The following is a 72,089-nucleotide window of genomic DNA, read 5'->3' as shown; positions in this document are numbered from 1 at the left end:
CCCGACGGAGGGGCTAAAGGCCCCGACGGGGGTGCTAGTGGAGCGAATCGAGTCTCACTTGGCTTGGGCCAGGGGGCCGCCTAGTGCCCCTGTGGGGGTCCCTGGAAGCCACGGATATTTGATGAATTATGGCGAATTTTTATTACTTATTTGATAGGCATCGAGTTACTATAATATGACTTCATGTAGGCTATGCTTTCTAATGTTGACATCAGCTTCCAAAACCAAAACATTTTGAATAAAGCAAAAAACCGGGCCCCCGGTCCCCCGCTTCCGCCGGCCATGCGCTATTCGTATAAGACGAGGCTTAATAGCAAAAACTCGGGGTGGCCTTGTACGTACGACCATGGAGGTATAAAAAGAGGTAGTGCTGTGGACGAAGATACGACTCACGAAAATATATATTGAATGCCGTTGCCAAAATTCAAGGATAAAAACATAACATATTACTGCAACTTCTATCCAGTCTAGGCATATTATCAATTATTATCCAAGCTTGTATAAATACGAATAACCGCTAAAAGCAACGGCGAGTCCCACGTAATTTTATCATTAACTTCATACTTGATGAAACTAATTTTCTGGCTTTTTGGGCATCCATTTTAAGGGTGGTTAAAGTGAGACTAATGCCGTTTATATTTTCTCAACCTATTATATACCCCTAAAACTGACAAGTTCAGACAAGTCTTTAAAAAGGGTGACGTAGAATCGTGACGTAGTAACTAGTTCGGACATGTCCCAAATGACGTTATAAATTTATTATTCATATTTTCTATAGGATAAACGACAATAAATGTGACCGTCAATAGGGATAATATAAATATAATTGAAATAAAAGGGAATCCAGTTTACAACGACGTCATAAATTAATTATTCATATTTCAGGGTCCGGTAAAAGAAAACAATATAATAGAGTCATTTTCATGAGATCCGTGACTAATTTTAGGATACCTTTTTTTCTCGATGGATTTGGCAAGATGGACCAATTTAGATAAAGTATAGCTCCTATATACCTCCCAGATATGGGGGGAAAGTCCCGTTCGGGGGGGCGATTTTCAAAATGGCCGCCTGTTGATTTGGACGCTTATATCTCGATAACCACTGGTCAAAGAGACTTGATTTTGGTCTCAAATTGTTCACAATATGCATGTTCCTATTTATTGTAATACAACTTTTTATCAAAAAATGGCAGGAAATGCGATTTTCGAAACTTTGACCTTGTATTGTCATATCTCGGTAACTACTGGTCACAGAGACTCACAATTGATTGCAAAGTGTTCCGGAGATTCGTGTTTATATTCGTCAAATAGTGACCGGAAACGGTACATTCTGACCTTTGCCCTATTGTAGGGTCATTCCATGTCAAATCAACCAGATTAAAAAAAAAATCCTGTATGACTGTATCAGATTTTCATTAAACTCCATAAAAATGATCCACTATAGGCTAAACCAACGGGAAAAAAAATTAGCCTTAGGATATATGGTTTCCGATACATTACTACTCAAAAACGGGGCGTGGTTCTTCAAGATGTGCAAACGCAATTTACCTCAAATTTTGGAAGCCTATAACTCGAGATTGGTAATAGCTATCAGGGTCAAACTTGGTATTCTAACATATTTTTCGCCATATTTCACAAATATTGCTTTAGATTAACAGTTATCCCTTCCCTTTTGAAATTATCTGCACTCAAAGTAGAGGCTTTGTTTAGCGATGCAATTTTTTTGTGATTTTCAAGGTCACCCTGCGTCCACTTGAATGGGTATAATACCCCTCATATTACAGATATATTATCTAAGTGTAGTTGTCTCTAGCCACATGCAAGCGCAGGCTGATCAAATCAATTAAAATTGAATGGCATATATTCAAAGTTGGGACCAGATCTATAAAAGTGAAAAATGCCTATTTTTCTCAACAACGGATCGTCCTGTGGAAAGTTAAAATCTTTTCTTAAATTTACCCCAGTTAATCAGATATATTCGATCTACCTATAAACCAAATTTCAGGTTTGGTACTCAGCTCCTTCATGGTTAGATACTATGTTGAAAACTACACAATAACATAATCGGAAATCACGAAAGTTTTTAAGAGTTGAGTCATTCTATGCCAACTCAACAAATGCATTACACCAGGGTCATAGATTTAAAAAAAAAATTTTTTTGACACTGTCTCAGTGATATAGATATCTATGTGAACTGAAAACCTGAAATTTTGAGACTTGCAAATTCGTTTTCCTGTAGTGGTAGTTTGAGGTTAAGGGGCGTGGCCTCTCAACAAATGCATTACAACATTTTTTACAGGTCATAGATTTTTAAATTTTTGCACCCTCTGGCCTTGTGAATAGAAAAACCTGAAGTTTTGAAACTCAAATTCCCTTTTCGTTTTCCCGTAGCGGCAATTCGACGTAAAGGGGGTGTGCCTCAAATTAACTTTGATTTTCGTATGCTAATATCATCGTACAACCCCTTTAACCTTTTGTGGTGTAGGACACCTTTTACTGCTGATTGCAAATCCTTAAAAACATGTTTTTAACACATCATCAACAATAATACCCTACTTTTATATAAATATTTTGCTTTAATTTTCTAAATCTATGTCATAGACCCATTAAATTTTCTATGAATTTCAAATTCATTTATCTAAAGTTATTTCTGGTTTAATTCTTAACGTGCAACTTCAACCTGGGTAATAATAACCTCATCAGATTTGTATTGTGGGTGACGGCCCTTATTATTAGTAAGTGATCATAGCACATGGGACATCACATACATCATTTTTTGTGGCCAATATATGGTAAATTACTTCCTGGAAACTTTCTATTCTGTTTCATGAATATATTCATGTTCGATTCATGAATAGAAACTTCCTAGAATTCGTATTATATTCATGTTTATTTTGGGCCACGCCCCCTTAACTTCAAATTGCCACTACAGGAAAGTAAACGAATTGGAGAATCTCAAAATTTCAGGTTTTCAGTTCACATATATATATCTATATCACTAAGTCAGTGTGGCAGAAATTTTTTTAAAAATCTATGACCCATGGTCATGGTGTAATGCATTTTTTGTGTTTGACATGGAATGACCCAACTCTTAAATATGTTTGTGATTTCCTATTACGTTGAAATACGTGTAGTTTTCAACATAGTATCTAGCCATGAGCTAAGTACCAAAGCTAAAATTTGGTTTATAGGTAGATCCAATGTATCTGATTAACTGGGGTAAATTTAAGAAAAGATTTTAACTTTCCACAAGACGATCCGTTGTTGAAAAACATTGGCTTTTTTCACTTTTATAGATCTGGTCCCAACTTTGAATATATGCCATTCAATTTTAATTGATTTGATCAGCCTGCGCTTGCATGTGGCTAGAGAACAACTACACATAGATAATATTTCTGTAATATGAGGTTTATATACCCACTCAAATAGACGCAAGGTGACCTCGAAAATAACAAAAAAAAAATCGTTAAACAAAGCGGCTACCTTGAGTGCAGGTAACTTCAAAAGGGAAGGAATAACTGTTAATCTAAGGCCATATTTGTAAAATATGGCGAAAAATACCAAGTTTGACCCTGATAGCTATTACCAATCTCCTGTTATAAGCTTCCAAAGTTGAAGTAAATTGCGTTTGCACATCTTGAAGAACCACGCCCCATATTTTTGAGAAGTCAATATCTCCAAAACTACATATCATATGAGGCTAATTTTTTTTTTTTTTTTGTTTTTCATACAGTGGATCATATTTATGAAGTTTCATTAAAATCTGAGACGGTCATACAGGAATTTCTATTTAATCTGTTTGATTTGACATGGAATGACCCTACAATAGGTCAAAGGTCAGAATGTATCGTTTCCGGTCACCATTTGAATATTTTTTTCATTAGAATGAACATAAACATGAATCTCCGGAACAATTTGCAATCAATTGTGAGTCTCTATGACCAGTAGTTACTGAGATATGACATTACAAGGTCAAAGGTCAAAGTTTCGAAAACCGCATTTCCCGCCATTTTTTGATAAAAAGTTGTATTACTACAAATAAGAACATGCATATTGTGAACAATTTGAGACCAAAATCAAGTCTCTCTAACCAGTGGTTATCGAGATACAAGCGTCCAAATCAACAGGCGGCCATTTTGAAAACGCCCCTAAACGGGACTTTCCCCCCATATCTGGGAGGTATATAGGAGCTATATTTTATCTAAATTGCTCCATCTTGCCAAATCCATCGAGAAACAAAGGTATCCTAAAATTAGTCACGGATCTCAAGAAAATGACTCTACTAATAGGTCTTTGACCGGAAGTTAAGGTCACAAGGTCATTCCCATTGTTCTTAATATGGATGAGGTGGGCCCTAAACAAAAGAATTGGGGGGATTAAGGAAAGCGAGAACAATAGAATTATTTACATATGCAAATTATTTCTTTTGTTGGACTATGCACTAAAGCTTACTACTAAGTGCAATATTTTTATATATTAAAAAAAATCTCAATACAAGTTGTTAAATTGTACAAATATAATATGTTTTTGTTCTTGGTTTGTGTTGTTTTAAATAACACACAAACGGTGGATTTAAGCCTACATTGCTCTGCAAAAACTTGAGAGTGTGTCTAAATAAGGAGGTGCTATTTTTACATCTCCCTGGTGTAAACAACAATAACTGTCAAACAAATTAGCCACTGAACAATAACATGAGACTTCCAAAAACATAGTCTTTTAAGACAAATACATCTAATTGATAATATAATACATACTTCACCTGATGATGACATAATTAATGCTGAGATTATCAGTGGACCTTTTGGTTATCTAATTGAAGTTTTCGGAATGTATGTCATGTCCTGTTTAAAAACTTTTAACACACACAGACGCACCAGTCGAATGCAAAGTGACACCCTGTCGAATGCAAAGGTTCCTAATGTTAATAGGAACCAAAAAATGAAAAATAGTGTCATTTCACGCCACTGTTGCTAATTTAAAACACTCCTCACTTAGGATTCAGTTAGTGGAACTAAGTCTGCTTGGATGCAGATTACTCCGATGTTAAGGTTCATTTCAGTCCCTTTTGTTGTGGAATGAAGCTCCAAAAGCGCCACTATACAAACATGTCGAAGATGATACTATTTCTTTATCAAGCCAAACGCTAGATATATGACCTGTTTAGGTTTCTTCGTCTTTAAATGATAATAGTTTCGTATTTACTGTAATTTCATAAGCATTAATTACAGTATAGGCCTCAAACCCGACTCAGAAACAACTGGATAAGATGTATGATGAATGCAGATAGTTCTAATTTACATTTAATTTAGAAAACGTATGATGTACGGTACATAATAATACTATAGTAATCAATATTCCTACCACTAATCTTACTCTCAGAACCAGGATGGTGTCTGGCGCACAGGGATATTTCAGTAAAAAATATTACTGTACAATATTTACTTTCAGCAATTAGTTCGCGGGCTCGGGATGATGTTTGGCGGGAAATGGATTACGGTATTAATATAGATTTTTAATCTACTTATCCTCTTCGGGCCAAGTTGCCCATAAGGCTCTCTTTCCTGTCTCTGGCCACATTTGTAACTGCATTCCAAGATTTCAATCCCAGTATTTCTCTCTTTTTTCCACTGTTCGACGCCACATTGTATTTGTTTGCCCCACTTTCCTTCTTCCTTCAGGTGTCCTGAAACTGCTGTGATGCAATGACTCTCCTCCTTCATTCTTAGCACATGGCCAATCCATTTCCACCTTTGTTTTCCCCGATTTCTTCACTGATCAGTTTTTAATTTTGTTCTCGTGAGTATTTTTCCATTAGAGATGATGTATTGCTATCTAATTTGCAGTATTCTTCTTAGACATGTGAAATTAAGTGTCCAACTTTTTGTTGTCCCACTCGTTTATTTCCCATGCTTAACGTCCGTACATAGGAACAGAAACTACCATTGTGAATATCTTCTGTACCTCCACCTTCATTGCTAATGGTGGCACCGAGGTAGGTAAACTTCACTACTTCATTCAGCAGCTGACCTGCCAATTCAATTATATTGTTAGATTTGCTATTGATTTCAAGAACTTCTGTTTTTTTTTCACACCACATGTAAATTAATTGTTTGTTTTTTGTGTTTATATTTTATTTTTCAGATCAGTATAGTAGCTGAAGTCCTAGATAGGCCTACTATACTGTATAGAGCTTGTAGTATACATAAGCAGACATATATACAAATAGCGTAACAATACCCATATAGTCTGATGATCGCTATTAAGCATGAAATTCAAGTAACAACTAAATACACATATCATATCAAAGTGTAAACATACTTTTGTGTGATATACTGTAAAAGTGGTAATTTTTGTGGTAGGCCTACATTAATTTTTGCGCTTTTCGCTTACAAAGGATCTATCGTGAAAATAAAAACATCGCGAAAATATATTCATGTGAAAATTAAATGCACAAAATAAAAACACTTAACGTACTGTAACAACACCATAGCTAAGCACAAGTCTTCATCGGAATCCTACTAGGTAGGCATAGCACTCTGCATGCTCACACAGCCTACCTGAAGGTCAAACAGAGATTTGTAAGGTATTTTTAAATCCATATTAAAAATAGAAAATATGGTGCAATGACATAAATATTTTGCATGGACTTTTAATATTAATTGTTCTAACAATATGTAACGTTTCAGAAGTGTGTGTAAAAGGAAAGGTAGTTTGTCAGCAGTTTAAAAACAACCATTTTGCTTAACGGCGTATAGGACTTCCTGTGTTGTGAATCAATAAATTCTCATCATGCATTTTTTAAAACACCCCCCCCCCCCACTAAATAAAATGGATAGTATCACTGTTCCTGAAATTAACATAAATTGTAATGGTATTAACATATATCCTTCTACTTCGGTTCGGAACTTAGGGGTCATATTTGACAAACATCTTGACTTTTTTCTGATCCGCAATTATTCAAATCTACTCTTAAATCATTCCTCTTCAAATAGTTCAACTTCTTTCTAACATCCTCCAGCGCCGGTGACAAGCCAGTTTTGTTTGCTTTAATAGGCGCTTTAAAAATGTGTATTATTATTTATCATGTGTTTCACTAATCCAACAATCAGGTTGAAATTACAAAGACAATAAACTAAGATCCTGAACTCTGATCTGCAATGCCAGGCATCAGTGTGACCACTGCTTGGGTATTTACCAAAGATCTTGGGTATTTTGACTTGGTCTTGGGTTCTTGGGTATTCCGTTCACATCATTGGGTATTTTATTTTTACTAAGAAAATTAAATATTTTTGTCATAGAGGAAGAATTAAGAAGTAACAAAGTATATTTCAGTCCATTCAAGTAAGCAAAACTCAACGAAGCGCACATAACATTGTTAATTGACTGTTAATTGCTATAAACATGGGTTCAGAATTGTTTATTTGTGATTTGCGTTGCCATTGATCTTACCATGGACCTATTAATAATAGGTCCATGATCTTACCTAATTAATGCATTACATAATAAAACTTGATCACTGATCTACTGATAACACTGGCCGACTGAGGGCGTATTTTTCTATCCGTATTATTACTATCCATGCGAAAAACACGGGGTTTTTTCCTTCAAATTTTAATGCATTTTCAGGAGGCTTGGGTAATTTTGGGCAATTTTTGCAAGAATCTTGGGTAATTTCGACCCAGTCATTGGGTATATCCAAAATTGTGAGTGGTCACGCTGCCAGGCATGTTTATACCTTGTGTCGATCGAAAGTTATTGCTAGCCAAAGATAGTTTTTCAATCAGCTTGGAAATTGGTAAATATTTCACTGTTTTAAAAACCTTTACCTGTAAATGTATAAGGAATATTTCAGGATCATATGTATGTAATTGGATTTTGTGTTCAACGAGTGAAACATATGATTAAAATCGGCGAAAAGTTTACCCATATTTTGAAAATTCATTGGAAAGTACGGAAGCAGTAAACAGGATGGTAGACCATGCCGAACACGTTCGGCAGCTAGCTGGCTGGACTAAGGATGAAATCAATGATCTCCTCGAAAATAACGAATGTCCAGGTGAGTTTTGTTGATTATACATCGAATAACTACTTTCATTATTTAGTAATACGGTAGTTAATTAAAAGTTTTAGGCATTTTTGATAGAAAATTTAAGCTGTATAGTTAGTTCGCTCATTTTAAGGGAGTAATGATACTAGATTAAACAGCGGGATACATTGCAGTCCCTGTGGAGGGATTAGCTGCTTGGTATACACACTGCGCATGCGCAATAGTGTTGTGACAGTTTTATTTTATTAACTCACCCCCTGTTCATTTTCAGTAACCAATATATATTGTTAGTTTGTATATCTAAATTTTGTTTGAATGTATCATATGCTTTACAGTAAATTTGTATTATTAGGAATGTTTTTTTTTTTTTTTTTCTTTCAGGTCATTGGTTTAATAATCCGGTGCCAACCTATGCTCTTTTAGAAGAGATACGCTCTGCCATTGATGAATCACAGAGTATGTCTTATCGGAAAACTTTTCCTTTAGTTTTAAATTGTCTTGCGCTAAAACAACCAACACATTTGGTAGGTTTAATCTCAAAGATCAAGCGCCATGTTTCAAAAGCTGAGAAAAAAGGAAATTACAATATCGTTAGCAAAAAGATTAAACATATTTGTTTGGCGCCAAGTGGTAAAAAACTAATAACATATATTAGTAAGGTTTTACATATAAGTAATTCAAGAGATATTGAAGAACTGATGGAAGATAAATACCAGTCTTATTATGACAAGGGATATACATTTTATACTATTGTATATGATCCCCCGTATAAACAATTGTACATATACTTATTGAAAAAAGTGTGGGATGATGATTTACTGTCTATCCTGTAGAACCTTATTTTTTTCAAATTTTTTACTGTGATATAAAATTGTAATACTTTTAAAACTTGTTTTTATATATTGCATTTAATATAAACTTGGATATATTGAAAAAATTAACAAAATCCATTGTTCCGTTTAGCATTTATGCATATTTAATTAGGTAGACATATTCTAAACTCTTATTTACATATGATTAGCATAGAAATTGTCATAATTTTGTAATGCCAGGTCCTACAAGTGTGAAATTTAACATGTAAAAAGAAAATTAGTTGTTAATAATGAAAATAATAAAAAACAAAATTGTCGGTATGACCATATGAATACGTAATTAGTTTAAAAAAATGAAATTTGCATAATTTGCATAATTATTTAATTTGCATAATTAATTTTGGTTTTAAAGGGTAGCTCTTAAAAAGGTTACACTGTGTACCAATTTTCATCCAAAAAGAGCAAACACAGAAAGATTTATTGCATTTATGCATATTAATGAGCTGTACTTAGAAAATTTTATGTCATTTTCAAAAGTGCGGATTGCAAAATTCGATCAATCGGTACTTTTTGTTAATTCATTGTGAGAAAACCGATTGCGAATCAGGATATATTTTATTATAATGTTGTTAAGTAAGTTGAATTTGTTTAATAATTTGAGTTATATGTTTCACAAAAATGTCCTCAAAAATGTCAAAATCATCAATATTGCAATTTTAACTGATTTTAGGCCGGTTTTTGATCAGATCTTAAATACTATAAATTGACATAACATTTGATTGAATGAACCGCAGATAAATAATGCTCTTATTGTTCTCTATAAGATGAGTAGCATCATTTGTGCATCTGATATACTTTAATTTTTGAGTGCTATACCTAATCCTAGGCCGTAGGGCTAGGTTAGAGGGACATTTATATTCCAGTGTCTAAAGTAGCAAATTATATACTCAATTTCGACCCTGAAATTTGGGGTGACCTATACACCAGTCATCAACCAACTCATAAAATTTCCAAACCCGAAAAAATAGGCAGTGCCTGTCTAGGTTAGCGCAATTAATTAGCCTAGGGTAGGAATGGTTTGTAGGCCTAGTAATTTTAATTATACTCAGTACAGTGCTGGATGTACAGTAGTACTAAGTACCATTTCTACGACATTCAATCAATGGTTTGGGTTGTCTAAATAATTATTTTCATATTACGTTCATTCATTAACAATTTTTGAAACATGTTTCTGATTGAACCCGCTTCACTCAAAACAATGACAAACAGTTTTTCGGTCGTCGAAGTCACGTAAACAGCTTCACGAAAGTCGCAAAAACATACACATGGTTGGTGAACTAGTTGAAACTTGCTGTATGACGTTTGGTTCCCGGTGGCTTGTACCGAGCTGCAGTGGTATGATTTTAGAATCACAACTTGTGAAATTAATGTGTGCTATAAAAACAAGGATTTTCTTGAAGTTAATACTTTTTTTAACATGAATTTAATAGTAGAAAGGGACACGTTATCTGCCAATGCGTAAACTTTCTATCATGTGGTATTTTCTCAGTTTGTTTACAAAATGTGTTGCGTGATGTTACATGTTTCGCTCAGTAGTAATGACTTAGGCATAGAATTACAAATATTTTTAGCTCAATCAATAGACGCTGTAATTAGTCACGTCTATTATATGATGATTGAATATTAGATAAATATACTGACGAAGTACTTTATTGTATTAGATTTTATTAAACTTAAACTAAACTGATTGTTGAAAATTACAGCACGACCATCGTCAAGTGAGAAATGAGGATTTCCCTAGTTAGAGAGTAATGTTTCATTATAGCTAGTTAGCCAGAACTTTGAAGTTAAAAATAGGTGCGCCATATACGCAGGTGACACAAAAAATCCCCGTGATATTTCGTATCCTAATTAGGGGTGTGGTTTATACATAGGTGCTGCCATACAAAATTTAAATTTGCGAAAATATCGTGTGAATATGGTGATAGGGTCGCAAACCGCAATAATTTACGCACGCGAAAATTACCACTTTTACAGTATATTGGTGGAAATGGCTTATACAAGATTACAAATTAGCAGATTAAACAAAATATCTGGATTATTCTAAAGTTTACAATATGTTGTTTGATAAACTATAGATTGTCAATTGAATCCAGTCAAATTACTGTATATAGGGGATTTTGTGACAAAAAAAAAAGGATCTAGTTTTGACTCACTTACTGCAGCGAACCATTTTAGTGAACAAAATTTTCATTACAGTAAGTTTTAAAATTAAACAATTTACAGTCGCCAAACCTACATCTGCAAGAATGTCATACAATTTTGTTGTATTTGGAAAACTTCTGAATTTATTTTTATTATTAATTCTATGAGAAATCTGTTGTGTAATTGTGTACAGTGATACAGAACATCAAGGCATGTTGGGTAAATGTGTTTTAGATTAAGAGCCACAAAATTAAATCAAAATAAAATGTATTCTATTTCTTTATTGCTCTTGTGTGGATATGAATTACTTAGCCTAAAACCTGCCTCTCTTATTTTTGATTATTTTTCTCATAATAGACAGCGCCACCAACAAATCAAGTATGGAACGCCAATTAAATTAGGTACGGCGCGCACTAAGTGCAATAAAGAATGGGTAACGCAAAATTAGGGCCTGGAACACAGGCTACCTAAAATATGTCAATTACTTTCACTTGTTAGATAAACCAAGTTTTAATAACCACTATATTATAGTTTTGTGAAGAAGTTTACTGAATTCATTGATACTGAATTAAACTTCTTATTTTACTCATTATATCGTTTTATATTAATTGTAATTATGTTAGTTTGTTTCACTCAATATTTGATTGGTCTCTATAATTATGCGTAAGAATTTCTCTGAGGATGATAGAGCTCGGGGAACATTATCTCTCTTCGGATCGCTTGTTTCATTACGTGTCATCCAATTATAAATATTTTCTTTGCTAATTAAACTGTTGTCTTTGTTGACTGGTACTATCAAGTACGTTAACTGTTACGTTCTGTTACGTAAGTAGACTGTAAATTTTAAGATATTTTTTATATAATAATTATTATTCATTATGTTTTTTTAAAGAGTATGTTTACTGATGTGTCGTAGGCCTATCGCATCCGTACAATGTTAGTTATAACATACAATGCCTATTGTGTCAGACTTGTTGTCGATTTGCTACGGCGCTAGTCTATCGATGCTTAAAGACCGTTCTTGACTTCCCCCTAAGGAATCGGAAACAAATTGCTTTTTATTGTTTACATGGTATATTAATTGCTTTGTTTACTATAAATAATACTAGAAGTGGTTTTTGGTATTATTTTTTTTTGCCAATTTCAGGCTCTTTGTTTTTATTTTACACACTTTTCAAAGATATAAAATTATATATACTGTATTATAATGTAGACGGTATTAGAGTCATACCTACTGCACGTAAGGTAGAGATTAAGACCAAAATAATTACAGAACCCTTTTAAACATTACAGTAATACTTTGCTGTATGTGACTAGCATGATATGTTGGTCTTTATAGTCTAGTTTTTAAAATAAAAACCTTATTTAACAGTTACCTCATCCTCAACTTTAGCCTTAGCATTCTTATAAAATGTGTATTGTTAGTTTCTATGCAATCAGAAAGTAATTGCTTTTGGTATTGATTGGATTTATGACATAATGTCATATTAGAATGAGAATATATTAGGTTTGCTTAAATTTTTATAACCTGTTGTATTATGTGTGCAACGAGATGAATGCACACCAGTGCAACAACAATACCCATTGTACTGATCTATATGCAACATCTACTGTTGTTACAGTTTCTAGGCAACTAAAGAAAGTAATGAGTTTTAGTATTGGTCCTGCACTACCGTAACTTATTGTAAGTTTACATAAAGACAATAGCCTATAATAGTAAATAAAAATATCAATGTTGTCCATTCAGATGCAAATACATGTGCTACCATCAAATAAAATTAGATCAATACCATTTTGATTCCCTCGTCTGAGTGTGAATAAGCCAATTTTTAGTTTAAACTGCGCATGCCCTTATCCAAGGTCAATCGATAAACCTATGTTGTGTATGTTAATTGAACTTGATACAGGCAATTCGCATTTCAAGCTACAAATTGGCTTATCGACCAGAGGATGATTGTCATCTGCATAAATGCTATTTTTCGCAAAATTGAGCGACAATGTTTATTTGAAGTGATATACAGTTGTTTGACATAACTAGATTTCTTTCTTTTATTGTTTATCCTGATTTGGGACAATAGGCTTTCTTGGTAAGCAATTGCTCCTTATTCCGTTGCTAATACTGTAGTTGTAAATATAAAGAAAATTGCTTTGGTGTGCTACAAATTGGCCTTTTCCATGGAAATAATGGTATTTACGCAAACGAAACGCCATCCATTTCTATGTGTATGAACAGGTCGAGGAGGGGGGGGGGTTTGGGGGGGGGGGGGGGTGGCGGTCCGGCCCAGGCCCCTCCTCCATTTGAGAGGTAAAAAAAGGCAAAAAAGAAAAAAAGAAAGAAAAAGAAAAAACGATAGCCCAGAACGCTTCAAATGTTATTTTCGGGCGTCTAAAACACAGAAATTTCGTGGGGGCATGCCCCCGGACCTCCTATTTCAGTGTTGTCTCGATCGGCCCAAATTTCGCCCCCCCCCCCACCACCACTTTTGGACATCTCTGGATCCGCCCCTGGAGGAGATTGTTGCTCAAGATGTTTTTTAGGTTGTATAGAATACAGAAAATGTGCTATGTTAATATGTGTATTAGTCGATTAGGCTGTGCCAGGTATCAAGCTATATGAGTACACCATTTCTAGATATTCATTTATATATTTTTGATGCACAATTGAGCGACAATATTGACAATAGGCTTTTTTAGTAAGCACCTGCTCCTTATTCTGTTGTAAATACAAAGAAGTTTGCTTTCAATGTGGTGCAAAATGGACTTTTTCAGGGAAATAACTGTGTTTGCGTATTAGTTGATTAAGCTCTGCCAGATATGAAGCTATATGTGTACACCATTTCTAGATATTAATTTATATATTTTTTATGGAACATAGAATATTAAGAATGAAAGAATTCGATCCAACTCGGCCACAAGTCAACTCGGCCACAGTCAACTCGGCCACAAATCAACTCGGCCACAAAAAGTTGGGCTGCAGTCAACTCGGCCACAAGTCAACTCGGCCACAAGTTAACTCGGCCACAAGTCAACTCGACCACAATTATTATTATTATTGCTGTTATTATTGGTGTCATTGTTGTTATTATTGTTGTTTTTATTACCGTTAGTTTTAATATTAATTATTAGTCTTAGCATTAACATTATGTATTGTTTAAATTTTTGCGGATATTATTATTGTTATTATATAAATAATAAAAAATTCTCGATTTTTTTATTCATATTATTATTATATATTAGTCTTAGTATTATTATTTTAATAATAGCAATTTTAAAAATAAAATGTTATTGGTGTTTTATTGGTATTTTTCTCATATTATTATTATTATTATTATTATTATTATTATTATTATTATTATTGTTGTTGTTGTTGTTGTCACCTTTATTATCGAAGTAGGCCTAGTATTATAAGTATTATAAAATAAATATTACTATTATTATTGTTGTTGTTATCACCTTTATTATCGTTATTATGACTAATTAGTATTATTAAAGTAAATATTTGAAAAGGACCGACATGTCACTGGTGGTTCACGTCATTGGATGCATCCATGTCACTGACGGGTTTCAAACATAGCCCCCAATGGTCAAACAAATATGAAGGACTGAAGTCTGTCACTCAACAATACCAATTGTTCCTATTGTGGATAATTGATACTAGATGCTGCACCCCACCTAATTTTAACGTAGGCCTAATTCTTGGGCGTGGTTCTGAAGAAAATAGTATCGAAATGCACGCCATCGTGCATTCATTTGATTTTAGTCGGATTCAAAATAATTTTTTAATATTTAAAAAAAATCATAATGTGGTTTTTCTATTTCAATTTTTTATGATTAGGTCTACAATGTGTACTCATGTTTTATGTCAGTGTTTTACGTGAACAAAATTAAACATTAATATATGTGTTTTTCTTAATTATTAAGATTGCTTTAAATTGTTAATGTTACAATTGTCAGATTTTATTCCATTCTGTAAGTGGCGAGTTTTCTCTGTTAAATAAGAGTACAGTGTGAAGAAATGTATACAACGATCTCACGACGATGAGACGATGATCAGAATTTTACTGTGTACTTCATTTTAATCATGTTGAAGAAAAAGGATGCAGAAACTGGAATATTTACATATTTTATTTTAATTATAAATAACTTGTGGCCGAGTTGACTTGTGGCCGAGTTAACTTGTGGCCGAGTTGACTTGTGGCAGAGCTGAATTGTGGCCGAGTTGACTGCAGCCGAACTTTTTGTGGCCGAGTTGACTTGTGGCCGAGTTGACTTGTGGCCGAGTTGACCTGCTTCTGAATGAAATCCTAATCACTGATGTTTTAAATCTTGTAAATGGTGAGTAAATTTTCAGCTAGGTGCAAAAGGAAAATGAAAATAATCGTATCATTTACTTACCTTGTACTCACACTTGGTATGATATGCATACTTGCAAACTGTAGAGAGAAACAAATATTTAACATACACCATACAAAACTATAATTATTCCAACGTCTTAAAACTAGTAGGTTATAATTCATAACATGGTCTGCAAACAAAACTATGTTCCTGAACTGCAGCTGAAAGCAAAATTTTTACTTAATATCTAAATATTGTTAGTTGCGAATCCGGGACTTTTGTTCTGGTGGACGCCAGACGCATCCAAAGACTGGGGTTTAAAAGTGAAGGTTGGTGTGTTCCTTTACCTATTCCTGGGTTGCACATCAGTAATAATTGTGTTTCCTTAACTGACTATCTATCTAATTATGTTTAGTGGCTAATAGCTGTAAATAAAGATATATTCTTAAAAATTACCAAAAACTAGTGGTCTGAATTTTCTTATATTTCTAATGAGTTTTTATTTTTACTATAGAATCTGATGAAGTATAAGCTTTAAGTTTTTTTTTTAATGCTGAGTTAATAATTTCTCCATAAACATTACTTCAACAATTATGATTTGTTATTTATATAGAACCCATGTATAAATGTTCAACTCATGTAGGCCTATATAAATCTATATTATGACTGTTTTTAATCTTTTAAATTGTTATGTATTGATATTTACAATTATGTATAAAAAGTGTGTGTTTTATATGAGCCCCGTACCCGTTACAAGTTTCCTTTAGGACAAATAACTTATGAATATGAATTTGATCTAAAAAAAGAGCCAGTAAGCGCAGATAGGAAATTAATATTAAAACATTATTGCCATCATTGCTGTTTACATTATTTTTGCTGCCATGGATGACGCTGCAATGCACCTGCCGCGGGTTTTCCGGGTGCAATCTAATTAATTACTGTGCACCCTCCAATTTCAGACCCTCTAATTCCGAGACCCCTCAAATTTCGTGACCCTCTAATTCCATGCTACTTTTCCAAAGACCCAAATAACAATCCTTAACCTTTAAACACAAAGCTGGTCCACTAATTGGAAGCCAACCCCGATTAGGTACTTTGCACTCCCCAACCATTATGATAAAAATAACCTTTTGTATTTATATCATAGGAAATATCTACAATCAATTTTGAAATATTGATAAATAACACAGACTCCACACTTGTTTGGGTCAACAAACAATACACTAAAGTAGGCCTACACATTTTAATACACAACTTTGTTGAGGAACCTTCATCCATTATTCATGACACAATTAACCATTCATGTAAAGCATAACAACTCATTCAAGGAAAATCCAGGTTGCTACTACTGCGGAGAAATGAATCACCATATGAAAGACTGTACTCATAATAAACCGATTCGTTGCCGTGAATGCTTTGAATTTGGTCATAAACAAGGACAAAATATATGTAGACACTCATAGGGAAGTGGCAAAGAAGTAGAAGCCGAACCTACACCAGTTAGGCGAAACGTGTGGGGTAATATAGTATCTTATAACCATTGTAATGTATACGATATATTGATTGATGAATGTAGTCAAGAAATATTAACAAGTTCAGTTAATGAAGACGTTCCCATTCTTAATTTTAAGGATATAAGTAGATCTAAAAAACATCCTAAAAAGACGAGGTAAAAAGAAAAAAAAATAACTCCGATAATATCACCAATAATATAAAGATTGCATATAATAATATAAGAGGTTTTAAAAGTAAAAAATATGAAATACATAAATTCTTAAACATAAACAACATTAACATTTTTGGTATTGTTGAAACATTCCTGAAAGAAAATGATGATGTTAAAATCAAAGGTTATAATTGGATTGGAAAAAATAGAATATCGTGTACGAAAAAAAGTCAAGGCGGGATTGGTATACTAATTAAAGATAATATTTGGATCATTGATGATAATGTTCTTGACACTAGATCCGATACTCTTGAAAGATTATGGATCAAAGTTCAATTTAACACTAACAATTTTACTAATTTAAATTATTTTATAGCCATTACTTATTTCCCATGTGAAGGAACCGATCACAACCTAACAGACGAAATGTATGTTGCCCTCTTAGCAGAGAGTATAGAGATCAGTCAAAACAATGAGGAAGCAAAAATTATAATACTCGGAGACTTCAATGGTAAAATTGGTAGTTTAATTACCAACGGTGATGATACTACTAACTATAACGGCCAAGGCCTTATTGATTTTAGTAATGATAGCGATCTACTTATTCTAAACTGTAGTGATAAATGCACTGGTAAATTTACCTGGTTCCAAAACCAACACAAAAGCATACTAGATTATGGCCTTGTGTCAAATAATGTTTACGATAACATAAATGAATTCTTAATTGATGACCATGGTATTTTCAACTTAGGCAGTGACCATAATTTGATCACTATCGAAATGAATATTCAACCAACACACAAAATTCAAACCGTGAAAACCATTGATTACTGTTGGAATATAAAACATGATCAAGATTGGACACCGTTCCAAGAAGATCTTGTTTCTAGATTTAATAACTGGGACCCTGATCAGTTAAGTGCTAATGAAGCATGGGACACATGGAAATCTCGTGTCCTATTCTCCGCTAAAAATACTATAGGATATAACAACAAACCTAATAGCAAACCATGGTTTGATAATGAAATTGAAATTGCTATTAAAAAAAGAAAAGACGCTTGTCGTACACACAGACACTATTGTAAAAATATAAACAATAAAGATTTCACCAAAAGTATATGTGATATCCTCTGGAAAGATTACCAAACAAAACGTAATGAATGTAAAACTTTAATAAGACAAAAAGTTATGAAAAGACGAGTAGATAAATGCTCAAAAATAATGAAAAAATGTGGACCCCAATCATGAGAATTCTGGTCAACTTTGAAAGGGAATAAGCAAAGTAACAATATCACATCGATTTTGATTCCAGGAACTGACAAAGTAACATCAGACGTATCAATGATAAAATCAACACTTATCAGCTATTTCAAAACGTTAAGCAAAACGAACGTAAATTCAGAAAATGAGAACTTAAATGATTACACCCTTACAAATAATAATTACCAACTTAAAGATAACTCAGAATTTAATGACCCGACTCTCGAAAAACTCGCGTTTACACGAGATGACATAAAGTATGCGATTTCGCTTTGTAAGAACAACAAAAGCCCAGGCATAGACACAATCACTAATGAATTGATAAAGAATGGAGGTCTAGTAATGATCACTTCATTATATAAACTATTTAAAAGGTTCGCTTTTCTAGAATGTATCCCAGATGATTGGAACAATGGCACAATTATCCCCATATTTAAAAAAGGCGATCGACATAACTTAGACAACTATAGGGGTATAACTTTGGACTCCTGTGTTGCAAAAGTTTATAGCAGAATAATTTTCCGAACTTTATCTGAATTCATTGAAAATAATGATTTATTAACTGAGGTACAAGGGGGATTCCGTAGAGATAGGCGATGTGAAGACCATGTCTTCACTTTAAAGAGTATAATCGCCACTCGCCAAGCTGAGGGGAAGAAGACCTTTCTAGCCTTTTTAGATTTCAGAAAGGCATTTGATACGGTTTGGAGGGAGGGTCTCATGAAAGTACTAGACACGTATGGGTTAAAAGGAAATTTATTTAATATAATACGAAACTTATATGAAAATATTAATTGTAAAATAAAGTTTGGTGATATTGAAACTGAGTTCTTTAACATTGAAGAGGGCGTAAAACAGGGATGTTCTCTTTCCCCAACTTTATTTTCAATTTATATTAATGAATTATGTAAAATGTTACAAAATAGGAATTTAGGAGTGAACATATTTAACAATACATTTAACTGTCTTTTTTGGGCAGACGATGTTGTTCTTATTAGTGAAAATGAAAAGGACCTCAATACGCTTTTACAAATCACTACTGAGTTCTCAAAACAATGGAAAATGTCTTTCAACTACAGTAAATCTAATATTCTTATTACCGGACAAAGAGTCAATATACATAAAAAGTGGAGGTTAGGTGACAGTTACATATCTGAAACTGAAAAATACAGATATCTAGGTGTGATAATCTCACGTACAATGTCTGACAATTCTCACATCGATGAAGTAGTTAAAAAGGGCAATCGCGTAATTGCATACATTAAATCAATCATAAGTGAACAAGATGATTTCAATAGGGTATACTACGGGGATCTATTATGGAAGTCCATTGGAATCCCCACAATTAACTACGCTTGTTCGATTTGGTTTTGTAACGGTAAAACAGCAAAGGCAAAAGTTGAAAATTTGCAATATTTAATGGCAAGAAGCATTCAAAAAAGCACCGCGAAACATTGCCAAGGAAGCACTCTACGGTGATCTAGGGTGGCAGTCAATTGAATCATTACATAATTACTCGCGTGTTAAATATCTATATCGCTTACAGATAATGGATGATAGTAGATGGACAAAAATTTTATTTAATGCAATAAAATTGGTTGACAAACAATTGAAATGGGGATGGTTAAATCAAGTCAGAGAAACTTTTAAAAAATTTAATATGGAAGACATACAGTACTATATAATGAACCGAGTTTTAACTGGTCACTAAAGTTAAAAGTTGAAATTATAAACAACGACAATAAAGAATGGCAAAAAAGAGCACAATCAAAATCCTCATTACTACATTATAATATGTATAAAGAAAAACCATTGCTTGAACCATATCTTCTTGACCAAACCGACTTTAAACGAAGCAGTCTAAAATTTCAAGCTCGCTCGAATACGCTAAACCTCGAGGGTAGAAAAGAAGTCTGGTCGCCTACCAATTCGGGGATATGTAAACTGTGTAATGACAACACTAAAGAAACTATAGTACACTTCATACTAGAATGTAATAGTTTAAATGAATTAAGAGAGGAATGTTTTGAAAGCCTTAAAACTGACCTAATTCTTCATGATTTTCATTCTTTTTGGAAATCATTCGATGAAGGTAGCTCGGAAATGAAAATACACCTGTTACTGGATAATTTATACAATGTAAACCCGACTTTAGGAAAAATATTTGACACCTGCTGCAAAACATATTTACAGAAGGCTTGGGAAGCCCGAACAGACTTTTACAAGAAAACCCCCCCAAATTTGAACTGAAGAATAATTACTAAATGTAAAAATACTGTAGAAAATTTGCTTACTACGGTATTGTAGTTTTATGTTTTAATTTACAGTACATTTTAAACTTAGATAAGCACTTTATTTATTTATTATTTTTTTTATTTATCCTAAAGTTTTGTTTTTTTTGTTTTTGTTTTTTTTTACTTTGTTAAATTCTGTGTTTGATTCTTTGGTCTCATTTGTTTTATTTTTAACTTTTTCTTTTGTTGCGAACTTTGTTATGATTTGCACTTTGCACTACAGTTTGGGGGGAGGGGGTGGGAGGAGACGATGTTTCAATTTGTTTTACACTTCATCATGTATCTTTTATTTTATTCTATTTATTTTGCTGTAAAGAATCTTGTAACCGATAAAATGTATACCTTTCTCAAACTGTGTCATTACTACTCAGTTCGATAATTACACTGCTTACCGCATATTTGAATTTGATTCTTTTATCTTTAATTTTCTTGTAAGATCGTTTTACATTTTGTTCATTTTATGTATATTGTATGGATGCACCACCTTGCTAGGTGTGTGCCACTGATCTAAAAGTGAGTTCCAATAAATACTGAAATACTGACAACACCGCGGTCCGTCCCTGAAAAGACCTGCCCAGTGGGCCGATCGGATCGTTAATTCACAGCGTGAAGACTCGCATGTTTTCAGAGATTGGCTGCTAAAAATAACTGTTACATCACATACCTGCCAACATTTAAAGGAAGAAAAGAGGTAGGAAGTTATTGAGAAAATGGCGCGTAGCGCCATCCAAGTACGAAGCCTGTGGCGGGGTGGGTTTGGGAGGGGGGTGTCCCCTCCCAACAACGGGGGGTACAGGGGGCGCAGCTATAACAGTTCAGTAAATTTAAGGGTTTAGATAATCGATTTTAGAGGTACAAAAAATGGAAGGATGGAAATGTTCAGTTGGTCAAACTCGTACATTAAAAAAAGTCAACACACTATAGATTTAAAGTCTGTCCTGCAACTCGCACAAAAAGCATGAAACTGACCTTTCCTCGATGACTTAATACAACTGTTTTTGCAGTCCATTGGTCTTTAAATTTGTTATTCCACCTGGATTTTATTTTACTCATTGTGAAAAACTATAAAAATAGAATCAGATGATAGATCGTGGCCTCGTGTGATCCCACACTACTCCTAGGGGACTCAACACCACGCACGCCTCGAGTTACCATAGGCTACTGCACCAGGCGCCAAAAAATAATATAGCTTGCGGTGTCTAGTGAACAAAGACTAGAAAACACCAGTTGACACCTGGTGGTACTGTTTGTTTACCTAAATATTATATTATGAGTGTGTGGCCGGAGGCTTAAGGGTAGCGCATCATTCTGACGGCGAACAAGATTATTTTGATTGAGAACTTAGCATAAAATAATGTTGATTTTCAATTTTTAAAAATCGGTAGGAACAGCTTGGTAATTCGGTAGGCGGTAGAAAAGTGAGAAAATCAGTAGCCTACCGCCTAAATCGGTAGGGTTGGCAGGTATGACATCATGCAAGACCAAGACTAATTTCTTCGCCCGAATATTGTTTTGATAGGCTATTGAATCGTAGGTGAAAACCACCTTGCAAAACGATCGTCATTTCCGTCTGTTCATACACTAGGCCAAGGGAATCCCGGGGTATAATTCCACTCCCCCCCCACCCCGAAATCGGCACAGTTTCGCGTTCATGGGGATGGGATTATACCCGGGGAACCACGGACTAATATTCCCTTCATCACACTGGCAAGTAGTGGATACTTCTTGCAATTATTTTTTTTTTTTAATTCTAAAAATAGGGACGTACCTATTTTTTGGTGTTTTTGACATCTGAAATCGGGACGTCAATTTGAGATAACAAATTTTGAAGTATGATTAACATTTTCGGGTATCCAAAGCTGTCATGTCCTAAAAAGCTCCCACCTTAACCAAAACCATGGTAGGGCTGGGGTGGTGTTGGTTTACACCACAAAATGTCCTTCATTTTTATTTTTTCACAATTTGGCAGATTTGCCACTGTTTTGAACTTGACTGGTCAAACCACAGAACCAAAGTTGGCGGTTTTAGAAGTCAAACTTATCCATTTATAATCTACTAAAATAGTCTTCATTGTTTGACATACCTCCTCCATGGTTTGACAACAACAAATTTTCTTTCGTTCTTCGTTCAAAATCTGCTTAGTGACACGCATGCGTAATAAGTAGAATAGTTATCACAATAACTACAACCACTGCTCTGCATACTGCATGCACGCATGCGCTGTATGGTGGTAGATAAAACGTGCCTCGGCCAATGATTTATTTTCGAGTTTGCAGAGAGTTAAGAATACGGAATACTCATTTACTTTACATATTCAAGTGTACATGACATGACTATGTTGTAAACCAGTAAAATTACACAGCAGTCGTAAACAAAAAACTTCATAATTCTGACGACACGTACGTTTTTCTGTGTTTAAAGTACAGTAACTGTGCACAATTAGTTTTTTTCTGCACCACTTTCTTTTCGTTTTTTTTATACATAGGCCTAGAGGAATTTCATTTCAACGATTGTAAATAGTCTATTTTTTCCTCCATGATCGAACTAATGCCGCCAAAACTGTCAACTTTTGCTATGTGGTTTATCAAGCCACAGACCACTAGGGTCTAATTCCAGTAATGGAGGTCAGTCTGGTCAGAATAAGAATAGTAAGTTGTGTTTATATGAATGCATTTATGCTACATATTCAATCGTTACAAATACTCTTGATTTTTATTTTGTCGCGGATTATTGTTTATTGATCTGTATGGTAGTCTTGTGGTAGACCAATATATTATTTATTTTAACAAGACTGACTGGATGCTGCTGTCGTCGTCATGTTTTGTACGTATTGCCAGGGAGTTGTTATAGTGTATTGCACACCAACGGCAACAGCAACGTCAACTGCCGTGTTCATCGTGTGTAAAAGACTTTAGGTAGGTAAGCACATTCGATTCAATACTATAATGTAAAATGTTGATCAGATCACATTAATTTTTACTAAAACACACATTACACCTACTAGACGACAAGCATTAGTCGACTTACCACAACTACCTAAGTTCACGCTAGGGCCTAGACGTTCGCATAAACAACAGACAACTTCTCTAGTGTAAACTGTATACTCTCGCGATAGAAAAAAAAATTTCCACAAAATATTAAACACGTTCGATCCAATACCATTATGTAAAGACCGTGTTTGGTTAGATCACTTTTTTTTCATTTTTAATAACACGTGCACCTGCTACATTAACACGACAGAGGCCTAACCCTACCGACACATCTAGATGTGTATAAGAGACAGNNNNTATGCATTATGGAGCTCGCTTACCCTCTCGCGATGAAAAACAAAATGTCGGCAAAGTTTTTCCGACGCATGCGCATATCGAAATTTTCTCCTAAAAACGACTCAAAAATGGTGGTAGGGGGTATATGTTTTATCGCGTACTTCCTACGTTTCTCATCTAACATATACCCACCGTGAGGCAACGTTTAGGAGCCTATTCGTTTACAAACCCGCTGCTCACTTTGCTCACACACATTTCATGTTCGAATTATCCCAATAGTTTCTTGTGACCTTAAGGTCACAAAGGAACTAATAAAATAAAATAAAAATAGAGTATACATTATGCTATTATACGTTAATTAAAGCATGGACACACTTGTTTCGTAATTATTACTTGCACAATTTAAAATATATTATTTCTCATGATTATTTTTAAACCCATAATAATTTTTTTAAAATCATACAACCATTGGAAATAGGAATGGTTGACAACAGATTTATTTTTAAACAATTCGTTTGGTATTATATGATTGTAACTGAAACAAATCCCTGTTTATTTTCGAATTCAATTTCAGTATAGTAATGATAATAATAATAAACAAAATTGTATAGGCTACTGCATAGTATACAATGTGTGGAGTGTTGGTAGACTACTCAACGAAGCAAGAACCACTGAATTTTTATATATTTTTTCTGCTGTAGAACAATCCAAACAGTTTCAGCCACGTCAAAACATGGTACATCATAAAGTCATAATTTCGTATCTGATTGGCTGCTTATTACGATTTCTGGTCCATAATGCTACGTCTCTTACGAAAGCTGACTTGGGAGTCAACTTTCGTAAGAGACGTAACAAGGCAACTCAAGTGTGATCACTCACAGGGTTGCCAGATAGTCGACAGGCTTCACAGCCAAACACACGCCATCTCACGGCCAAATTCGGCCAAAATTTTTTTCAATATCGGCCAAATTCATTCATTTGAAATACTACAAAAATTATACGAAAATCAGCGCTCATTCGTTTGAAATTGAAGAAATTCAAATGATATACACAGAACAATGTTAAAAATAAATAGCCTATGTTCTTTAGTTGCTGACATGCAGGTCAATTTTGGGGCAAATCCAGAGATGTCCGAAAGGGGAAGGCCGGGGCCGAAAAAGGGGAAGGGGGGCGAAAGTGGGTCCGATCGAGATAACACCATCTTAGTGGAAATTTGTCTTTTCTTGACACCCGAAAATAACCTGATGCATTGGGCGATCAATTTTAAAAAAAAATTTTTTTAAATTTTTACCACCCCTCCCCCTTAAATCCACCTCTGCTATTTAAAATCACAATATTAAGATTGATCTAAATTTGATTTAAATGAATTAAATATTAATGTACATCGTAATCGATCTATAGCAACAATTTTAAGGGCATGTTATTGGCAAATCCATGGCTCTCTTTAATTAGAATGAATTAAGTTATATAGTTAGGTAACACTGGCGTTAAAACAAACCTATGAAAATGTTTTTTTTATTTTTTTATCTAAACTTTCGAAATTCGCCTCTGAATATTATTGTCGCAGTACTTTAAGCAAATGTTGCTATAGTATCAGAATTATCTTCTTCATTCTCATATGCAACCTAACTAAGGAGTTTCTTCGAAGAAGTCTCTGCAAAACTTGCTTGAAATTGGAGGTGCCATCGGACCCGAATGATCACATCGAGCATTTATATATGGCGCTCTACATAAAGAACACTGCGACACCTTGGGCTATACAATTCAAGTGGGCAATAATAAATTAATTAAAGTACTGTATTTAATTTATATTCAAAAGAAATTCAAAAGAGATAGAACCTCCAATAGTAAGATGGAACATATACAAAGACACACAATATGGTACAAACAATGAACTGTCTTCATAAAGCTTAAACGAGGATAAACCTTATCAATATATTTCATCCGAACCATTTAAATTATTAAATGTAACTGTTATCTTTTAAATAAACTCTCTTACGTCAAATCGGCTGAATCGGAGAATAGATTAAGTGTTTAGTGCAAGTACAAACAAAGGTACACGATTAGAATCAAATATAGAATTTAAGCTAACAAAAACAAAATATCCAAAACAAGTCTACGTTATATTAGACCTATATTGAAAAAAATGTAAACTTTTCAAAAATTCGGCCAAATATAGTTTGGCCATGACTTTCCAAATGCTACGGCCAGGCAAATTTTTATACGGCCAGATTTGAGGAATCTGGCTGTCAAAAAGGCCAAATGGCAACCCTGATCACTCAAGCATAAGTCACTGAATCGCGGTTTCCTGTCAAATCATGGAAAATCGACGTATCGCATGAAAATTCAATACGACGGTTTCCTGTCGAACACTGTTTTGCGATGATTTAATTTACGTTACGTCGATTTGACAACGCACCAGTCGCAATCGGTTTCCTGTCAGATCGCATATTGTTACGTTAAAATGACGTAGTGGCAAGTAAATCTGCCTTCTTACGTCGACAGGAAACCAGGCTTTAAGGACAATGTTCATATCTGCATATGTCTGTTATGTTGTAGTTGTAGTTAAATTGGGTGGTGCTGCACTGTGGCTGCCGCAGGTCCCTAAGGGCCCAGGTCGACTTTCTGATTTCCTATAAGAATGAGGACTAATAAAGAATTATTATTATTATATTTACAGTAATGTTGGAAAAAAAACAAAACAACCTTGTATTTATAACTAAAAATTAATTTTTGTGACGAGTGACTGGTTTGGCTTGTCTTTGCCAACTATAATGGTCTATAAAATGACTACTTATATTCCGTCACCATTTAAAATTCTAAAAAGAAAAAAAAATAAAACCCAAGACCAAGAAGTTTCACCAGTATAGTTATAGTCTATTCTAGACACAGCATTTATAAAATGCAGTTTTCAGAACAAAATGAACAGAATTGGAACAAAACAACCCCACCCTCTACTAGAAGTGGTAAAGAAACAGTCCATTATCATCAACAATTTCACCATCATATGTTTCTATTATCAATCACTATAATAGGCGAGTTGAATGGCCGAGTAAGGCGACTTGAATGGCCGAGCGTTTAAGGCAGGGGCACCACAACCTACAGCCATAATATCGGCGCTGGTTCGAATAGCACGCTCATCTATGGTTCTGGAGGTGGAAAAAGTCTTCTCGGAAAAGGACTATAAACCGTAGGCCTAGTGTACACCTTTGGCTCTTATGCACTATAAAGAACCCAGTACATCTTTCGAGATGAGTAGGGGTTACGCCAGTGTACTAGTCAATCTCACAACCCCTGCCACTGTGGACTAGATGGCGCGTCATCTTGGCCTGTGCATGACGTAAGTTGTACGAATGAGTAGTTCACATCTGTCGGGCCGAAGCCTTTAACTCTGAAGTTGGCTCTCCACCCAGGAAGAAGGAGGAAGAAGAAAAATAGTATCACCAAGAGATCATAATAACTACTACCATCAACACACGACCATCATTACGCAGGATCAGGCGCGGATCCAGACCTTTGCCCAGGTGAAAGTCAGGGTGAGAAATAAAAATAAAATGTTAACCATTTTTCCAACAATCATACTTACTTTCATTGACTTATTTTGAACATTACCATTAGGACATTGTTTAAACCCACACTAGCCTATATCTTACACTTTTACACTGATTATATGGTAGGCCCTACTAGAGAGGTGCATTCCCATTACAATATGGTCTTCCATTTCTATAGCGCATAATACAGTGCATGACAAACGTTACGTAACCACCACTAATTCGGAGTAGCTCAGCTCCGTCGTACGTGTCTATCTTGGCATTGACACTGTGTATTTTTAGCATTGTTTTAAAGTAATAACTTATCAAATATTCACATGAACAACAAAACGAATGAACATATATTTGGATTAACTATTGTTTTCAGCAAAATTGGTTGGCAGTGACGTGAAAATTTCAGTATTTTATACCTCTGGAGGACCGGAAATGGAACTTAAATTAACTTTTAATTTCCTTTTATTTCTGACGAATTAAGTTAAAAAAACTCCGAATGAATTAAATAGCCTACATGAAAATGGCACTTTAATACTTGGTGAGTAAATTTTAAGAATTTTATAGATACTCAAAAACGGCCCTTGGTTACATAAAATTTATGAAAACTACAAATCTATTATACGCCTACCATGGTTGAGGCAAGACCTTGTAAGAAATTATGAGGCTTTTAGATGCCATAAAATGGCACTTTATTAGGTAGAAACTACAAAAATTACTATATCCACCTGAGCCCCATCATGGATAAGGCTGAGTTGAGGAAATTTTAAGAATTGGTGAGTTTTAGATGCTAGAAAATAGCACTTTGATACATAAAAACTAGTGACAATACTACCATATGAGCACCATCATGGTTGAGGCTGAGGTGAGAAAATGTTGAGAATTGAGGACTTTTAGATGCCGGGAATAGCACATTAATACCTAAAATTTATGTCGTTTATTTTTTTAACATTTAAAAAGGGGCACTTATTATTTTTTTTCCAACCTCTAAGGACCCCCCACCCCACCAACTGAGATACGCCACTGCATCAATATCTTCCTTGTCTCTCTCTCTCTCTTTATCGGGCACACCTGGTTAATGATGAGTGAAGTTATAACTTTTTTCAAAAGTTGTGGAATGTACTGCCGCTATGTGTTTAGATCCTTCTGTAATTACGCTCGATGACGGGACTGTCCTCGATTCCTTTTCCCATGGGTTGGTTTCCAAATGAGAACCCTTGAAATAACATCATTTTTACTTCTGTAGCAATGTCCAGCAAATGCTAACCTTTGTGCCCTAAAAGTTCTTGATACAGGGGTATATCTCCATACAGGTCTTTATTTGTAATATGTTGTTTATAGTTGATATTCAAGGTGTGTCTGAGTACTGTAATCTTGATAACAACCATCAAGGCCTCTCTCTCAAAAATATGTTCTATCTTTTTTCGAATTAAATAGGCAATATTTGTTTTAAAACCCTAGGTCACCTGAGTATTAGAGGATTCAGCCATGTACTGGTGGATTCAAGGGAAACCAGTCAGCCCGGGCCCTGGTAAATATTTCAAAATTATTTTAAAAGAATGGAGAAAAAACTGAAAATTATATTCAAAATCCTGAGAGTGCCTTTCAGGTCATCTAAAGGCGACATCTTAATTTTTCTTACCTCGGCCCCAACCATGGTGGGGCTGAGGTCTCTATCTGTGAAGGTCCCTCAATGGGCACCCTCTATTTCAAATTTCTGGTTCCACCACTGCAAGGCCCACCCATCTGAGAAAAGGTCAGAGAAAAAAATAGATCCGTGCCTGCAGGATAGAAGATTAATAAAGTTTTGAGTATAACATCATTCTACAGATGTGACCAAAAAACATCATAGATGTTATCAGAAAACATGTGACCAGAGGATATCACAGATTTGACAAAAGAATTGCTTAGATGTGACCAGAGAGCATCTTAGATGTCACCAGAAAACATCTTATACAGGATGTCACCAGAAAACATCTTATACAGTATGTCATCAGAAGACATCTTAATTGTCCTCAGAGAACATCACAGATGTCACCAGAAGTCATCTTAGATGTCACCAGGGCAATCCAAATGTCACCAGAGGACAAATTACTTGTTAACATAGGAAAGGACATCAAACGTGTTCAAGGTTTTAGTTAGAAAGTGTTCACAAACAAAATAATAAAACCAACAGAGAATTTAAAACAGAAGGGCAAGTAAACAAAGAAGCCTTTGTGAGTAATGTTACAAACCATTTGTTGTTTAGGTTTCGCAGCTTTCCCGTTTGCCTCATCCTGTTGGTGGTAGAAAAATGTCCAATTGTTGTCAATCATGTCTATCATGTGACATTTGGAAGTTAAAATGTCATGAGAATGTCACATATCACAATGGTTAACAAGATTTTTGTGTTTTTTGCACAATTATTTTTTTTTTTGAGTTTTACTTATTTTCTTTGCCATGCCTTCAAACAATAACTTATTGTTGATAACTTATGCTTTACATTAAATGCGATGACAGAATAATTATCAATCATGCGTAGATAAAATAATGGACTCAACTATTTCCTTTCACTGAAATGTATAACAAACCAAAATAATGGTCTTGAAATTCAGAAATTACAAACATGGATACCAATGCAATATATTTTTAAAATATTCTACATATTTTGGTTGTTATTTTATCACAAATTTATTATAAACATTTAAAAGTAAAAACAAGACTTAAAAACCAATGTCAAAATTTCATTGCAACTATGCAACATAATTTACAATAATTATTATATATTTTCATTAAAATTTGAAGGAGTACTGTACCTGTAAAATATTTCAATATTTCCTGTCTTATATAGCATATAAATTTAACAATTATTAAATATATTGTTTGTTATGTAAAATTTAGGACACTGTAAAAAATAGTATAAATATAAAAAAACTCTCACCTCTTCCTGTTGCTTCCGAATCTGATATTCCAAGCGGATTCGTTCACGTCTTGCCTTCTCTTCAGCTTTCTTCATCTCAATATCTTCCTGTTTCCTCCTATAGTTGCAAAATTGAGATACAATTAGTCTTTGTAAATTTTAACATAATTATAATACAAAAAAAAATATTATTACAATTTTATTCTGCTTGATATAAAGCATACCTTTGTTCTTCCCTTTGCTTCTCTCTCAATGCCTCTCTCTTTGCTTGCTTTACCTTTTCTAATTCCTGTCTTTTTAAGCGGCTCTTAAGAAATTGGTCTCTCTTCTTAGCAATATCATCCACAGCTACCTATAATAGTTGAGCAGTTAAATGATTATAAGTTACTAAATAATAATTTATATAGTACATAATGTACCGTAACTCGCAACATCACTGTGGTGACGCAAGAATGGGAGTTGTACATGACTACTGTAGAAGTACTAGTAGTAAAGGTATATAGTGTATAACACATTACCGAAAAATATATACAAACATGCAGATAACATTAAAAATAAATAGTGATTAATAAACAACATACCTTTTCTTCATCTATAACAAACCCAGTTGATCTGTTATGTGAAACATTTGCCTCTTGATCCTCTGCATCATCTAGAACAGATGTACTCTTTTCTGATTGGTCCTTCGTTGGCACCTCGTGTACCGCATTAACAGGCTCTTGTGTTAGCTCAACTGGTTTTACTGGTGCTTTCCTTACTTCCACTGGTGGGGTCTTTGAAGATTTTGCCGACTTTTTCTCTTTATGTACTTGTTCGACAATTGTGATTTCATTATCGCTACTATCAAGATTAACTGAGAATCGTTTAGGCCGTGCCCGAACCTTGTCTTTGAATTCCCCATCCTCATTACCGATTTCAAATTTAGCAAAGCGTTTCTTTTCAACCAAGCCTTCGATTCTGTGCTCGGCCGGATCTTCAGTTTGAGTAACTTTAGGTTCATTATCTTCAATAGCTCTATTTTCTATAACAGGTTGCGGAACGACATCTGCGACTACCTCACTTGATGCATGTTTACTTACCCTCTCGACATTAGCATTATAATGATGAAAATCGGAGTCCTTAAATTGTGGAACGTTGCCTTGCACTTGATCTGACAGCCCATATATGGAATCGTATGGAATTTTATTATCACTGATTTTTCTACTTGTATCAGGTACTTGGTAATTTATATTTTGAGTGAAAGCATCATCTTTGGATGTGTGACTATTATCTTCAACATTAGCAACATTTAATGTGGGTGGTTGGGAATGAAGTATAAATGAACAGCCATCATTTTTATCTTCAGATGTTTCATGACACTGATTCTTTTCTAATTGAGGGCTAGATCTATCCTCTTTGCCCAAGTAAAAGCCTTGAGGTTCACTAGATTGAGGTGGGCCCTGAAGATAAAAACCATTTGAATTTTTATCTGTCTCTATTGTCTTTTCAACTGGTCCAGAATTTTGTAAGAAAAATCCACCAGAGGGAGAGCTTGTTTTTGTTTCTGAAATTTGGTTTGACTCTTGGTTTGCACTTTGAGGTTCAGATCCAATATTGTGAATGATCCGCTCGTGTTGTTGAGATAATCGAGTTATTTCATTCTGCAATTGCGAAAGATTAGCATTCATCTTCTCAATTGAATTATTATATTCGTCGGTTGTGAGATGTGGCGAATGCGTTCCAGAATGTACTCCCGACACAGACCCTATTGATGGTATAACTCCCACTGTGGGTGCACTGCCTCCTGTTGGGACAGTATGAGGGAAACTTGAGACATTTCTTAATAGTTCATCTTTAACTTTGTTTTGATTTTGTTTAGCTGACCCAAGGTCTGCAAATGTTATTTTACTTGGTTCCACATGACTCGTGAAATCACCTTGCAACTGATGCTGATGTTCATGGCAAGCATCGCCAAGTTCATTATTTTCATTCCTAATTATTTGCATGAAAGCTGCCTTTCCTACACGTTGCCTTTGTTTATTGAAATTGCGTTCCATCTTCCGCTTCTCGCGGTCAATGTTACGACGTTTTTCTTCGAGTTTCAAACGTAGCTGGAGCATCTCTGAAGCAGAGGGTTCCCAAGAATTGTCCGTCTTGTTACCTGCATCGATAGAGGGTACAGAGTCAGATTCATGCTTTACTTTTTTAATCCATGTAGTCATGCCATGCGATTCACCATTTACAACATTTACATCACTTGATACAACATCTACATGCATGGGGTCAAGTCTTTCATCAACATCTGGATGTGAGAACACATCATAATTTATAGACTCATGCCTATCAATTTGGTCAGCTGACTGTGACACTAGTGGCGCAAATGAGGTGGTTACCTCATTGGCAGCCAGAGTTTCTTTGGTTAACATTTCAGATTGAAGTTTGAAAGACTCTTTATCAGAATGGGAGTATGACACATGATCACCAGCACTATAGATATCCATACCTGTACTTTGGCCATAGCCTTGGTTCTGTAACTTCCCTCCATGATAATGGAATGATTGATTGGGTTTTGAAAGTTCAGTGTGTATGCTTGAATTGGGACTATGTGTGATTAAAGGTTCCATCCCATGTGACGATGTTTGGTAGCGATCAAAAGCTTGCAACTGCTGAGGGTCTGAAGACTGGCGTGCATGGACGACAGTCAACGTACTCGGCATCCCCATCCACTCATGTGATCTTCTAGTTTGAGATGGCATGTACTCATGTTGCAACGTTGACATCTCTACTGGTTGGACATTGTATACTCTACTACTAACAGTGAGACTATCCCCAACACCATGTCTCTTATACCCACTATCTACAACCTGACCAGTCCCTATTTGTTCATCTGTGTTAATATAAAAAGCTTCGCCGCCCCTCGCTTTAGCCATGTTAGGCTCTCCAGCGTTCCATTGCTGTCTAGGTGACTCAAAAACCCTTCGCTGCTCACTTGCATGACTTGGTGCACTGGTCAAAGAACCTGTGCTCATTCCACTGAGAGGAGTAACTGCACCAAAACTGTCCGGTGTACCAGAAGTTCCCCGGCTTTGACCCCATGATGTCATTACGCGACTGGAGTCATTACTACTCGTACTACGAGGACTGTGACTGGAAGACGTTTCACCATATTCATGATCTTTATTTACATAGTTCACTTTTTCTTTTAAGGGTCGGACATTTGCTGGCATAATTCCATCAGTATATACAGCTTGTCTTGGCAGTTTCATATCAACCGGCTGGACAACCAGACTTAGATTACTCCGTTGGTCTTGTCCACCACACATAGAATTGTCCTGACCGTGAGAAGAAGTCCTACTTTCTTTTGAGGATGTCTGGGGATAAACAAAGCGTTGTCGAACATTTCCTTTGTCTCTATCATGTACTCTAAAAGTTTCCTTCCGTATAACATTCGCAGAGCTGGGAACCAATGGATGTACTGGTGGTTGTCTGTCAACACGGAATGTAGAGTTCCTGGTTACAGTAGCCTTTCTACTCTCTTCATTCATCATTGTTACATATGTGTTTTCATCTTGCCTGAAATATTCCGGACCACCGGTTGATTTACTAGCCAAGCTCTGTCCGCTTTTATTCATAACGTCAACGCCACTGTCCTTTTGGTACAAGGACCCCTGGGATGAGCTCTTGGGAGAGGTTAAGCTTTGGATCTCCAGATCAGCTTCATCCAATGGATCCTGTATGTTAGCTGTCACTTGAGGAGCACCTTGGCTGCTTGTCATCCTATAGGTCAGCTGGTTATCCTGAGTTTGTTCACCGTCATCTAGGTCGCTATCTATGCTAACATTGGCAAGTAAACTCCCACTGTTGTGGCTTGCAATTTGTACTCGATTCAATGGTGTACTGTAATAGAGAAAATTAATAAATTCATAAAAAAATTTAAAAACACTAATTAAGATTGATAAAAGAACAAGACTGATGTCAGATTAATCAATTATATGGAAACAGTAAAAATAGTAGGTGTACATGATATATGATAGTATAATACAAACTCCAAGTATCAAAATGCACGCCTTCGTGTCGGGATGCATTATTTTAACATTAATTATGTCATCATTCCTGATGATGACATAATTAATTTTGAAATATTGAATCCCGACATGATGGCGTGCATTTCGATACTTGGAGTATGTACAGTATTATACTATCTTATCTGAGATTAATCAGTGGACCTTTCGGTATATGATATATATATTTATAAATTAATTTTCTTTGACTAAAACCAATTATTGGAACACAAGCTTCCACAAGATCTAGGTACACATTGGATTGTCATGCACATGTCAGTATGTTGACATTTTTCTAGAGCTAGGGAAAGCTAAATTAAAGTTCCTTGAGGTTGTTTATGCAATGCACTATAATAATTCCCTAAATAAATAATAAATAAAATCTTACAGCAATTGGTTCTTGTCCTGCCATGCTAGCATAGACTGCTTAATGGTGATGTCATCGACTTTATGGTGGTCTAGGATATCATCATGTGAGCCATACTGTTGGTGATGTCGTTTGGGTAACAGCGGTTCTCTTGATCTAAAACAAAATAAATATTAAACTTTAATATGTTGATTTCTAATGGATTAAGATGCAGACAAAATTACTGAGAAAATACTATGTTGTTGTAATAATAGCTGTTCACATTCAGACCCCACAGGAAGCTTATCTCTTCAATAATACTTCAGATCTCGAAGAGTATTCCAATTCATAAGCATGTATCAAAGTCGCCAACCTATAGGGCTCATGGTAACTGCCAAAAGTCTGTTGGATCATGATTTTTTTCCCCTTCACTCTTGATTATGTTTTTGCATGTACTTGCACAGTGGTGGAGATTAGCCTGTACGCGACTACCCCAACAGTGGAACAGTGGGAACTTATGCCGTCCATTGTACAGGCTAAGCCCCAGTGCTGTCCATAACAGAAGAGATTTTTAAAAATACATTTTTTAGGCATATGCTCTAAAACATCTCAGTCTGGCTTAAAATGGCCCAAAAATTTCAAATTTTCCAAGGCATATGTTCTGGTCCCACACCAGGGCTTCACTGCTGGATCTTACCTGTTCGGCTGATACACCTGATCTCAAAAACTATGGTTAATTTATAGGTTATTTGTGGCAAAAATACAGTTAAAGTTGTACTGTCCCTTCTCACAAAAAAAAAAAATATATGTTTACAAAATTATACTTTGAATTGGCCATTTTGATGCTTTAGGAAAGTTATTCGCTTTTGATCCAAAAATCGAACGAAAATCAATCAGTTTCGTTAATTAACAGATAAACTAGTTCGAAAAATTCTCATGACTGTTGTATCGCGACTGTTGGAAGAAAGCAAATTTAAATTCACTTCACTAATTATGTATATGTATCAGGGGTTGTTATGGAGATATATAAGAGGAGAGATTTGTTGACAAGATGTTTACTCTCTTCCTCATTGCGAGTGAGCTAGCCTTGAATAGGCCTTTTTCACGAAAATCGGTAGACATCTTGAAGTGATGACAAACATTGCAAATCAGCGGTGCGTAACCAACAAAAATAAGATAAGCTTTTAGGCTGATTTTCTGACATAATGTTATTTAAAAAATGTTATTAAAAAAACAGAAAAGCCTATCTGAGTAGTGTATTAAAATAGGCTCATGCATTACAGTGCAGTAGCATAGCACTTTCGTGCTCTTACTGTTCCTGGTACCGATAATATACAGATTTCTCTATTAAATATTATAAAGTACAAATTATGTTTTATAAAGAAGTATAGTATAGTAAATCATGTTTTTAACACAGGAAACTCTCATATGGTAACTAAAACAATGCTAGTCCATTTATTACTAGTACTACTGCACTGTAATGCATATACCTATTTTAATACAATACAAATAGTAGGCTTTTCTTTTTCCATCTTGATTTCAGAGGTCAAAAACATTTTGTAATTTTTTTCAATCACATAGTGGTGTAGACTAGTCTTTTAAGAACATTTTGCTGGAAATTTTTTTTGGATACGACATCCTGTTATGGAGTCATGTTTTAAATAACATGATGTCAGAAAATCAGCCCAAAAGCTTATCTTATTTCTGTTGGTTACGCACCGCTGATTCGCAATGTTTGTCATTACTTCAAGGTGTCTACCGATTCGTGGAAAAGGCCTATTGATAGAGAACCAATGGATTATTCAGTAGAGCACACGTTATTGCCACATTTTATACAATTAGTAGAATTGAATATAGACATATCGGTTGTCCTAAAACTAAATTGCCTCGTATCTAGGCCTACTGCCAGACGTCTAGCCTTAGGCTAAGACCTAGGCCTACTTCAGACAGATAGGCCCGATCGCCTCTAAATAAGCGGGATAGCCGACTAGGCTTCGATCTGGCTTGGTCATACAATCAATTATGAGGCCCAGTCTTCTACGCATCATCTATTTTTGTTTACTTTGATACATCATCTCTTGAGAGAATATTTTATATTCTATTCGATAAAAGTTAGTCTAGGCCCTAGGCCTAACCTGTTTAATAAATAGTTATTCATAGGCTAGGCTAGACTAGGTCCTAGTGTACACTACATATGATTAGGCCTAGCCCTAAATCAATTAAATTTTAATATCTTAGTGTCTGGATAGATAAAGATAATACTGCTCAGTTATATACAAATACTGTACATTATTATGATGGTTGATGTATCTGCAATATATCTATTCAAGTTGTTTGATGTCATTTTCCCTTTTCTCTTGTGATTTTTAGGATGACTACTGACTAGGCCTATATAAAGAATTTTGGTCTGGCTTCTGATGCACTATAAGCTGGTATTCAACTTCATGTCAGCCCAACACAAAACAGTCTGTTGTAGCTATGGTGAAAATTGCATTTTACAACTTCAGGTAGGTCTGACACAAGACTGTCAAATCATTGAAAATTAACATAAACAAGACCTTAACTGACAGAATTATTTTAATATATATTTATTTATTTGACATGTCTATAAACATAATAATAAGACTTCAATAGGAATTCTCTGTATATAAACACCAAAAGGTAAATAAAAGCAACTTTCATTATTTCTTAAAAAGAAAACATATACATGTACAGTAATCCCAAAAAATTGTGCTTATAGACTGATCTGTGCATAAATTATTATTTATACATATCAAATGTATAGAAATGGAAATCATATTTGCAGTGCACCAAATTACAGATAATTATAATATAGAAATCCTACATGATAATACTGTAATAATAAATGTATTAGACAATTTTCAGTAGGAAATATTTGGCACCAATTAAAGGAAGTTGGTATTCAGACTAAGAATGTGAATTAAAATGTATAGTATCAAAAATATAAGCCATGAAATAATTCCTATCCTAAACTTTGAAAATGATACACAAATACTCTGTTCTCTCAATTCATGAATTTGAGCTGTTCGTTCAATTTGGTGCAGTACTACTGTAGAGTTGACAAGCCTACTGTCAGAGTGTTTTTGCAGACCAAAGAGATGAACAAAGTCCACTGGCATACAGTCTACTGACAAAATATTCTGTGCAGGAATGTTTCTATGTTCAACAAACATCCCATTGACTTCTGGATATACAGCAGTTGTATTCAGTTGCTTCCTTTATGAGTCACTGCCCAAAGGTTATTCAAATAGTATGTGATGACCATCTACAAACAAAAAGCAAATAAATGATGTAATAAATATATTGTCAAATCATGAATGTATACTGGAACAGATGGTTTTTATTAATTCAGTTCAAATCTATATTTAGTGTCCGGAAAAAGACCAATGTTAGAAAATTATACAAGATTTAAATATTTTGTATGGATTGACCTTTTGCTAATAAATGGTCAGAAGGTATTTTATTTGGTCATTGTTTTTTACTGTATCGATATATTATCTTTGTAAATAAAATTATTTAATGTTTAATTTAAACTTCCATCATTCACTAGCAACAAAATACTTTTCCACTTGCAGAATTAGGACGTAAATGTTACATTTACACTCTAAAAGTACAGTACAGTATGATCATAGACAGGCTAATAATAATAATGTTTATGCTTGATTACATAACTTGAATCTAGATTCAAATTGAGCAGGTCAAATTAAAAGAACTGTTTTAAGATTACTTTTTCTTGGGGAGAATAATTCCTGCACAAATATTAAGTCAAAAAAAATTTTGGCCGAGCGTTGAACCCCGATCGAGCGAAGAACATCTAGAAAGACCATGTGATCCACCCTACGAAGTATGTTAGGAAGCAAGACATAAACAACCTCGCCTGTCATAATGGCATGTAATATGCGTGTATTTCTTGTAAGATATTTAATCATCACGAATAAAGTAAGTCAACCAAATGGTTTTAATGTTTTTAACACATTTTCCCACGTTGTCATTAACAAAAACAATATTAAAAGTTGATTTGAGAGAAAGGCCATACTGTATGTATGAGCCACTCCACAACGTACGGTATGAGGTGGATCAGAGTGTGGATGCAGAGAGCATTCGCATCCTCACTCGTACCAGATGTGAGTAAACTAAAAATAATGCAAATGGCCCAATTCCGGCGCATGATCTTTTTTTGAAAAGATAGCAATGGTTCAATAATCTATTTAATGATTGAAATAAATATACGTATACTGTATCAAGTTAAAGGTTCAATAAAAACAATTTTTTTTTTTCAAACCTCCTTGGTTCAAACTCCATGGACATGGTTCAAAATACATTCACGTGAACAAATTCGGGATTCCCCATGTGCGTTGATTTGCCGTCGATTCGATCGTGCGTTGTTCAGTAACAACTTTTAAACAAGTAGAAATTTCTTTGTTTTTACAAATATATATTTACTTAATGTATCTTAACATGACTAAACAATTAAAAGCTTGGAGAAGATATGATTTTCGTTCTCCGTTAATTTATGCTACATTCTAAGCTTATCTTGTCGACAAAAGGGCCTCTGTAAATTAGTGCCGTCGTTAGCTTCGGGCACCTCGGCAAATTAAAGAATGCCGACGCTAATTTTGAGGGCTGTAGCAATGTAGATTATTATTACAAATACAATATTTATATAGTAAGAACGTGTATTCAATTATAGAAAAGTTAGCCCTGACGAAGGACAGTGTTCTGTCCCAAAAAGCTAGGCATTTATCTCACTGGCTGTTTTACTTTTACGTTTAAATTTTTCTATCTCATTGTTTTCTTCAGTATTTATGAACAGAAGTTGTTATAATTTATTTATTTTTTGTATATTTGCAAAGGTAATTAAAAATACCTGAATGAAGAAAAGGCATAGTATTAGCTGTTATGTAGATGAAAGTAAGAAAACTAGTTAGTCGATAGAATCAGATTGCTGAACTGCAATTGAATGTAAATAGTTTAAAAAGAAACACTGTGAAAGAAAATACATAATTACAGTACAAACAGTGTATGATGTGCTATCTATTTATTTATTTATTGTTATTGAAAATTAAATTAACCACAAAAGTGTTTGACTGTTGGATTTTTACTTTAAAATAATGTTCAATACATTCTATAAAAACCAAACATTGCAACACAATTCAAAACTTAAAATTCACCACTTTTAAATTGCATCTTACAGTAATTATTTTTCATTTTTTTCTTAGTAAGTAGGGGGCATCCCATCCCAAACCCACTCCTACTCAGGCAACAATATTCAAAAGTTAAAATTTAACAATGTTAAACGCCAATTCAAACACTGTTAAATGGCATCTTACAGTAATATTTTTTCATTTTTTTCTTAGGTAGGGAGGGGAACACCCCCCTCCCAAACCCACCCCTGCTCAGGCCAAAGGGCCCTCGGATGTCGCTCCGCGACATGTTCCTCCGCCTATTAATAAAACTCCACCTGTTATTTCGTTTCAAAATAACACCCCTGTAGACCCTACCTAAACAAAAAAATAGTAATTAATAAATTTCTCTAGATACAGTAGGCCTAAGTTTTAATAAGACTGACTTAATAATATCCATAATAAATAAGACAGATATAGGGTAGGCCTAAGTGTACCTACAGTCAGAGTAAGCTGACACTCTAGGGCCTAGCTAGTTCAGGAAATATTCTCCTCAATATTTATTATATAAGACAGTATAGGGTAGGCTGACAATCGTTACTGACTGGCCTAAACCCAGGCCTAAATGAATGGAGAGGGTCGTGTCCTGATGCAGTCTAGGCTGATCCCTGGGCTAACACAACGTAACAACAGCATAGATGGCCTTCTCTTTATAGGGTCTAGGCTAGGGCCAAGTCCGGTCGTATTTTGTAAACTCACCTATCAAGCAAAAATGTCTGAAATCCTATTTCAAAAATATCACTACTATCAGTATTTTCTTCTAGTTCCGTCTTTATGCATCTTTCTTCTTTCTACAGTAACTAGCTAGCTAGGCCCTCACACAGGGGCCTGATACTCGCTCGCGATTGTTTACACAAACAAGCTTGTCGATGTCAAGGGTCATATGCTAAGTATCGTTTTCGCATATTTATTAGCTAAAACCGAAAACACTAGGCAATAACCAGTGCCTTCCATTTTCTGTTCCGCAAAACGTGGCGTAACTATAGTAAATTATTTTTTCGATAACATTTTTAATTCAAAGTGAATAACTATTGTGATGATTCAAAATGGCCAATTTAATTTCAGAATTTATTTTTTTAATTTTTTTTCGATTTTGACTATTAGGACAATACAACTTTAAGAAGTTACTTACAAAGTCTTATTTATTTCTGGATTGCTTGTGGCATGCCTCATTTGGCCTACTTGGAAACTCATCTTGGTTATGTTACTAATCGGAACCTGAGGTGTATAGCGACCAGGATAATCTAAAACCAACCAAATGAAATGCAAATACATAAATGGAAGGACATACTACATTATATCACTGTATCATGATTTAAAAGGACCAATTTCAACAATTTCAGAACTATTACTATTCAAATAAACCACATTCTACATTAATAATTTATTCATGTTTTTGACACATGCAAAAAAGATTTTGTGTTTATTATATAGAGATTGGGAAGATTATATTACATTGAATAGAGTAATAAATGATAATGTCAATTTATAAATTGTATCACACCAAGGTATCTTTTTACTTTGTTATCATTTCCCCAGTTATAGGATGGTACCCACTTATAATCCTGGGGAAGGGGGACAGAACACAAACAATAACTTCTGCCTTTTCCAACATTAAGTAGCAATTAGGATCTGTAATTTACCTTCTTGTTGTTGCAAGTATAAAGGTCGAACCCAGTCTGGTGTTTCCACTTCTGTCAGGTAGAACAACTCAGCCAGAATGGCCAAGATATTAGTCTTTAACTTTGGGTGCGAGTACAGAAGGTCCTCGTAACAAAAATGGAATGATCCAGGAACATAGTGATCAAGGAAAGCCTTCACCAGTTGTAGGTTGTGCATGGACTCTGCCAGAGACATTGTCTTGTTCAATGAAATATCTAAGGTGAAAAGAATGCAATTGTAAACATCTCAAAATTTATTACAATTTAGGTGTAGAAGCTATCTGAATGAAATTGCAGTGACGGATTCAAGGGGCCCTGTTGACCCCCCCTTAAATATTTTTCAAAATAAAAAAAAATGGAGGAAAAAAGAAATTTATCTGAGTGCCATTTCAAGCCATGTAGAGGTGCCATAATCACAAATGTGGCACAGACAAGCCAAACCGGTCACACGTCGCAAATCATGTTTAAGAGATAATGGCCAAAACATGATGGAATGTAAACATTTTTGAAATCTATTTTATTGGACTAAACTAACATTTATATATTTATACATCATGATATGCTGTTATTTTCCCCATTTTCAATGTAAAAAACAACCATTTTTAACAATTTGGTGGTTTCTGATCGAGAAATGCCCAAAATCATGAACTTTGAAGGCTGATTTCTCAAATATTGTTCTTTAAACAGCTGTATGTTTAAATGCTTGTAACATCATATGGAAATGTCAGATTGAAATGGTTTTTTTCTTATCATTTTATAGCTCTCATTTTCATCCTCAACCCTTTATAAATTCTAGACCTGTGCCAGGGCTGTAGTTTATATTGTTAGTTTAAAGCCATGTAAAATTTAAAAAATGGTTAGCATCCTTATGTTATAAATTTTCATGGTAAGGAGTGAGTTATTGCTTTTTTTTTTTCTCAAACTGAACATGAAAAAAGAGTGTTGCAAACCAAAGAAGAAAACAACAGAAACCAAAATTGCATACAAAAGAAATCATTTAATTCATCTATAGCAAGCAGAAACTTTACTTATGTTTAACAGCCATAGATAATAATAATAATAATAATAATATCTCAAATTTATATGGCGCCAATTCCAAACAAGATCAAAGGCGCAACGCATGTTAAAAGCCACCGGAAAACAAATAGGTCTTGCTGTGACTTAAAGTTGCAAATAGAGTTGGAAGAAGTTATGTAATTTGGAAGTTGGTTCCAGAAATAGGCAGAAGCAAAAGTAAAAGAACATCGACCGTAGGTACAAACCTACTCCTGAGTACGGGACTGACAATACCGTACTCGCGCGAATAAGCGCCCCGTTTGAATAAGCGACCTTCTCGAATAACCGCCCCTCCTAAAGTGAAAATTTCCTTAAGCGCCCCGTTTGAATAAGCGCCCCCTTCTAATTTGAATATTATCATAAGATTTTTTTTTTAGCAAGTTAATAATCCAATCAATCCTGGGACTGTGGTTGTTGGCATGGTTTGAGCTGCAGAGTAGAAACACATTCTTCTTAGGTCAATATCAAAATGAGGATATTTCTCTTGGACAGATCCCAACTTTACTCTATTTAAATATTTGTCTATGCCTAGTCCTACTGCTCTTTTTCTTTTTTCCGACCTTTAGCACATTCTCATCTGAGTTTTCAAGAAAAAATACAATGATCCTGCCATCCTGCTAATCTCAATCGGCCGATGGCCAACAAGCTAACCATAACCACCACCACTAATTGCATCTGCTATTTTGCTGTTATGTATAAATATTCACAGCATTCTTGTTATGAGCCATGTTCTCTGGACGATTATCTTTTCCGCCTAACCATCATTCATAAGGTCCTTAAATAATCTTTTTTTCATTCAAAAAGTGCCTCTTGAATTTAATAATTTCCCATAAGAACCCCTCGATTTTCATCTATTTCCATAAGCGCCCAATCAATTTCCACTCTGTTTTCATAAGCGCCCCGTTCGAATAAGCGCCCCGTTCGAATAAGCGCCCCTCAAAGCGCCCGGGCGCTTATTCGCGCGAGTACGGTATCTTACACTGAGTATTGCACCGGCTAATGTCAAATACATCTTAATATACTATTATCATATTTTCAAGTACAAGTCGATATTTTGGAAGAAAATTTTAATCGCTAAATTGGAGGGGGAGGTCAACTTATACTCCAAGTAAAAGTTTATGTAAAAAAAATTAGCCCAAAAACAACGGCAACAATCGGAGCTTGGATGGACCAGTGAGCTACATACTACCCAGTACTAAGGGGCCTAGGCTTATGCTTAGCTAAATTTACCACAACAGATTAGTCCAGCAAACTTTGGTTGGTTGCATTTTTTTTTGCTATATTTAAAAAAAATTGGATATGATGTAGAGTAGACATAGATAAATCAAAAAAGTATGTGCAACATTTTTTTTTTCATATGTAAGGGGGGTTGCCAGCCGTTTCAAAATGGCCGCCATTTTTTCCTAAAATTGTCACTAATATCATATTGTAAATTTATGTCATTAAAATGCAGTATTCAATTGGAAATCCACTCATAACAATGACAGCAACAGTTAACTAAATATTGTACACATTTTTGAGCTATTACAATTTAAAATGGCTGCCGTTTTCCATTATTTTAGCATACATACTGTATTAATATAATAATAACCGACCTTACAAAAACTGTGATAGAGCTAGTTATTATATGCAATTGCCATTAAAAATCTACAGAAATCCTGTCTCTTATACACATCTCACACATATATATATATATATATTTGTGGGTACCACCTAAAGGTAGAAACCCATACATCGATAGCTTTGCTAACGCCGCTAAGTCCCACCTCAACTCATTCATTCAGAAGTACCTCACTAATCCACAACCAGGTGATAACCTGTCTAAGAATCAACGCACAGCGATAAAGAATCTCCACCGCAACCAGGATATTATCATCAAACCAGCAGACAAAGGCGGGAACATCACTATCATGGATAGAACTGAATACATCACCGAAATTGAAACACAACTATCGAACCAATCTTTCTACAGGTGCCTCTCATCGGATCCTACCCATACCTACAAAAAGGACTGTACTAATATGGTGTCGAAACTAACTAATACTAACATTAAATCTAAGGTAAGGGCTCTCATCCCTGATGAACCCAAACCAGGTGTCATAAACATCTTGCCTAAATTGCATAAACTTCCTAAATTAGTTGGAGAAGCTTTAGTGCACAACAACCAGTCCCAATCCTGTAACGCGGACATGCTCTCTGATCCTACATATATCTACTATCTTGCTAGATCACTCAACATCACACCGCCAGGTAGGCCCATCATATCAGGCAACAGCACACTCACAGAGAACATATCCGGCTATGTCGACTCTATTCTGAACCCCTTGCTAGTTTGTATCCCCAGCTTCATACAAGACACAACACATTTTCAAGACTCAACGACATCCCTCCTCTACCCAACCATGCATTGTTAGTCACTTTTAGATGTATGCTCATGGTATACCAATATCCCACACGATGAAGGCATTGCGGCGTGTGAAAAATTCATTTCCACCCATGATCCGGCCCAATCATCCCCAGACATATCCAAACTTATCAAATTTATCCTCACCCACAATAACTTTGCTTTCCATGACAAACACTACCAACAAATAAGTGGCACAGCCATGGGCACCAAGATGGCTCCATGCTACGCAAACATTTTCATGGCTGAGCTGGAGGATAGACTCTTAGCGAATTCCAATCCTAAGCCATCATATTACTGTCGATATATAGACGACATATTTTTTATTTGGGAACATGGGATTGATAAACTCAACAAATTTGAACGCTTCGCCAACAACTTCCATCCCCGTATCAAGTTTACTATCAACTCTTCGAGTAGTAACATCTCCTTCCTGGACGTATCTGTCCACTTAAAAAATGGGATTATATCTACATCTGTTCATCATAAACCCAGAGATAACCATCGCTATTTGGATTTCAATAGCTCTCATCACATCTCGCTCAAGAAGTCTCTTATATACAGTCAATGTCTCCGCATTAAACGCATCTGCTCTACCCCCTCTGTATACCAGTCAGAACTTGCCCGACTCACTTCTAAATTCCTAGCCAGCAACTACCCTATATCTCTCATCAAGTCTGCCATTTCTAAAACATCCACTAAGTCTCGTACAGACCTTCTGACGTATACCCCTAAATCTAATAATGATAGAATACCTATGATATTCGACTACAGTCCCAACCTAGAACCATTAGCTAATACACTCAGGAAAGACTTCCTCTCCCTCAAGCAAGACCCCACCATCGAACCCTTATTCTACAACCCCCTTGTCCTTGCCCGCCGGCAACCCCCCAATCTGAAATCTCTCATCACCTCCTCTAAGCTCCCACAACGACTCGTGATCATGGTAACACTACATGTCAAAAAGCTAGATGTCAACTGTGCAAATTCATCAACACAGATCACACATTCTCACCCCCTGGCACTACATACAGCATTCACCCTCCCGCTGCTGATTTTAATTAAATAATTAAATTAAATGAATTAAATATAATATTTGTAATATTTGTTGCCATGGTAATTATGTAGGGGAAACCGGCACCAAATTCAGACTTAGGATCAACAATCACAAAAAGTCAATCAGAGACAAAAGCCCAGGCTTCCCAGTTAGCGCTCATTTTAACCTTCCCGGTCACTCCATTGAGAACTTTAACTGTATTATTCTAGGCTCTAACTATAGATCGTCCAATGACAGACGTTGTGCCGAAATAAAATGGATAATCAGGCTTAAATCCCAAACCAACGGCCTTAACAAAGACCTTGGCTTTGCCACCGATTACACATTTACTAACATCCAAAAGGCCTTTTTTATCATGTATATGCATATGATTGAACTTCTCGTATATTTCGCTTTTTTCATTTCTCATATTTTTACTCGTGCGTTATATATATATATATATATATATATATATATAATTACATAATAGCCCATACTAAAAAGTCTTAGTAGATATAGCTCTATAACTATTAGCCTTATAATCTATCATCCTTAGTAGATATAGCACTATTACCTATTTAACACCTACTAATAAGTAGATTTTTGGCATATTTTTTATATTTAAATCTTTTATTTAACTATCAATAATCTACAATTTAACTAGAACTTCCTCAATCGATCTTGTACTAGTAAATCTATCATTTAAATATCACTAAACTACCTATTATGAACACTTTCATTCTATAAATGTTATAGTAAGTATATTATTCAACTACCTTTGAACTCTGTTCTGTGAATTTTATATTACAGGTTACTGTATTAATAATTGATGAAATAACATTAATAATATATAAGTATGTTACAGTATCGTTATTATGATTTGAAATAAATAGATTTACAATCTAAATAATATTGGCTGGTAATGATCTTAAAAATCTCCAGCAATTTGGCTTTTATGTTCCCTTATAAAATTTACAGCATTTTGCCTATAAATTATGTATAAAATTCTACAGCAATTTGGATATTATTGACCTATTTAAAATCTACATCAATATGGCTATTATTAAGCTATTACAAATGTAATAAAAACTACAATGATCTATTAAAATCTACAGCATGATAACTATTTTTGGGCTATTAAAAAATATATAGCATATTAACTGTTATTGGACTATTAACAATCTACAGCAATTTGCCTACTATTAGGCTATTAAAAATTTAAAGATGTTTGGCTATTACCAGACTATTAAAAACCTAATATAACCTACAACAATCTTTTTAGAATCTACAGCAATTTGGCTATATTTCAGTTATTAAAAATCTATTGATATTTGGCTATCTGTACTATTAAAATCTACAGCAATTGGCTATTATTTGACTAATAAAAATCTACAGTAATTGGCTATTATTGGACTATTGAAAGTCTACAACAATTGGCTATTATTGGATATTAAAAATCTACAGCAATTTGGCTATTTTTAAGCTATTAAAATCCACAGAAATTCAGCTATCTGGACTATCAAAATCTACAGCATGGCTATTATTTGACTGTCTACAGCAGTTGGCTAATATTGGACAAATAGAAATTTACAACAGTTGCCTATTATTGGGTATTAAAAATCTACAACAATTTGGCTATTATTAAGTTACTAAAAATCTATAGGATTTTGGCTATTACTAGACTACTAAAAAACTATTATAACCTACAACTATGTTTTTAGAATCTACAGCGATTTGGCTATCAAAACGCTATTAAAAATCTACAGCAATTGGCTATTACTGGATTTTTAAAAATCTACAGGAACTGACTGTTACTGGACTATAAAAAGTCTACAACAATTGGCTGTTATTTGACCAACAGAAGTCTACAACTGGCTATTATTGGGTATTAACAATCTACAGCAATTTTGGCTACTATTAGGCTTTTAAAAATCTACAGAATTTTTTGCTATCTAGACTATTAAAAAACTATTATAACCTACAACTATCTATTTAGAATCTACAGCAATTTGGCTATGTTTTGGCTATTAAAAATCTACAGCAATTGGCTATTAATGGACTATTAAAATCTACAGGAATTGGCTATCATTAGACTATTAAAAATCTACAGCAATTGGCTGTTACTGGACTATTAAAAATCTACAGAAATTGGTTATTACTGGACTATTAAAAATCTACAGAAATCAGCTATTACTGGACTATTAAAAAACTATTATAACCTACAACTATCTATTTAGAATCTACAGCAATTTGGCTATGTTTTGGCTATTAAAAATCTACAGCAATTGGCTATTAATGGACTATTAAAATCTACAGCAATTGGCTATTACTGGACTATTAAAAATCTACAGCAATTGGCTGTTACTGGACTATTAAAAATCTACAGAAATTGGTTATTACTGGACTATTAAAAATCTACAGAAATCAGCTATTACTGGACTATTAAAAATCTACAGCAATTGCCTATTATTGGACTACAAAATCTATAGCAATTGGCTATTATTAGACTAATAAAAATCTACAGCAATTTGACTATTATTTCATACAGAAACAACTGGTTTCGCTTCCAACTGGTCTAACTGGTCCCATTTAGAAATGTTACCAGTTATATATGTTTTTTAGATGGAAATTGTTCCTTGTGGTAAAATAACAACTGGATATATAATCAACTCCTGTACACTTACAAAAAATACACTCATTGAGTTCAAGATATACAAACCATAATTTTTAATTACAAAAACATTAACTATGCATCATAGGTCTTATTACAATTTTTATCATGCATATGTTATCCTTTTCCATTTCTAATATTTTTACACGTGCTCTTTATATGCCTACTGTATATATATTTATATATATATGGATTGTATTATTATTGAATATGTCATTTATTTTGTCAGTTATCTATTTATCATGTTTAGACCCTAGACTGTACCACCAGATTATTACATTATTTATCTTGTATTTAACATCCTAAGATTGGGCTACTTGATACCTAGTTTTACTCATTTCACTCTATTTTATAACTTTGTATTATTTTTTTATTTATCACTTATAGTTCTGTGATTGGACTAACAATACAGTTCAATTTTTTTTCTGTGTATTTCATTCATTTTGTATGGGCCACTATGCTTAGCTCTCTACTTTCGTTTTTAAACGCTTGAATGTACCAAATGACTATGTTATTTTACTACAGGAATTTTAATTTAATTTATAAAACGCACTGGTAATGCTGTCTCTTATACACATCTAGATGTGTATAAGAGACAGTACATACACACACACACACATACCTGCATACATATATACATACACACACGTGTGTACAGTACATATATATACCTCCTCTACTAATTAAAGGAAGTATAAATAAAAATAAAAAGGCAAATTAACACCAGGAAATACTTAATTAAATGAAATGAACAACACCTAGATAGTTCATCAACATAAATAAATAAACAAAAAAAAAATCAAGATGATGAGCCGCAGATATGCAATAAATAAACATAATATACCTGTAGAAACTTAACAAAGTTTACAAGGTATAAAAATAAAGCAATAGGGCTATTGCGGAAATAACAATAAATATAGTAGTAATACGCAATAATAATGTAATTAAAGATACTAAAAATATGAGTAAAAAGTATGAGTTAAAAAAAAGAGTAAATATGGTTACATCAGGCTTTAGGATTAGACTTAATTTGTAGCTTTAATGCCCATGCCCTTTTTAAATAAGATTTACAGAATTCATCAAATATTGTGTGTGCCAATTACTAAATTTCCAGAAATTATGGTATAATCTTAGTACAGTCCCCACCTAACGTAAGAAATAAATCAATGTCTTCGCTTGACCAAAACAGATTCCATAACTCTGACAGTCCTGAGCAGCCCTCAAAATTAACGCCGGCATTCGGCAATGCCGACATAAACGGCGGCGTCTAGCCGCCCAACGCCGACGAAAAAAACGCCGACGTGAAGATTTTAGGCCTAGCCCTAATTAACTCAGGCATACACTGGTACTAGCAGTACCAGTGGTGGTAGGTAGACTCAGCAGGATCGCCGTGAACATAATATTAAACTTTATTCTTAGTGAATTTATTATTAGTTATTTAATGTCTTTTGTGTTGTATTATGAGTAAAATGTGAATAAAATCAAACTGGATTGTGTGTTTCATGCTTTCATATTGTTTTTACATGCATTTTCGGTCTGACATTTTTTTTCCAAACACAACTCATTCTTCTTGTAAACATTAGGTCATGCCTCCTACTTTGCCCGCTAATTGGTTAATTTGTTTCGTGGGGTCATGGATGGGCAAACATGTGCTTGGCTGGGATGACGTCAGATTGCCCAAAGTTTCATAGTGCGTGACGACCTGCAGATAGGAACAAGCTCAGTGTAAATTAATTAATTTTTAATTAAACAGATATATTTAAACAAATAAGAAACCCTCATGGTTTTGTTTTTAAGTCAAATCTAAATAAGTATTAAAAATGCAAATTTTATTCTCTACAAATTTCCTTCGTAATTAGCAACATGCTTTTAAGGAATGAGTGAAGCAATGCATTTGTAATTACACTGATGAATCTACTACAACATCCAACAAATCCGAATTAAACGTCTAATAAAAAAGAGTCAGCCGTCGTTAAACTTGCTTTGAGTTCCGTCTTCATTTTGGGTTAATTGCAATCGATTTTTAAAGGATTAGGCCAGAAGGCGATAATGCACTTTCAACATTGGAAGGCGTAACTTTCACTTTATCTAACATTAACGTTTAGGCCTACTGGTGTGTCGTTTTAATCAATAGATAATCTCTATGGCAACATTATTGGGACTGAGCTAGCTGTACGACAGTTCATTCACAGGGTGTTGTGAGCTAGGCTTGTTAATTAACTATGATTAAATTAAATAATGATGATTATTGCTTTATTTTCGTCTGGAAAAAGTAGATTTTTATTAAATGTATGTTCCGGACCAAATAAAATGTCCGGAATTCGGAATAGGGAGATCCGGTTTTCGGAAAGTATTTTAATAAAGGATAGAACAATATAAAGTAAATGATAGCAGCACTTTTGAGAGTAACAATATAGAATTTATTCTCTAGCTTTCGTCCACAGAGTGGACTTCATCAGGAGACTGATGAAGTCCACTGTGAAGTTAGTTGGTGTGTTAAAATCACTAAGAAAAGGCAAACTTTAAGCACAGTGATTACTGAAATCTACAATGATTATTAACACACATGCATGTTGTCAAAAGAGTTGAATGAATTAAAGGTGTATAAGAGGAAGTCACAGTGTAATGTATCCTATTGTGAAGCTGATAAAAACAGGCCCACCCAACATTGTCCACCCTACTGCCCACCCTACTTTAAAAATGGTATATTCCATTTTGGGTGGTTATTAGTGTAAAAACCCAATTAACACAAACAAAAACGTCTCGTATAAAAATAAACCCTATTGGAAGTAATGCAAGCTCACGTTATATTTCTGAGAATTATATTAATAATTTATCGAGATTATTGTCATCAAAACCAACAGACAGCAGAAATATAAAACTAGGAGAGGCCTAGGACATAGATATTATACCTCCATGGATAGGCCTAGGCTTTGGCTTACGAAATTACGAAGTAAAATTAAAAATCGAAAACAGGCAATTTTTATGAATTTTTGTTATGCCTAATTATATATTTTTTACAGGTCTTTAAAATTATCATTTCTTATATCGTTTTAGTATTAATTAAGATTATTAAATAAAACTGTCTAGGACGACAGACAGAAATCGGTCTACAGTAGGCCTACATTTGATCATGAACGTAGATAGGGTACACTTCTTTCAGTGTTAGCGAAATACAAAAAAAAATATTGAACTTCATATTAGTACCTTTATCTGATATAAATGTGAGCAGTTGTTCTAGGCCTATATGTTATCTATTTTAATATTGATTAATCTGGAACTTTGGTGGAACAGTATATCTAATGTATGTGACGAGAAACGTTTCAAAAAAAGCAAAAACAATCGCCAGCTAGCAGTTACATGCACTGCTTTCACCCCTTTCTACCGATGAAACACATGTTTTGATGCGGCACAAACCTAGAATCTATTCTATTTCAATGTTGATTAATCTCGATGTTTAGTGTAAAAGAATATATTTATTATATGAGGCTCTTTAAAAAATGGTATTGTATTGTATACTGTAAAATATTGTTTTCTCCGTGTTTTCTCCAGATTGCTGTTCAATGTATTGCTTTCACCCCTTTTCAAACAGCGAAGAACATGTTTTGTTGCGTCGTTGATTAACCATGGACTCTACCATTACATATGGGTTATTAATTGTATAATAATTTTTAAAAATAATTAAATTTAAAATGTATAATCATTAAAGTGTTTTTAAACGCTTGAATGTACCAAATGACTATGTTATTTTACTACAGGGATTTTAATTTCATTTATAAAACGCACTGGTAATGTATAAAAGTAGTTTTCAATTGTTGGCGTATCAAGTGGACTTGGAATGTCTTCCTTGCAGTGTACTGCATTGCCGGCTGGAAGTTTAGGGCCTGTGGTTTTGACATACTCTATGTTCTATAAATGTAAAAGTTAGACGCTTGACTCTGGTCCTGTACTCAATGGGCTATGGGATATTTACTGAATTACGATCTCTTAACATATTATCATTATTTCATTCTTTAAATTGCTTTTTCTATCCATTGATTTATTGNNNNTTATTGTCTATAATTTGTTCCGATATAATAGTTGGGAATAACCTTGCATTTAAAATATATTATGGTAGGCCTATATCAAAAATAAGTGTACAATAGGCCTACTATTTGTAGTCCTATTCATAATATAGTATAGCGACCGCCAATAAATACTCAACATATACAATGAATATCAGAATTTAGTGGAGTAGGCTAAGCTAGGGTAGCATTATTTTTTCCCCATTTATTTTCATTCATTCTCTGTAGGTCATTTTGAAAACAGTAATTGGGCCTGGGTGTAGAGGAATGGCGTTTTCGGATACGGTAGCCATTTTTTGGCCTAAATTATTGTTGTTCAGCTTCCAAATGAAAAAAAAAACCACTAAATAAAAGTATTGTGTTTAGATCAGATTATCATACAAGCATATACAAGCGACTGTTGTACACACACACACAGTAGATCTTGATCACTAATTAGGCCTAAGTTCATGTAATAAACTGTTTACGCTAATTAACTTTAATTTATGATCTACTGAATGAGCTGTTCTTGTTTGATTTTTAATTTCTGTTTGTCACTTCCTTGTTGTCTTTATTGTAATTAATTTATTTGTATCGTACCAAATCCATTTTCAAATATATATAATAAATATTAAATATAATTGAAAATGAGACTTAAAGAAAATAATAAATACAAGATTTAATTGCACACAAAAATTCGGAGACTGATATTTCCTTAATTTATTCTATGCTTTTCCATGGTAACGTCGAGTCGTTATCACTGGGCGTCGTACAAAGGGTACGGCTATGCATAACTTGGCCCGCAGCAAGATCAATGACCCTCAATAGTCAATTTCCATAGCAGCTGAACCGTGGGACTTTTCCTATAAATAGTTCTAGAAGAAGCAGGTACTGGCATTAAATTGCGTTTATCCTGTCACTACAAATTTATTCCTCCATGCTCATGGCAACAACATGAGTTTGACCTGGTTATAACACTAGGCGGCGTACAAAGGGTTTGAGCTATGCATAACTCGGCCGGCAGCAAGATCAATGCACGTACACTTTGATTCAGTCTGTATTTCCATAGCAGCAGAGCGCAGGAATGTTCCTATGAATATTTCTAGAAGAAGCAAAACACTGGCATTAAATTGCATTTATACCGTCAATATTCATGGCAAAAACATGAGTTTGGCCTGATTATAATACAGTATAAAAGTGTATAGGAAATTTCAGTGGGTTTCGAGTCTTGGTATTCGACATTTCGGTTGTAAATTTTACAAAATAGCTCAATAACAAATGACAGGATATAGTATTAAAATTAATTCATAATAATGAATGAAACTTATGACAAAACATAGAAAACAGACTTGTCGATAAATTACAGTACATCACAAGATAAACCGACGCAAACAAGTAGAACAAAAAAGTTGGAAAACGAACCCTAATTCGCGAAATGGAATCGTCCAACATTTTTGATCAGTATCTTGAACCGCTCGTCGGCAACGCGAAGAGATTAAGGACTTTTCGATTTGAGTGGACGTGGACGGCTTTCACGTCTGCGTGAGTGGAAAATCCGAGCAGTTGACTGGTACTTGTCCACTGGTTATCTGAACGTTTCGATTTAAGTGAACGTCCATGTTGACACGTCAGTGAACTTATGACCTTGTGATCTGTGGTTTCCCCGTGTTCGCGCGCGCTATTCGAATACACTGACCGTGGTATCTTACTCAACACTCAGGTACTGTGGTCTACGCAGCTCAACATGGCAAATCTTCATCGGCTTCGCGAATCCCTTTGGTATATCCATGGGGTATTCAGGGCAGGGAGTTGTAAAAACATAAATCTTCCTGTTGAGGGTGCACCTCTCCTTCTTTGTTCAATATAGATTTTTTTTTGTTTTTAACAGATCACTGAAAAATTATTTCCATTTTTCCTGGATACACCCGGCCTGACTGAAGGCTGGCGGCCTCGCCTAGGCTTAGGCTCCCTTGGCCTAGCTAATAGGCTAATTAATTAATTACCTAATTATCCACTGAATTTGATCCACAATAATGGATAATTCTATAGTTTGCAAATAGGACACAACTTAACCGAAATGCTATTTACTTACATCCCCAGTAGAAGATAATTTTGTCAAATTAAGAAGCACCGCGACATCGTCCTCCATCATGAATCAAAAGTTTCCAGTGATATGACGTCATACGTCTACTTGTTATCTCAGTCAGAGAGCGAACGTCAAAACGCTGCAGAACACGTTCTCAAATTTGGCAGTCGTCGTGTTAGTCGACTTGACGCATGCGCAAGTCATCAAAACTACGTCATAGGTTATCAGTCGACATAGTGGACGTGCAAATCGAAAACTCCTTATTATAATCCCCAACCACGCGTTGAAGACGGGTATACGCGTTGCTTTATTTTGCGAGGCTCCCTTACAGAATGTTTAGCTAATTACATGTTAGTGATTGGTTTGATCTGTATACTTTTAAATATACAAGTACTTTTTTACTTCGTAATTTTCAATCTCAGCTCATATGAAGAAATCTATGCATATATTCGTGCATCATTGCGAGTAGCAATATCACAGTCTTTTATATAGCGACAACCACCACCACAACACTCTATAGCATTGAAGCATACCTTCAAAGTCCACTCCCTGTGGGCAGTAGAAATGGATCAAAAGAGCCAATGAACAACCATCTCCAATATCAGTCAAGAGGTTCTCCATCAGGGGGATGTTCTGCATTTCTTTCGGTGGTAGATTTGGTCTTCTAAGTCTTATCTAGGAGCAAAAAGAAGAATTCCAATATTATCCCAAATAAAACCATCATCACCATCTATATTGTCCATGAACATTGTATACGCCAGGAAAAAGTTTTGTTTTATTGTATGTGTCTTAAATAGTTAAATTAAATACATATTTGCCTTGACACACTAACGGCTCAAAGACAAAAATTTGAAAATTATATTTAAAAAAAATAACTGCATAGTTATCAATAAAGTTATTAATTTCAAACGAAAATTAGAACCAAAAAAATTATTCTGACTAGACAGATGTTAATATAATTTCAACAGTCTATCTACATTTTTTACCAGGAAATTTAAGGTGTTTCATAGTAAAACATATGTCATCCAATAAAACATGACTAATTTATCAGTGACTTATTGAAATTTGGTGCCTACTTAAATGAGCAATCTAAGTTATATTTAAAATTTTATTAAAGGACAGTCAGGGATTCTGCATTTTTATGGTAAATCATAAAAAGGTATAATTTGTATGAATTATATTAAGCCTCGTTACCTTCTGCATAGGGTTATCTATGTAATGTTGCTGTTGTTCCCGTAGCCTTTTCTCCATGATTTGTTGAGTTGTGCACGCTACTTTGTTCAACCAAAATAACAAACCATCTTCTATGTCATAGGGCAACTCACTAGATGCATTGAAACTGGTAAATTTCCTGTAAAAAGGACACGATTAGATTTGCAATATATTGCAGCTTAATGTGCCTCTCTTAATACATCACACTTCATAGTGAAATATTAATCACAATAAACAACAACAATAATTATGATAATGCAATAATAAAGATGATGATGTTGGTTAATGATAATGTTAATGATTATTGACGATGATGATGATACCATTGAAAATAGCAATATTTAGTTAATTCCTATTTATTAATCTCTGAAAAAAAATGTTCTGAATTTAATCAATTGTGCACAGCGCAAAGTTCTTCACATGTCTAACATAATTACGGCTGCTGTTGTAATGCATTCTAACTATAAAATTGCTCTACATAATGCAGATTCCAAGTTAGGCAAACTTGCAGGCATGAGAAAATTCTGCCCCTAGGGATATGGGGCTTGATTTCCCCCACCTCCCTTTGGAAATTTTATTTCATAAATGCTTCAACATGCATTCAGGTTTATGCCTTTTACTTTACTTGGAACTACTGTATGTGCATTTCAGGTCATCTCCACAAAAATTATTTCACATTGACATGAGCTGGCAGAGTACTACTCCTTTGATCTTATCTGACAGCATTTCTATATAAAATGACAATCACAGTAAAGTGCAGCTAGTTGGTATACATGATGTTATTGTTACCACGATGTACTATAGATGGAAAATTGTAGTTAAAAGAGTTAATTTACATTGATGTGCGAGATTTTTCCCCTTAAATGTGACAGCATGAAATAGACCCCGAATGCGTGAGACATGGTAAGTTTGCATAATGACCTCTGCACCCTAGGAATTAACTCTATGTTTAACCGCACTTCCTTGCGAATATAGTTTATCTGCATCAGCAGTACACACTCTATAACCCATACCAGCTTCAACCCATCAGAGCGTGAGGATGATAACAGTTCTATTATAGAGGTAAAGCATCCATGTGAATAAATACCTTTGTCATCAAATTAAACATGACAATGGCAATTCAAGCGAGAGACAATTTAGACAATATATTTTATGCAGGGCGTTTTCAATGTCATCTGAATCCTGCAGGTATTGTATCAAATAGCATGATTGTCACCTTTAACATTAAGATCATAATGAATAATTAAATAACCTTTAAATAACATATTTTTCAGGGCACTAATCTCAATAGCATTTTGCTCTGAGTTTCATGGAAGTACTTGTCCTTCTCTAATGTTTCATCCATGTATCTTATGAAGTTGATTGTAAACACATTATCTCAATCTTATCAGACTCCCTATATACTATAATAATTAATAAATAGTTTACACTTTAGGTCTACTTTAAACTGGGTCATTCCATGTCAAACCAACCAGATTAAAAAAATGTTCCAGTATGACCCTCTCAGATTTTGATCTCCATAAAAATGATCCACTATGTGAAAAACCAACACTTAAAAAAATTAGTGTTATAGGTTTTGTAGTTTTTGAGATACTGAATCCTCAAAAAAGGGGTGTGGCTCTTCAAGATGCGCAAACACAATTTCCTCCAACTTTGGAAGCTTATAACTCGGGATTGGTAATAGCAATCAAGATCTTGGTATTCTAACTTACTCTGCACCATATTACACCAATATAGCATTAGATTAACTGTTAGCTCTTCTCTTTTGAAGTTATCTGCACTCAAATAGCCACTTTCTTGAACTACACAATTTTTTTTGTGATTTTCGAGGTCACCCTGTGTCCATATGAGTGAATGTATAAATCGTATATTACAGATATATTATCTATGGGTAGTTGTCTCGGTGACTAGTCATTGGTCCGAAGGTCCATTGGTCCGACGGTCCATTGGTCCGAAGGTCCATTGGTCCGAAGGTCCGTTGGTCCGAAGGTCCATTGGTCCGAATGAGAGTGTCTTTTCCGGTCATCTAGAAGTTCTATATTTTAAAATTTCCTACCCCAACCGTGGTGGGGCTGAGGTAAAATTGGACTAGTTAAGCCCTCCTCCTCCTCCCAATTTTAGGGGAAAAATGTCGACACTCTTGTTTTCATTGTGATAAGGTTCAAAATTTTATGATCACGACCCCCCCCCCCAACAAAAAAAATCCTGGATACACCCCTGTAGGCGCTATATTTGTTAAATGCCTCTCACTTAAGTTCAAAGTATTTTGTACAGAGTTAATTGACTTAAACAATACTACATTTTTCATTGCAACTTTTTTGGTGACTGATTATAAATATTGTTATTTAAATATTTATATATTTGGTTGGCGTTTTAATACCAAAATAATGTTTGTCATCGTCGCCAACATCCTCATCATCATTATAATCGTCAAGATCATTCGTCACCTTTGTTAACATTATCAGCAGAAGAGGATCCAGAAAAAAATGCTAGTAGGGGATAAAAGTATCAAAAGGTTTTAAAAATACCATTTAAACACTTAAATATCATTATAAGGTCTTTCCATTCTGCATTTAAATTATTAACCTTACAGTATTTATTAATTCTTTAGCCTCTTACCAGACATTTTAGGGTCCTTTGTTTTAAGTGCTTTTTTTTTTTTTTTAAACGAAGTATTATCGTTTGTTTGTTTGTTTGTAAATTTCATCTTGGCAATGTTTAATGTGGTTCCAAAAAGTTGTTGTCATTGAACGTTTTAAATGATCTTGATTTACTATCTTTTTGGTACATTTTTTTCTTATTTTGCGATTTTAATAAATCAATCAATGGTCAGTAAGCCAAAGGCTAATTACACCATAAGTTGATATATTTTGTTTAGTGACAAATTTTAGGTCAATAATTGTTTTAATAGTTTCTGTTGTAAAAATTTATGAATGTCTTGCATTATACTACCTTGACTAACTATGGTGTTCATCTATTTAGGTTAGATTAAAATCTAACATAATGGCATCATTATATAATGCGGTAAAATTTTGATACGTTAGGTCAAGTTTTGTTAAATATTCAGCCTTTGCTTTGGGTGGTCCATAAAATTGCCTACAGAGCTATTGAGTGGGGTGAGTTTATTTCTACCGATAGTGCTTTCCATCTTCGTCAAACATATTCATTTCTTTAATAGATTACCATTTTTAATGTAAAGTAATAACGACATTGCCTATCAAGTCTACAGATTTCATGAACTTCGATTAACACTTCATTGTTGTCAATATTATCACCAGTAAATTCCGGTTTAGATTCAGCCAGCCACGATGGTGCTCCGTTGATAATAGTTATTGAACCTACAGTAATTGTACAAACAAATTTCCTTCGATTCCGATATTATGTAAAAAAAAAACGCAGTAGGCCTAATTATAAACAAAATCCTGACGATCCAGAAATTGCGTAAAAAATCCCGCCGATCCTGACTTTAAAAAATCCCGTAATTTTACCAAATCCTGCCAATCCAGTTATTGCGTACAAAATCCCAAAATGGCACAAAATAGTTCACCATGAAATTAACTTTCATTTTCGTAGGCTATTGTCTTCAAAAGTACAACACCTATAACCTTCAGATGTGGTGTAGAACATCTTTTACTGCTGATTCCAAATCTGCAATCAGAAAAGTTGTAGCATGTACCATTGTGGAATAGCAATGGTCTAAAAATGGGACAAAAACCTGCCTGGACAAACTTTTTGCATTTTTGGAGAGCTGTATCTGGGCCAAATTTTAAAGTTTAGTTAAGTTTATTACTGTATATAGGAAGTACTACTGGTGGGTTAAGATCCCTAAAAATTTGGAGATTAAAAAAGATTTACTTTTTGAGTTACGGCTACCTGAACATTCAAGTCCAGACACATATTTAAACATAATCGGAAAAAAACGAAAGTTGCTAGAGTTGGGTTATTCAATGCCATGGGTCTTAAATTTTTTGCACACTGACAGATATTCATGTGAATTGAAAACCTGGAATTTTGAGACTCCAATTCCTGTTAATCTTCCCGTAGCAGCAGTTTGACATGTAAAGGGGGTGTGTGCACAAAATAGTGCGCTGCAAACTTAAATTGGACTTTTCATATCCTAATATCTTCGGAAGGTCAACGTCTATAACTACAGATTTTGTGGTGTAGGACAACTTTTACTGCTGATTCCAAATCTGCAATCAGAAAAGTTGTAGCATGTACCAATTTAGAAAAGCAATGGTCTAAAAATGGACAAAAACCTTTTTTGGGGCATCAATATCTCGGAAACTACATATCCTGTAGGGCTAATCCTACGTATGTTGATTTTTCACATGGTGGATCATTTTTATGGAGTTTCATAAAAATCCTAGACGGTCGACCTGGGACCTGGGTTGATTTGACACAGAATTACCCAACTTTCTATTTAAAGTGTATTGGAGCATAGTTGATTTATCAATGATCTGGTCCTTAATCCTTAATCTTAGTTAGTTGACAATAATTAAAGCAGATAAGAAAATGTTGTCCCTCACACCCCCCTCCCCCAAGCTTCCTTCTATCTCTACTTTTAGCTAGTATTGTTTACAGTTTACCATGTACTGTACTGTAAATATTATATGAACTACTAAATACAAATGCAATATATGACCATCCTAAATAGTACAGTACTAATTCTTAATGGTGATTGAAGTATTGGACTGTGTGATTTATAATAACAAATAATTGAATACATAATTGAATGAGATGCTAATTAATCTTTGCTTCTTAATCTATAATCAGCTGACATTACCAATTAGTGCCGATATGATGTTATGTCTCTCCTCCTCCCATCGCCATCTATTGCTTAGTATTTTTTAGTATACGCATGTTTTTAGTATATGCATTGAGGCTTTTTTGCAGAATGCGCTATAGAAGTATGGAATTATTATTATTATTACTGTAAATAAATATACAGGCCTCGAATTTGGTGATTTTATGGGCAATGCCAAATGGCCTCCGGTATGACATATTTTGAAAGGCACCAAAGTCAAATTGAAAGGCACCAAGGCCAAAATTTCAAGTATAAAAGGGCACAAAAGGCAAAATTTGATTTAGCCTCAGTACTATTTCTTGCGCGTGCCTTGATTCATCGTAGCCAGGCTAGGCAAGCTAGGCCTAGCCAAGCCATCGTTGTCAATGATAACATGACTTTGTTTAGAGTATTAACTATTAATTATCAATTCAATGTTGGAATATACTGCGGCGGTCGGCGATCGTACAAAACAGTCAAATTTCAAGAAGTTCGATATCTTGTGTTGTTGCTCAGTGCGTCGTCATCGGAGAGGAAGCCATAACTCTAAACTGGCCGTCATGAACTAGATTAGCCGAGTGTCAACCAATTACGTTAGTTTTACACGCTTAAGCTGTGATGACGTAGGATCGCCCAAAGTTAGCTGCGCAGCAAGCACATGTTTACAACTACAGTACAATGTTTACTGCAATAACCGCTCGAGTAAGACGCATGCGCACACAACAGTAACTGCAAAAACAGTTTGTATCAACACACGTGGAAATTCTCTCATGTTCTGTCACTGCAACCTTATCTAGGCCTAGGCTAGCTTAGGCGGCCTACGTTTTTTGGCTTTCGTGTTTTCTTTCAAGATTTGAACGTTCTTTATTTAGATTTATTTTACGTGTCAAACGATCTATATTAAGCATCGTGAGGGCACCGAGGCCAAGGCTTCAAAAGGGCAGGCAAGTAGTGGCCGTCGTCATGCTTCATTTTCGGGGGCACCAAGGCCAACTGGGAGGGCACCAAGGCCAACTGGGAGGGCACCAAGGCCAACTGGGAGGGCACAGTGGCCGCGGTAAAATTCGAGGCCTGAATATATTATGTATTTGCATACAACTTATTATTTTTTTTATGTTGTGTCAGTTGTTGTTTTGATAATACAATTGTGGTGCTCGTGATTTCTGTTTAATATACCTGTATTACATTCTGCCTTGAGTTCCCATGAGCTTGGAGATTTGGCGTGCACTTTATAATAATTATATAAATGCTCGTACCAGTACCAGTATGTATGAAGATTGAGATGCAATATATGACCATCCCCATGTTAGTGCTCATCCTTAACACTCTGCCGCCAAACACGGAGATCTCTGTGTTTTTGCTAACGCAACACTCGACCGCCAAACACAGAGATCTCCGTGTTTTTGCTAACGCAGCACTCGACCACCAAACATCTCTGTGTTTCAGGTTTTTGTACGGAATCCGATAGATGGGGTAATTACCAACATATACTGACAATTTGAAAACTATATTCAGTCTGGACCGTAAGTAGTTTGCTATTTGTTTGTTTACATTAGCGGTATTAATTTACATTCACGAAATCGCTATTATCTCAGCTTCGTTGTGCAAAATTGCGTAAATCTCCAAAAGTGAGTCATTTTCATTTTACTGTTATGGGTCACCGATTGTGATTAGAATAAAATGTTTGGTACCATTGTAAAGCTAAACATGTTTGCAGTTCTTGTAGTGTTCACTACATGCCAATCTGATCACATACACACTCTCAACGAGCTTCGGAAAAGTGTTAAAATTTGCTAAAATGTCTGGCGGTGGCTGATACTATTTTTTCAAACCGCTGGCAGTCAGAGTGTTAATGGTGATTGTACTGTATGTGAATAATAATAAATAATTTAATACAAAATTGAATGAGATGCTAATTAATCCTTGTTTGCTTTACACTGTTTTATTGACTTGTATTGGTGAAATAGTGTACTACATGAATTTGTGATCCATGTTGCAATGATACTAGATATAATTTGGCTTTAAATTGCAAATTTTTAATTGATGGTATTTATTGAAAAGCTGTTACAACCTACCTGACTGCATGCACTATTTTCTCAACAGTCACCAGTTCACAAGCATATGCCATCATTAAGGCATCCATCATAGCAAGGTGGGCAGGCTAGACAAGAAAATGTAATCACACTGATTATAGCAAATATAGGTAAAAGGTCATATATAAAAAATTACAGTATTTAAAATAAAAGGTTATGGGGAATGAAAATTAAAATTTTTGAGCATCAAATTATTGTCCAAAAATAATTTGATACTTGGAAAAATACTGACAATTTATATTTATTATATACATATATACTTGTTATTAACTATGAGATAGTGTTCCCCTCCCTCCAGCCAAGTATTCTGAAAAATATATAGTATGAATAAAAATTCATTTAATTCTAATGGGAGAGAGGGGACTTCTTAGATAGGCACAGACGTTAGTTCTATAGCCCTGTAGCTGATGTATTAATTAAATGTGTTATCAGCACAGATGAATGTGTTTCTTGATTACTTGGCAGTATAGGCTAATGGGATACTGTACATTACACAGTGGGAAGACATGTTGTAGTACAGTAGAACCTTGTTTTTACGTACCTCAGTTATACAAACTCTCAGATTTACGTACGCCTTGATTTTAAAAATCCCCGGATTTACGTACGCACTCCAGTCCTGTCCGTACATAAAATCGGGTTCTACTGTATTTATTATGGATGAGTTTTACAGTAGTCTGTATGTTGAGGGTCCAAGTTTCAATAATGCACTATCTTCAAGAAGAGACCAGAGGCAATTGGTTCATTGTACAATTGTGCTTTAAGTGCAGGCTAAACATGCAGTACTTTATGGAAAATAGTGAGAGATTATTGCCCAGTGTTCTGTCCAATTCACCATTAAACAAACTACAATGGAATTACGTATATGCAGTGTTTCCCTGGTACTTTTCACATCAATTCAACAAAATTCCATCAGACAAAAAAATGTAATACTCGACATTGCACATCTATGAAGAGGATTTGGTTGATGATTATTGCTTGTTTTATGACTGGCCAAGTGAAACTCAGACCAAAAATGGAAAATAGTGAGAGATTATTGCCCAGTGTTTTGTCCAATTCACCATTAAACAAACTACAATGGAATTACGTCTATGCAGTGTTTCCCTGGTACTTTTCACATCAATTCAACAAAATTCCATCAGACCAAAAAATGTAGTACTCGACATTGCACATCTATGAAGAGGATTTGGTTGATGAGCATTGCTTTTTTTATGACTGGCCAAGTGAAACTCAGACCAAAAATGTACAAGAAGAATTTAAGTGTTTGGTATATAATTTGATGGTCAATGTTTTTGTAGATCAAGCTAAGCTGCCCGGACACAATCCCCTTGACTAATGGTCAGCATTAACTGCTTACTTTTGTTCTCTGTATTGTGGAATTTACAGTAGGACATTGATTGACAAGGACCAGAAAGATTAAATTGTCCTCCAGGATGATATGTATCAACCTAATATAGCTACTGTATAGCCTTCTAAAATTTACTTGGATGAGAAACTGGTGTTTAGTCATGGGCCTACATTTGTCTGCGAATATGAAAAGTTGTAGTCATTGTACTTTAGTGCAGCGTTCCGCAAAATTTTTGGACTGACGACCCAGTTAAGAAATTCAGACCGTAGGTCGAATCACGCACAAGTCGGAGAGTGGTATACCGTGCTTATATTGCACGCCATGTGGCACGTTTCATTTCATTGTATTTTACTATAAGCCTACTTGTTTTGCAGCTAAATTGTGTCTCCTTAAATTGTAATTAACTATTAATAAAATATTCTGTCATACCATCTTTCATTGCGTGATTGTACTTTTACAATGTATGATTAAGTATTCCAACACTGTGATTCATTGCAAGTGAGATGAACATGTGGTTGCGGTAGTGGCGTGATCAAAGATGGATTAAAAAGATATCACGCCCACTTTCTCACCCAATCAGAGAAAGAGTAGGACTACTATGTCAGTCAGAAAAAGCAAGGTGGATTGGTGGGCGGAGAATGATGAGAATAAACAAAATGTGATACGATTAAATCAAGAATGATAGCAAAACAGACCATTAAACTTGAAACAGTTGTTAATTTTCAACATGTTGTGCTACATCAAATTGACCTTTTTATTATTATTAAAACAATAATTATTACTAAATTACAAGAAACTGCATTTCAAGTAATGTCTATGTCCTTGTTGTGTAGAAGGAACTCTTGCAAATTGTCAAACATGTCAAACTCCCCACACCAAATTCTCTTCTTCCATGCTGAAAGTTTCAGTTTAAGCCCCTCGATCTTGTCCAACATATTCAAAATCGTCTTCCCTGCACCCTGGAACGATGTATTTAGTTCATTCAAGAGACTGTCAAATATATCTGACATAATATGCAAGAGTCATGATGAACTTGGTGTCCTTGAACTTATCTGCAAATTCTGAGCCTTTCTCATCAAGAAATGTGTGTACGTACATGTTCTCTTAGTTTGTATATTCGCTTTATTGACTGGCCCCTCGATAACGACCTGATTGAAGCAAAATATAAAAGCATATCATGCTCTGCCTCAGATTCATTCCAAAGTTGAATATAACAGGTGCAAGTTCAGTGAAATTTCCTCAACAAATTGATAGTTTTGACACATTACCAAGTGCATCCGACAAATCCTTTGCTGCCAAATTCTCTCGATGCAAAAAATAGTGAGTCCAAGTTGCACTCGATGCTCGATCCAACACTAACTTAACTACTCCACTATGTCTCCCAGTCATGGCAGCTGCACCATCGGTACAGATGCCCACGCAGTCTACCCAATCTAAGCCTGAAAGGGGAACAAATCTATCTATTGTTTTTAAAAATTCTACGGCAGTCGTTCTGCCTGGGAGCTCATCGCATGTTAGAAAATCTTCAACGATATCATTTTCTCCTTTATAGTGCACAAAAACCAGAATCAGCGCCTTGCTCAATACATCTGTCGATTCATCCATCTGTACTACGAACATTGGATTTGTTTTAATTTTGTAACTTAGCTGTACCTCTATATCTTCTCCAATATCGAGTATCTTTCTTTATATGGTGTCAGCAGATAGAGGTATTTTGGCTATTTTTTCAGCTGCTTTGATCCTAGCACCTCGGTGCACATGTGCTTAGCACATGGGAGAATAAGCGCTTTTCCAATAGTGAATGGCTTTTAAACTTTGGCAATTTGTTGTGCTACAAGGAAATTAGCCTTAGTAAGTGGCTTATCAAAGTTGATGTTTCAAAATACTTTTACTTCTATGCAATTCATCATGCTTCTCTCAAAGAAAGACAAAGGTTTATGTTGGAGGGCTGGATGTTTTGATGTCAAATACCTTTTTGATTGAAATGGCTTCATTGACTCGTTTGATCCTGTCCACCCACAATTTACACAATGTGGCTTGTCTCTGTTTGATACAAATCCCCATTCTCGGTATTCCTTCTTGTATTTTCTTGACATGATTTAAACTTCAGTAGCTTAGCGATTAGAAAGTTGACAAAATATAAAGTTATCTGAAAGCGCTTCATGGGAAATCCCCACAACTCATACAAACCCACAAGAACTCAAACGCCGCTGACCTAGATTGATTTGTTGGTGTGTATGTCGGAACTTTGATTACGACGCACAGAGCTATGTAGCTTTGATGTCAAAACATCAAAGTAGAAAACTTGGTGTGAAGATATGTGCGCTCAGATAAGACATTTTTATCAAGTTTAGTCATGGTCTTAGTTGTGAGGTGACTTTTCGACGAGCTGTATCACAAAATAAACCGTATTTCGAGGTATCTTAATGCTGATATGGTTTCTCTACAAGTTAGGACAAAGCTAAAATTTTGTGATTTCTGTCAAGGTCTCGCCAACATTTTTCGGCGACCCACTGGTGGGTCGCGATCCACAATTTGCGGAATGCTCCTTTATAGTGGTTAAGATGCTCACCTTCTATATCCCTAGGTTCTCGGTTCAAATCCTGTGACAATGAAGGATTTGTTCTCACAAATAAAACACCACCAGTCCTTACTGAAAACCTTGTAATAATGAGATTTCCATACTTTATAAAAACCATTAGGGCCTGGAAGAGTACAATGGTAAAAACAAAATAATATTCTATTTGTCTGATATGCATGAGTACATAATGACAGTAATCTTTACAGACACTTACCAGCTTTATCTTAGTGGTTTGTGCAAGTACAGCTTGTGTTACAGCCTGGTCATTCTCATCCAAGACGTACACGCCCCTACGAGACAGGGCTTGCATCACACTCATATGGGTTGACCATGGCTGGTCTTTACAATTAAACACCTGCTGACTAGCTTTGCAATATAACTCACTGCTCCCTAGTAGTTTGATGACCAGGGGTTTAAGGTGGTCATGTCCCTGTTGAAAAGATTGAGTTAAAATCAAAAAATTTAAGCATACTGTAGTATAGATTCTAGACACAGGATATTGATATTTCAGCAAGTAAAGCCAGATGCATGACTGAAAGTTATGTACATTATCACTTCAAATATAAAATCATCAAGCTTTCTCATTGAAAAACATAAAAATTCTGAGTTCTTTCACAGTGTGACTGGCTATAATTTTTTTATCTATATCTTAAAGCAAAAAAATTAAAAGGCAGCCCAAAAATTCAGGATACGATAAATGTCTGTATCAATCATACTGTACCCATCATTCTGCACAATCCTCAATGCTTTATTTTATTTCTTTAGTATGCCAACATGGCACAAGGTTGTATCAATACAGTCAAAAATCAATATCCTAAAGCCGGACACTCACTGCGTCGTACGACGAATCCACATTTGGTTCTGGTGAGCGATAGACGACGCAAGGGTCTCTGCTGATTGTCAGTAGCAATCTGAACGGATCCTCATTAAAAAGACTATCCGTTGGGTCTGCATCTTCATGTGCGTTCTTCGTCGCGTTGCCATCGCACGCAGTGAGTAACCGGCTTAAAGGTTAAAATTTTAATGTTATGCATTTATACCGTGCAAAATATGAGGGTCTCTATGCGCCAAAACAAGTGCACAGATGTAATTGGAAAATCAAGGAAAGCAACTCAAAACCAGCAGCTCAGTATGGGGATATGCCCTTGTCGCTGACCAGGGATCTGTCAAAATGTACCCTGTCTAGCACTAGTTGAGTCTCGGCCATCCCAGGACTCAGGCACCTCAAATCCTGATAGAACTAGAAACAATCTAGCTGGCCAGGAATGGAAAAAACTGAAATCAAAGAGAACAAAACAAGCGAGCTTCTATCAAATGTAATTTTAATTTTTACTCTTCATTGAAAATATATAGTACAGAAAATCTTGTGTCTGAACATGAGAATTGGCCCACCGTTCACTTAATTGGCCCAAAAAGCACTGTGTAACTCTTCAACATGGTATAGAGACAGGATAATCAAATATAATATGGATTGTTACTTCAAAGGCATTTTATTGTTGAAAAGAAATACTCACATCCTTGTCTTTAAAGAATGGATCGACAAGGTCTCCTGGAAGTTGTCCAAATCGGTAGGCTTGGTGAATCAACCAAAGTAACGAGGCCCTTGTCTTGGACTGCAAAAAAAAATTTTAAAACAAATTTTTAGAACATAAGTAGTGTTATTTGCTAAGTATAAAGAATACCATTCACAAAAAACAATTTTGAAATAGTTTTAATTATTTTTTGAACTTTGCTAAAATATATATTAGATACTGATTTTTAAAAAGAAAGGTAATATAAGAACGATAAGGCGAGACTTTACTTCTTGTTTTGCATACATATTTTTTTAAAGATCATCGGAGGGGGGCGCAATATAAAAAAAAATATCATTTTGTTTTCTTATTTAGCAAATAGTTTGCCAAAAACCTCCAGATGGAGGAGAAAATAAAAATATATTGGTGAATGTCCTGTAAACTAGGATGGTTATAATGCTTCAAATTTCTATAATTAGGAAGAAATCTTTGGTATTTCAAGGCAGTGGACGTCGTAATAAAAATAAAGAAAAACTTTTATGTTTTTCTGAAATTTCCACTTTTTCGTGGCGGCAGGTACGCTAATTGGCCAGCAATAAAATTTTATTTTTATTCGAAATCATCAATATTTGCAGCCGGATGGCGGGTTCGCTAATCAAGTAATAAAAAAAGTTTTGCCAAAGGAAAAAAATAATGACTACATGAAAGAAAGATGTTAAGCCTAAGTAAGAAGAGGTGGTAGAAATACATTACAAAGATTTATTTACTTCTTTTATAAAAAGAAAACAAAATTTTTACTATTTACCAGCCTGTTTACCATAGGATAGTAAAAAGCAAATAGTAAATACCCTCACCATAAAGTAATTTCAAATCCTGGACATGAAACTAACAATTAATTTTATTTGGCCTATTAACCTAATAAGAATAACACAAATTCTTGTAGTAAGGGATTAGTATACATGGTGGAGACTTCTATAGTAATAGTCACTGTATTTCACTGTTCAGTGGGAAATTGCACTTTTTGCAGTTGAAAGGTCTGCATTTCCGCTAGATCTAGCCAGCCTCACTGTAAATAGTGAATAGTAATTAACAGGCATTGATTGCAAATTAAGATCAGTGTTGCTGGCAGGAGGAAGTAAACCATAATATGAAAACAAATAAGCCATATGGATCTTGCTATTGTACTATGTTACACAGCTGTTATAGCACTATCCATGTCATTTTGTAATTAGTACCAGATATTAGAAAAGCTTTTAAAAAAATATAAATAAACTGAGGAAACTGACTACAGTATCTGCAGTGCATTCATCCTGAATGTACAATCAAGCATTTTTAATAGAAGTAGAAGTGTGTGGTTTTAAGTTTACTGTATTGTAGGCCAGGCCTTGAGCATTCAAATTAATGTTTTTGAGCTGAGATTAAGACTAGTCCAATGCATATGTTCTTGGGCAGGTATGTAAGCCTAGTTTCCATAAAATCACTACACTGTGTGTAGAGTGTTTTCACTGCAATCGTTGCACTGTGTTGCTGTTCCTGGAGCTCTCTATTAGATTGACTATTATGAAAGGTTGTGTTCTGGGCTTTAGAGAGAACAACATGTTTTTATACACTGGCTTGGAAGCTTCATATACCGTAAAACCTTGAATTGTAGCCCTGGGGTTTTTTTTTTTCTGCAAGCTTTGGGTGAGCTTCTTTTCGAGGCTTCTTTTTTAAAGTAAAGGGGGGGGGGGGCTTCTTTTCAAAATATCTGTCTCTTATACACATCTAGATGTGTATAAGAGACAGCAATAAGGCCACTGTAACATCAATCTGTACAATGGAGTGTATTTAACTGGCATTAAATCACCTAAACTACTGTACCAAGCTTGTTTTTAAAAATTTATTTTGTTTTTTGAAATTCATGTATAGTGTATGTACTGTACTATCTCGAAAAGAAGCCTATGCTATCTTCGAGGCTAATTCTGCAAACTAAAGAGGGGGCTTCAATTCAAGATAGGCTTAATTTCGAGATTAAGCCCACTGGGCTTCACTTCGAGGTTTTACGTTATGTAAGCAAATGTTCAAATAAAACTATGCAAAATTACTGTGCAACTACTGTAACTTGCTTCACCAATTTCTTTCTATTATGAGGCTGACACCGACTGTACTCTATGAACGGGGTCACCTAATAGAAAACAAGTGCTTCACCCCGCAAGATAACACCAACCAATGACCGGATTGGCAAGGCTCTCATCCGATAGAACTTTCTGTTAATTGACTTGCCACATGTTGATTGCAATACCATCTGTAGCTTGACCACGATCTCGTTTTCGAGGCAATTCTACTAGGCCTAGTTGGTTCATAATATCAAAAAGCATCTTTATAATTACCTTTTTGAGTTGTTTTTAACTTCATAATTGTCAAAAGTATCCAAATAAATATTACAGGACAAATTTATATTATTACTGTTCATTGTAAACTTCATATAAATTTTCATGTCTTTTTTTGGGAAATCCGCAAAACACTGGTAGTTCGTTTGCTGTGTCTAAAGATATGGCTGAACAAGATACAGTGAACGCCGGTGACATACTGTACGTACATGATTCTGAAATTACAGCTAATACGGTAGCCTTATCTTTAGCCACTGCAATTCACACATTCTAGCAAGATGAACCATGAACAATGTTCGTACTCACATACTACATTTGGATGCTAAGGTTATAAATGTTGTCGAAAATCACCTAAATGTTAATAGGTAGGCTTATGGTAGGTGAGGAAAAAAACTCATAGTTTTATTTCGCTTTTTCAAAATGCTCTACCAAGTGAAGATGAAAAAATTGGATGTTAAACATATTTTGCCTTTTATTTGTCGATAGTTGGGATGGCCTACTGCCTACTCAATTCAAAGCAGGCCTAGCCCAGGCAGGCCCTCGCCTAATGTAATCTCTGTTTTGTCGTCTTTGTTTTATTGAAACATTATCATGAGATCAATAGAAATAATTTTAATCTTCAACTTTTTTATATCAGTGTATAAGCGCTATAACTATCCGCTATAACTCTCGTGTAGACATACGATAAAATTTGATTTCTCATACCATGTCTACCGCACAAACAGTTTATACTCTAAACAAACTACTCAGCTCAGGGGCAAGGGGGGATGCTATTAACTTTGAAGGGAATGTTTTATATTAACTGTCAATTCTAACATAACAATCCAATGTAGTAGAGTCATTTTCAGGAGATCCGTGACTAATTTTAGGATATACCTATTTTTCTCGATGGATTTGGCAAGATGGACCAATTTAGATAAAATATAGCTCCTATATACCTCCCAGATATTGGGGGAAAGTCCCGTTTGGGGCGTTTTTCAAAATGGCCGCCTGTTGATTTGGACGCTTGTATCTCGATAACCACTGGTCAGAGAGAATTGATTTTGGTCTCAATTTGTTCACAATATGCATGTTCCTATTTGTTGTAATACAACTTTTTATCAAAAAATAGCGGGAAATGCGGTTTTTGAAAGTTTGTCCTTTGACCTTGTAATGTCATCTCAGTAACTACTGGTCACAGATACTCACAATTGATTGCAAATTGATCATGAGATTCATGTTTATATTCGTCCTAATGAAAAAAATATTCAAATAGTGACCGGAAACGATACATTCTGACCTTTGACCTATTTTAGGGTCATTCTATGTCAAATCAGACAG

General features: G+C 34.8%; 1 protein-coding gene across 1 annotated transcript; it reads right to left on the bottom strand.

The window, feature by feature from the left end:
• Positions 1 to 29,564: 29,564 nt before the first annotated feature.
• LOC117125250 (calmodulin-regulated spectrin-associated protein 1-B-like) lies at positions 29,565 to 68,502 on the bottom strand (the record flags this gene model as incomplete). Its single annotated transcript, XM_033271709.1, is given in 12 exon segments — positions 29,565 to 29,702; positions 30,347 to 30,443; positions 30,550 to 30,677; positions 30,907 to 34,201; positions 34,754 to 34,888; positions 41,048 to 41,159; positions 41,559 to 41,792; positions 55,406 to 55,547; positions 56,067 to 56,223; positions 62,946 to 63,031; positions 67,104 to 67,319; positions 68,404 to 68,502. Coding segments are annotated over 12 exon segments (4,839 nt in total), but the record flags the coding sequence as incomplete, so codon positions are not given.
• Between the last annotated feature and the right edge of the window lie 3,587 nt (positions 68,503 to 72,089).

The sequence above is a fragment of the Anneissia japonica genome, unplaced genomic scaffold, assembly GCF_011630105.1.
Source record: "Anneissia japonica isolate Jap-2015-1 unplaced genomic scaffold, ASM1163010v1 scaffold3711_len311769_cov181, whole genome shotgun sequence".
Taxonomy (NCBI): domain Eukaryota; kingdom Metazoa; phylum Echinodermata; class Crinoidea; order Comatulida; family Comatulidae; genus Anneissia; species Anneissia japonica.
The sequence above is the reverse complement of the archived record's forward strand: the minus strand, read 5'-3'. Positions and strand labels throughout refer to the sequence as shown.